The sequence below is a fragment of the Toxotes jaculatrix genome, chromosome 21, assembly GCF_017976425.1.
Source record: "Toxotes jaculatrix isolate fToxJac2 chromosome 21, fToxJac2.pri, whole genome shotgun sequence".
Taxonomy (NCBI): domain Eukaryota; kingdom Metazoa; phylum Chordata; class Actinopteri; family Toxotidae; genus Toxotes; species Toxotes jaculatrix.
In genome coordinates this window covers 15,912,136-15,984,224 of record NC_054414.1, presented here as the reverse complement: position 1 = coordinate 15,984,224, position 72,089 = coordinate 15,912,136, and the positions used below count along the sequence as shown (strand labels likewise).

General features: G+C 42.1%; 1 protein-coding gene across 1 annotated transcript; it reads right to left on the bottom strand.

Moving 5' to 3' along the window:
- Positions 1-25,061: 25,061 nt before the first annotated feature.
- LOC121201410 (glutamate receptor ionotropic, NMDA 2C-like) lies at positions 25,062-57,491 on the bottom strand. Its single transcript, XM_041067234.1, has 15 exons — positions 57,150-57,491; positions 56,380-56,478; positions 47,329-47,394; positions 46,508-46,696; positions 45,762-46,102; positions 45,150-45,264; positions 42,108-42,319; positions 37,355-37,523; positions 35,559-35,712; positions 34,945-35,070; positions 33,322-33,551; positions 30,472-30,632; positions 29,906-30,093; positions 27,893-28,125; positions 25,062-26,621 (listed from the first exon to the last, which is right to left on the bottom strand). Exons 1-15 carry the CDS (start codon positions 57,489-57,491, stop codon positions 25,062-25,064), a joined length of 4,185 nt encoding a protein of 1,394 aa, XP_040923168.1.
- Positions 57,492-72,089: the final 14,598 nt, after the last annotated feature.

Sequence of the window (72,089 nt, the reverse complement as noted above, 5' to 3'; positions counted from 1 at the left end):
AGGACCCATCTGCCAGCCAAAACAGGGGGACTGGTCAGAGCGACTGTAGCGCAGACACAAACCCTGCTCACCTCAACTCTCCACCTCCCTTTAATAAGCCTTTCCTTCGTCTCCCTCCTCTGCCTCCGCCCGGTTATTATTCTCCTTTGCTACCCTTATCCCACCTCTGCTGTTCATCTTCACCCTCAGTTCTCATTTCCATCCTCCTTCTGTGAGAGCAGTGAGTTATCTGGCTCTTTTGTGAAGCCTCGCCTTGTCTCACTGCAAACAGATGAGCCTGCCTCTCTGTTTAAAAAAAAAAAAACTCTTAACTGAAATCTATTTTTGACTCATAAAATGATCCAAGTTATATTTTATTTTTGCATTAAATCCCTTCTTATATCCATCAGTTACTGCTTTCATCCCTCCTACACCCTCTCTGAAACAGGTGGGTGGATTAACACAGTATTCCTATTGATTTATCTCACAGAAAAGGCGGACCGCAGTGGGTGTTTTGCAAACCCATTAGTGTTATATTATACTTGCATGCTTATCCTGTCTTCACTGTATCCTCCACCTCTGCAGGGTACGCTGGTTTGACCCCTGGAGTACAAATTAAGAAGAGTCAGAGGCCAAAGGTCAAACAGGTGGGTGACACCAGAGTTGGGAATAATCTTTCTAAAAAATGAGTTGTAGCCAAAGTCAAAGGTGTGTGTGTGTGTGTGTGTGTGCGTTCCCTGGCTTGTCTTGCCCCAGACCGGCTAATTGGGAGGTGATTATCAGCCCGTCACTGTTGGAGTGTGACTGACAGACTTTCACATCAGGTAGCAATGAGTCATTCACACAGTGGCACATGCAAACATGTAGAAACAGCAAACACGCAGGTGCCCGTCCATTAATACTCCCGCAGCTAATTCATAGATAAAACAGATAAAACATAAACACATACAGGGATGCACATTAGGAACAAGAATATACACAAATCTGCCAGGGTATATGCACACACAAGCACACATTATTCTGTTTCCTCTGACCTGCTCTGTCCATGTTCAGCCATGCAGACAGTAAATGTTTTTCCATGAGCTTAGTTTATTGAGGGTGAGCAGGTTCAACCTTTACAGAACATGCTGGCAGCAGCCGCAGGGGCCAACACACACATGATAGACAAACCATGTTGCTTTTAGGAGGACGGTCCACCCGCGCACACCTCGGGGAGTTTTCACTGACTCCACTTTCTTCATTTAGCTGCTGTGACGTTATGAGTGTGCTGCCGAGCGCTGTCAGGTCTGGTTTGGGAGAGCGAGGCCCCTGTCCAGTAATTAGCAAGCTGCTAGAGGGGCAGACTGTTGGGACAGGGCCACCAACGTGATGCAGCAAAATTCAGGGAAAAGTAATTTTTCAAAGTGGGCTGTTTGTGTCTTTCTTTTTTTTTTTTTTTTTAATGTTCCATCAAAACTTGTGAGGGTTTTTTCCATCTCACACATTTGCAACCACAATTGTAACAAAAAATATAAAGCGGAAAAACGTTCACAGTGTTTAAACCAAAATAAAAGGAGGCAAACAAACTATTAAAATAAAAAATAAAACAGGGCAGGACAACAAGAATTCAGGTTAAAATGATGTAAGATGTAAGATGTAACGAAATAAAAATTGAACTTTCCGTTCAGACTGAAAAGTTTGAGAATAAGAAAAGAACTTTAAAAGTGTCATATTTTGACAAGTAATATAAACCAACACTTTTAATTAAGAGGCTGTGTGGTCTGTTTGTTTGGAGGGTTTACTGTATGTCTCATTCTTCCAGTCCACGTTAAATCCTGTACACGTACACACACGCAAAATCTCAGGTCCAGCGACAGGTGACGAAAGGGCTGTTTCCATTAAAATGACATGATCCATAAATTAACAGCCATATGTTTCTGTGACACACAGTGTACATACGGTGTGTGTGAGGGTAGCGTGTCTTTCTAATGAAGGTTGACATGAAACAGAATGTGCTGGGCACACAGACCACAAGAGCAACATATTGAGAGCCCCAAAATGCAAGGGTTTATGGGAGACGGATGATGGCATCTGTTGGCTACCGGTAATTCATGTTGGTATTAATTTGTTTGCTATGTTTTCATGTATTTATGCAACTATGAACATCTGAGAAGATCAATTACAACTCAGTGAAATCCACAGTCATCCTACTAACTTGAAATTTTTGATGATATAGGGGATTAAAGTATGTCTTGCTATGTCTAGGACTAAGGGCACAGCTAATTTGTTGAAGATTCAGGTATTAGCAATTCTGTAATTATCATTAGTGTCATTATGTCCCTTCCTTTCCCCTCTTCCTCCCCACACCCATCCTGCTCTTCCTCCCTCTCCCATTGGCAAAGTGTAATCATCTGAGTTATCAATCATGGTGCGCTGCCTGAGGCACACAACTGTAATACCTGCAATGACAGAAATGATTCATATCCACTGCTTGCTCATTATACCAACACAGACACATTGCACTGGTTCAAACATTTATTCCCTCACTCAAAGTTGGGATTTTGATTTGGCACGCAACCATACTTATTTTATATCTAAATCAAAGTCTATGCTGAGGAATAAAATATCGTACTGATTATTGTAACAAGTCAGAGTAGTTTCAAAATGAACATTAATACTCTGAATATTATCTTCTGTCAGGTGCATCATGTTCTTGATGTCAAATATTGTATATAAACACATTTATCAAATATTAATGCTGGAGAAATCACATCCAGATACCAACTCTACACACATTTATTTAGTTTGATGTCTGAAAAAAACATATCACTACAATTCACTTTCTTAACAACCAATCAAAGAAAAACAGAAGTTAAAAATAACTTTTATGAGGACCGCATGCTTGAAAATATTAGTAAGCACAAAGTGAGTATGCATAACTTAAAGAACAGAACTGAAAAAGATGTTTTTAAATATGCTAAACAAAACCACAGAGCTCATCTGAGGCAGGTGCAAATCTCTAAAAACAGCTCATTATTGATGGCAAAGTGAGACCGTGTCCCTGTGTGCAGTCTTAAGCATATGCCGGGTGTATAATATTTATGTACAAACAGTATTATTCAAGAGCATCACGCCCTTAGGTAATAGCCTTATGTGGAATACTGGTGGTATGTACTGTCGACACAACGGCAGCTTGTGAACTGTTTAGGCTGAGATTCAGTTTACAGCAGCAGTTCTGATGTGATTGTTTGATGTCTGAGAGTTTTTGAAGTACTACACTTGTGACTTTGCAAAAATATAACTGAAGTGGACTTTGAAAGTTGTCCAACTACAGTGAGAGGTAATCAGATCATTTGCTTAAGGATGTGAGCTTAAAGTCTTACATTTTCTCTTGTGTGAGAAATACTGTCAGCCTCAAATGAAACTATAAAGATTGATCTTTTAAACTGGTCTTGATGGATGGACTATAACTCTAACTGGACTAAAAGCTGTGTGGTCCATCTCCAGCACAACAACACTTTTTTCAAGTGTTTGAAAAAAGAAAAATTGCAAAACAAAACAGCAGAGGGCTGAGGCTCGGGGGGGTGTAGCCCTGGGAGACCCACGAGCGAAAGGCCCTCTTATATGTTGCTTTCCCATTGTTCCTCACACCTTTCCACAATCCCAAAATTTGTGTGGCAATCTCTAAAACTGCTCATCATAATTTTTAAATACAAAAAGTTACCAAATTCAAATGATCCTTGAATCATAATAATGTCAGTGTTTTAACAAAGTGGAGCATGTAGCAGCTAAAGAGCCAGATATGTCCCTCATTAGTTGGTAGAGATTAAGCCACAGTTAAAAGAAACATGAGCATTTGACTTACAATGATGAAAAATACGACACAATTAATGCTTATGTTGCTGGATGTGTAAATGGGCAACTGATTGCTAACACGATCTCCATAATAACTTAATAAAGCAGTGATATGATGATGGCTGTGTATCTGTCAGCTTATTTTGACATTTTTCTGGTCTCTAATGGCCAAAAATCAAATAATGCATCTTTAAATATTTAATGTCACAGCTTCCATGAAAACAACAAAAAGGAAGAGCCCTTGCTTGCAATGAGATTACCACCACATTAAAGCGGAAAAAATAAATAAAATGAAATAACTCCCTGTTAAGGTTGACCTCTAAACTCCAACTTAATGTTCATGCTATTCTGCTGAAAATGAAACCTGTCGCTGCCCATGGCATAAATATCAAATATCAAATGTACATATGTCATTTTAACTGTTGAGCTGAAATATGCAAAATGGCAGTACAGACATTTTAAACTCCACTACTGTCTTCCACTCCCTCATCGCCCTCTTCCCATCCTCTAGGAGGTCTCACACAGTCAATCATCAGCCCTGTGGTGAGCTCCACGCTGGAGGTCATGTATCAGGACAGGTGGGGGGGAGGACTGGTGCTGTGTCTGGAAGACCCCCCCTTTTGGTTCCCATCTGTCTGGCAGTGGGGTCGATCTGATCTGCCCTGTAATCTGCGTGCACAGAATGCAGATTAAGATCACCCATACGGATGGTTATGGTTTTTTGCAACTGTTGATATAAATACAGAAACTGTCCCTCACCAGAAAACTGACAGCCTTGGTATTTTGTTCAAATGTTCAAAATTGTAGAAATGAATAATTGACAGCAAAAAGTTTGAAAATGTTTCAAAATTAGACAAAGCAAATGTCTGATCAGAACTTTCCACGAACTCCAGTTGTTTCTGTTGTTTGCCTCCAGACCCCTCTTGTTTTCCTCTTTTCTCGTGAAAGGCTGTCTTACAGCCTCAGGACGAGCGCAAATTTTTCACTTCCCCTCCTTCTTATACTGCAGTGGGAACTGGTTTAACTCCAGGCACTGGCAATGGACAGGGATCAAAATAGACTACAACGTCACTGAGAAAATTACAGGTCGCAAACAAAGCCGCCATGCACCCAAGTCCCCTTCGCACTCCGAGTGTGTCTCTGAGGGCTTTTCAGTCTTCACTCTGGGGATCAGGTTTCCGCAGGGTTTAAAAATCGGACCAGGGATCAAAAAACCCAGAAGTCTTCAGGCTTCACACAGGTGCTGAATTCACTGCGCCACAGGGCCCTGCTGGACTTGAATCCACAGTTTCAAACATGAACTTTCTCACCCAACACTTGCTGAGACATTTTGAGAGTGTTTCTTTTTCAGAGCTTTTCAGTGATGACTGACATTACTGGCTTGTAAAATGTACGAATTCGAGGAGACGTGACACCAGTACAACCCAGTACAAATAATTTGCACTTGCTAATTTGTTTTGGAATAAACATCATGTCAGGATTATATTTGCAGGCAACATAGGTCGGTGCATGAAAAGGACTTGACTCTGACAGTGGAGAACAGGGTTCCTGTTCTGTTCATGTTTACTTTTCCTAACCTTAACCGAGACGTTTTAGTTCTAAAGGTGACCACACCTTCATCATAGAAGTGCAAGATGCTCATGTAAATATTGTTTTAAGTCAAATGTTCTACTTTGTCATTTAGATATATTTAGATAAGAGTTCTTGACACGTGAGTGTGTGTAGCTGAATACAGGTGTGTGTGCCAGTATGCAAGCACTGGTGAGTGTTTAAGTGCTTGTATGTGGTGGAAGAACCAGGTCAATGAGGAAATGTTTTATGGTTTTATTGATGTGGTTTTGTCCTCTGGGAGTGGCAGCCTTGCTCTGAAAGGGCTTAGATTGTTGTATTTCAGCTGCACAGCTCTGTCCTGTCCTACACATGAAATAATCTTATGACCATTTTTACCTTACACGTGTGTGTGTGTGTGTGTGTGTCTGTGTGTCTGTGCGCATCATTATATGTCTGTCTAGCTATATGTGTGAGTGGATGTTTGGTTCTGTCATTGGGGAATGGTCGATATGGTGTCTGATCTTGAAGTTGACATTTATTGCTTCATGGTGACATGTATGAAAGGACAAAGAGGAGAGACTGAGAGATTTACGTTATCCCCGTCTAAGTCTGTCCATGCAGCCATTCCTCTAGTGGGGCAGGGGGGTTGGTACATGACAGACGCACTGCGTCCATTTTCTTCCCATTGCTTTTGGGTCACACTCTGTAGCTGGTGTAGGACGCATACAGAAAGTCTGTATGCATCAGGGGGAGGAACTGATGGGCAACTGAGGGGAAGGATGAAAAGAAAGAACCACATTATTTATTATAACTATAAAGGCATGGCTCAAGGGACGGCAATGTCAGCCTGTCTGTTGGTCAGTCAGTCCACCGCTTTGGTCCAACAGACATTCATGGTTCCCAGAGGATGAATCCCACTGACTTTGCTCAACACCCGACTTTTCCTCTAGTGCCATCATTAGATCAAACACTTTTCTTATTTTGTGAAATATCTCAACATCTACTAAATTGGTTTTGAATTACTATTGAATTTACATGAATCACAAGTGAGAGGTGCTGGAGCTTGACAGTAAAATCCCACATATTGTATTGGAAAAGTTATAGAGTCTGTTGTTTTTGGAATTACTTGGCAAAAACGTGACATCAAAGAATTCAGAAATCAAACTTCTAACTTTTAGTACTGCAATTTTCGGCTCTGTGGCATATTTCCTGCCACAAGTAGGGGTGCTAATTCAGGAAAATGAGCCAATGGGGTGTATCAAAGGGTAGGGTTAAAAAACGTATATGGTCTTTTAGGCTGGAGGACATGTTGCAATTTTCTGTCAATTTCAGGCAATGGACGACCTTAAGCATAACCTGAAAATAACCTGGAAATTGAATGTAGGCAGGTTCCATTTCAGTGTGAGAGACACTGTTTTGAAAGAGAGTCATTTTGGGTTCTGTTGGGTTTGACTGACTTTCCCTCTAGCCCACTGGATTGTAATGAAGAACAGCAGCCCCCTGCAAACTCTGCAGTGAGTTTCTCGATGAAAATTCAGACGAGCACTTTTCCCCAATTCTCAGGAACTGCCTCACTGTTCAATAACTGTAATAACTGCGTGCAGGCTGCTACAAATGGTGTAATTTCTCACTACTTTCTTATTGTGTATATATTAGTAACTAAGTAAAGCAACATACTAAGTTGATACTGAGGTTTAACTTAGAACATATCATGAGTTTGCAAATATCACAAATGATGGTCAGACTTTTCCAGAAAGATTCTTATGAGAAATAAGTTTGTGTGCCTTGTTAATTGTTGACTTTAACATGACAGCTGTTTAGAGAATTTACCAGGTGAGGACAGAGTGAGAGCAAAGAAAGTTTAAGATGGAGATAGATGGTGTTTTATTCAGAAGGTAGGGGAGACAGTCCTCCTCATCTGTCGGCTGCTGCACCTGTTCTCTGTTCACAGCAACCAAACAGGACTGACACTCCATCGCCCTGCATGAGGCCACTGTGGGGAAGGACTGGCGACTGTGTGTGTGTGTGAGTCGTCAAACGTGTGTGTATCCTCGAGTTCTGCCTCAGGACTGTGGTGTGTTAGGTCACTTTGGGCTCAGTCAGTTTGAGTTTTAGAGGAAGGAATAACGCAGGTTAATGTTAGGGCAGGAATTTATGGACTGTCACCCTACATCCAAGGTCACCTGAGTAACAAGCAGAACTACTGTTCAGCAATCCTAATGCAAGTTATTGGTTGGCTTATTCTTTGGTTTTAGACTTTTGGATGTGTTTAACCGTTTTTGTTTTTGTTTTTTTTTTTGTTTGTTTGTTTTGTTTTGTTTTTTGTGCAGGAAAACATGCTTTCCAGTCGCCAGCTCTGCCTTTCTTCACATTCATAAAGCGGTGTAAAGCCACACCTTGGCGCTGTGCTTTACTTCAAGTATTACACAACAGCCAGCAGGTATCTCATGGGTGACTGTGGCTGGAGGGATCCCCTCCTAAATCCCAGCTGTGTAGGCATTACAACTGGTGATGAGCCCACTTCTCTCACCTGTAGGCAACTGTCACACACACCTACTTGTATGAATTTTAATGTTTGGCAGCGCTGGAAATGGTTTGGCTGTGAGCAGCCTGAAGAAAGCAGACCTGCCAAATACAAAAGACAGGAATCTGGCATTACACAACCACATCCCAGCTTTCTCTGCTAGCTTGGGGGAGACAGGGTTATTTATGTAAGTACCAATAGTGCTAATAATATATATGTATATATACCACCAAACAAACCAGCAGTCCAATATCCATAGAGAACAAAAAGGGAAGCTCCACCAACCCCAGTTTCTTTGTCTCTGGGGTTCCACAGGGATGTTGTATGGGGCCACTCATGCATTCAAAATTCAGTGATTACAGTGATTTGCTCTTTTTCATTAAACCTGCAATGACTTTTTTCATCCTTTAAGCTGACATGGCAAACTTGTTTGCAAACAGCTGCTCATGCATCCAGCAGTGATGAAGCAACATTATCATTAATTTGGAATTGTGTTCCTGGCCACCTGGCAAATGTAAAGTACAGATTTTACTCTCCATTGAGCCAGAGAAATATCTGGCTCTGCTAAAAGCTTCACTTTGTTCGCCAGCTAGTTGCTGGTCACTGCAGTGTGGGTTTTTAGAGTTGCCTGCTGCAGCCAGGAAACAACGCTATCAGAGTGATGAAAGATAACCAGCTGAACCATGATCTGAAACTCATTATAAAGCTCCATAAAGCCCAGCAGAGCTGCAGATTCAGGTGATAATTCCCTGTACATCAACTGTCACTGTGAGCGACTCACAGTCACACTGTTTTCACATTGTCATTTGGTTGATTGTTATTAGAAAAATGTCGATTACACTTTAAGGCCAAAGCAGTTACTCTAAACAGTGATTTGATCCACAATTTATTGTGTTGCTGTCTGCAATCAACTGCGATGGATGGTTTTAAATACATTTGAAGATGCGTTCGTGTTAAGAAGATGAATGTTTCAAAAGCAAAATGGTTTGTTTGTGTGTTTTGGGATGATTGCTTGTTTTGGTGCAGATGTTGATTGCTGATTCTTGGTGTTCGCTGAAAGTCCACTTAAACACACGGAGACAAAAACCTTCATATTGCAGTGGTGGTTCAATTGGTAGTGCACCTGGAAAGTGCTGCTTGCTCAGTGTCAGTACAGAGCAGCTGACAGTGGAGTGGATGTGTATGAGTGTGTCAGTGGTAATCAGAAAAACGTGCTTGTTCCTTGTGTAAATTAAGGTCAAAATTCAAAAGCTCATTTTGTACATATATTTTTGTGTATTTATTATTTTTAGAATGTTGTAATTGTAAGGTTTTACTCCTCATCACTCTCAGTTTCCAATCCCCTGCCCTTTGGCTTCTTTTTATCTCTTCCTCTGCTACTCATCTCTCACATCCCCTTGCCAGTCTGTGATCGCTTTGTGATCTCGCTTAACTCCTGTTCCTGCAAACATTGCCGCTGTCCCTGTAGTGCTGCTCTGTGGCAGCTCATCCACACATTACAAATGTGTCTGACCCTCTGTGGAGTTTAAACAACACCCTTTTTTGTATTCCTCTTGCTTTCTTCTCAACGCAAAAGCTTTAGCCTCGGTTTGCTCCTGGCTCAAACCCGTTTTAAACTCCACCTGTTATTTTGTAAGCCTACAAAGCTCTGCATTTCTTTCATTGAGTGTGGGTTCTTTTTAAATCAGTGAAGCTTGTCTGTATTTTTCATTATTCATTTTTTTAAAAGTATTGCTGTATTTTAAGATAGTAAAAATATACCACTTCACTTACTGAAAAGTTGTTATTATTAATATTTTAACAGCCAGGCAGAAAAGCTATGGTACAGTTGCAGGGAGTTTAAGAATGTAAATTGTTTTGTGGGTTTTACATGAGAATATAAATAGAGTTAGAGTTCTCAAATCGTAATGTCTTCTGGGAAACAAGGCTGAAAATGAGCCTGGAGAGCCATAAAGCTCAACACCTGAAAAAAATAAACCGTTGAGTCAGTTGTTGGCATCAAATTGATCAAATCAAGTTTGGGTGTTGACAAATGACACTATTAAAAATAAATCAGGCAATGGAGACGACTACTACTAACACCACAAGGACATCTGTGACTGCAATAGTGATACCAGCTTTAATACAACTGCTACTATTGTTAAACAGCTAGTTCAAACAACACTATGGTTATATCGCACTTTGATAGCATTATTTCACAGCATCGACTGTATAAAGTGCAGTTGTTAGTCCCACATTAAGTTCATGAAAATATTCCAGACCTTCTCCTCTCCCTCGACTCTCACTCTGTAATGAAAACTTTAATTCAATAAAACAGCCAAGGTCAATTCTCCCCTCTCTGCACAGCACTGCGCTGATCTGTCACAGCCTCTCATACCACCACACATATCCTCCTGAGATCCGGCATTTTTCATTTTTGTCCTCTGTGGGGGACACGAGTCTGAGACCCCTAGGTCAAAATATCATTTATAGAATCTATCTCAATCGTACTGTCCTTTTAAGTGGACATCCTGGGCTTACTTGTGATGCCTCAGTTGTGGGGTTGTGGCCAACACAGCAAATGCACTGTCTTTTCAAAGTGGCGGGAATTCCAACTTACACATTTTATGGTAACGAGAGATAAGTCATTGATTTTTTGCATTAGGGTGCAGAGGGCTAAGTGAGGCAGAGGGGATTGTGCTAAGAATTGAAAGAAAGAGGGAGATTGTGACTGTGAATATCAAAAATACAGAGAGCACAGGCCTGAGGCCGGAGGGCGTGGCCTGGGAGACCCACGAGCGACGAGCATGTTCACTGTGAATTGGTGTGTTTTTTGAACCCTTTTGTGGACATTTGGAGCTTCTGGACTCTTGATTAGATTCTTTACTTCTGTTAGTAGTTCCGCTTGTGTTTCTTTAGTCAAGCTACTCTTGTTTTGGGTTTGTATTTCTTGTTTTATTTTGAAGTCATAGCCCTTATGTAGCTTGCCTTGTTATACTTCCTGTCTTTGTCTAGTTTCCCTCCTTTTGTGATTGTCTGCTCCGCCCTAATTGGTGTCACCTGTTGCCCATTGCCTTGTGTATTTAAGTCTTGTTGTTTTCCTGTGTCCCTGTTTGTCCGTGTCTGTACCCAGTGTTTGCCCAGCCTTTTTGCTCCTGTCTACATTTCCTTCAGGACTTGTCCTCAGTTCTTTTTGGATTCTCTTTTGTTGGGACTGGTGTTTGTTTTTCTACATCACGGATGATTTCTAGTTGTTTAAGTTTTCATCTGTGGCCCTCGACTCCTCCAGTGATTTTGAGTCTAGTTAAAAAAGAGACCCAAAAAAATGTTTTGGAATAGTTTCTGAAGAGACAAGTCATTTCATATAACATCAATAGCATCATAATTTAAATCTCAGTGTTTCACTGATACAAAATTCCCCCTTTTTCACACCAAGCTAAGTGCAAGTTTGATATAGGGTATAGGGACAGCTGTATGGGGGAGTCAGCTTTGCCAATGTGTGTACATGTCTGTGCGTGTTCACATAGGGTTTATTCAGAGATATGGCCTGGTAGTTCCTCTTGCTCCTCATTAACCTCTTGGTTTTTGGTCTCCCTCCCAGTGAAGTGAGAAAGCGATGGTGAACAGAGGAGAAAGAAAGAGATGGACGAGTCATATTCCCATTAATGCTCTGTTCGTTTGAGCCCCGGAGGGGGAAAAAAAAGAAAGAAGAGAGAGGGCTGTAATAGACCACTGTACATTTTTGGACAGATGAGAGGAGTCTGAGTAATATTAGTCTGCGTCTGCCCAGAGGAAAGGAACATTAGGAAGCAGGAGGAACATTACAATCCACACACACACTTCATGTACAGTACATGCATTCAAGCATAAGTATGAATTTATAGTTTCTTTATATTACAAATCTGTTAGCATCGGTGGGATCTAAATCTCCTGCAGGTGAAAAATTAATTGCCTTTTTCTCACATCTCTGATTTTGCATTCAGAGACAAGACACGACTGAGAGACAGATGAAAGGCTACTTGAGGGATGATGATTCGAGAGATACCTCTGATTGCCTCGACACAGGGCTCTTCAGGGTCCACATACACCTGAGTGTTAGCTGAGCCTGGATCGCTTTTTATGACAAAGGATATGGAGGGTACTTTATGTCAATCAGTCAGCGGAAGAGACAGTGCTTTTAAATCAGAACATGTCAGGGTCAAACAGCTTCAAATGGCTGATTATTTTTAGAGGCAGTTATGCAGATATGTTTATCTCCGTTTATAGTAAGTAGATCTGTTGAATCGACTGACTTTCATGGCCTTGTCTAAACACAAATTAAAAACCACTCAGACTTAGAGGCATGTTAAAAAGGGACCTAAGGGTAATCATGAGTAATAGTCCAAAATGTGTGATTTAGCCATCAAGAATGTAGGAAATGTAACTGTAGCATGTGCTGTATATGTGCAGGACTGTCCATCCTTTTTCATTATTAACCATAATAGAATATTTCTTTAATCTGCTTTCATAGTTTAACTGCAAAAGGGCTTTTGTATTCTGGAGGATGGGTGGCTGGGTCATCCCACAGCAGGACTGGTTTTGACGCACCAGGTACTGAAAACAGGCGAGTTCTGAATCAGATGCTGCACTACTGGTGCCTTATGGTCGCAAATGAACATATCACTTCACATTGCACTTCTTCTCCCTGAGTGCTTTTTGGTCTTCATCTGAGTGCCAGACTTGGACAAAATTCACCAATGAACCCACAACCTCAGAAGTTCAAAGCCTCTAACACCCTGAGTCATTCGGCCAGGCACATCTGAGTGGCATTTTTTTTTTTTTTTTTAGAGCTTTTCGGTCTCATCAGTGCTGAGTAAGCAGTGCAAGTACACCAGTTCTGTCTTGGCTAAACAGTGAGCCAGCTCACTGGTCTGCTGTTGGATAGGTATGCAAGCACACACTCATACTTATATATGTATATGTAGCATACTTCTAAAGGGCTGACTTCAGTTCTCTCCCTGGAGGGCTATCCTTAACCCCAATTACTAACCTTAACCTAACGATTAAGCCAGAACCCACTTTACATTATGCTGAATGCTGCTGGTGTAAAAAAAATCAAACGAGGACACCAATTTCGTCCTCAATTTCCTCAATTAGACATGCTGTCCCCAGTCAGCTGATAAAAATTAACCCAGAAACCACAAACACACGAACACAGAGACGAACAGAGATGTCCAGGTATGTCAAGGGAAACCTCCCATGGGCAGATTTAGTTTGACTTTCATTTTCTAGCTATTGCATAGACACATTTTTTTGTTCGTGAGGTTGCAGGGCACAAGAGATGGGGAGGGATGTAGAGCGTGAAGGTTTGGGAGTCACAGGGACAGTCTACAAACCTCACAGAGACATTCATTACTTCTCCTACCTCCCATGTACGCTCTCAAATAAACACTCTTTCCCTGCTGCATGAACAGAATCATGCAGCCATAACACATTTCTCTTGTGAGTTTGAATATTTGACTTGAAAAATAAACAGTAAAGCCCATTACAAATTTTATTTGTCTTGTGTTTTTAAGAGAGGCTGTTTTGGTTGGTACCTGAAAGTAAAGATGTTTGAAAGCCAGTCAACGCCTATAGAAAGAGATTAAACAGTTTTGTCTTTACTCTTGCAAAGAATTAAAGAAAGTTAAACAGGAAGATGCCTTCTAAGACAGACACAGACATACTGTGCAGTCCATAATGTGATTATGGTGAATTAAAGAGTATTAAATGCTGTGCTGCAATTGCTCCCTGACTGTGCGAGTGCTCTGTAATAGATGAATACATCAGGCTTTATTTAAACACAGCAAGGCAAATGGTTCTCTCATCAGAAATGAAATCAGCATGAATAAATAAGTACACAAACAAGAACAGCCGGGCTCTGTGTTGATGAGAAGCGCCTGATCACTGGATATTAATCGATAGCAGCGGTTTACATCTTTGACTCTGCATTGTTTAACGAGAGGAGAACAGCAGCAGACGATTAGCGATTTCAGATGAATCCTGCTATAACTGGCTTTGTACATCTGTCTGGCATTCTGCCTGGCTGGATTTTAAGTATTGTTCACTCTCAATTGCTCCCCTGCTTCATTCATTCACTGTCTGTGTCTTTTTCTGTTTTTTTTCTTCTTTTTTCTATTCTTCTTTTCTTCTCATTTTCTGTCTTTGCCTTGTTTGACCCATCTGATGACCTCAACCGTCTGCTCTTTATTTTGACTCCCTCATTCTCTCTCCTGTTGTTGTGGTTCTCCATTCCCTCTTATCACTGTGTTGTTGTATCAGGTTAGCGGTCAATGGCGTGAGGTGACAGCAGACAGGTAAAAGTGATGGGAGGCCTGGCTCGGCTCTGCAGGCCAAGCCGGAGCTTAGCATACGGATCACTGGCGGTGCTAATTCAGGCATAAACAGAATCAAAAGCACACAAAGAAAGTAATGAAGCGTGGCTGATTGGACAGTGCAGAAAGAGTCCCCGCACATCTACATGCAGACATGCACACACACAAACCAGTGATACCGACAGAGAGACACATACACACATTAGTGATATAAAAAGGCTGGCAAGTGTGCAGCGCTCCACTGGGGCGTGTGCATGTTCACCTGTCAGAGCTTCGGGGAGAACTGACCGAGTTTGTACATCTGTCTCAACCTCCTCTTCCTCTTTTTTCTCATGTCCTTCCCTTTCTGTCCCCTTCCCTTTCTATATTTTTTCTCCTTCTCTTCTCCTTTCATGTCCCATCATCTTTTCTATTTTCCTTTACTGTCTTCTCTTTTCTTCTTTCCTCTCCTCTTTTATCTCTCTTCCTTCCTTGTTCTTTTCTTCCTATCCTGTCTTTTTTTGTTCTTTACATCTAACCCAGCGAGTCTGGTTTGATCTCTGCCTGATGGTGATCTCTCCCCCCGAGCGCTGACAGGTACAACAGGCTTCACATCCTCTGCTCGGTGCCTGATGACTCAGGGTGAGTGATCAGAAAGTGCAGTGTTCTCTCCTCCATTAATGAACGGACTCAGCTACACGGAGAGTGGAATCGAAGCAAGCAATCGAGTGCCGGTGAAGACAGGGTTTGCAGAAACACGATATCTGCAAAAAATCAATGACTTATCTCTCTCGTTGCAATAAAATGTGGAAGTTGGAAGTCCTGCCACTTTGAAAAGTCATTTTCAGTGCATTTGCTGTGTTGGCCACAAGCCCACAACTGAGGCATCACAAGAAAGCCCAGGATGTCCACTTAAAAGGACAGTACGATTGAGATAGATTCTATAAATGATATTTTGAAAAATGAATTGCTGGGTCTCAGGAGGATATAGTTCATAAATATATGTATACATATATATAATAAATCATCTTTGAGTCCCTCCAAACTCTGCTGGCTGAATCTGTTTTCGCTTTCTTTCCGCAGTAATAGCACAGCTCCTTCATTCCACTGTGTTGGCACAGCAGTGGCACCAACACAGACGGTTCCAGCAAAACACTCAGGGTCATTTGGCAAAAAAAGTAAAACTTGACTCAACATTTGGCGCCAAGCCGATCAAATGTGTGCCGCAACACACTCTGGATAGATTACTTTGTAATCTGAACTGCCTGTTTCTACTGTTTGCCTTGCAGTTGTTGCAGTGTTGCTGTGTGCAGTGCTTGTATTTCTTAGTACCAGCGGAGCCAAAATCCCCCCCATAAACAGAGGCCCTGGCATTTTTTGAATGCAGTGCTTTTTTCAGTCTGAACACCAGGTAAAGCAGACTTTGTACTTGGACTTCAGAAAGCAGCCATGGATTAAACTTCTGTTTATAGCATTTTTTTCCCTTTTGTCTTCTTATTATTTAGAAGTTTCAGTGGCAGCGATCTGAAAATGAAATCATGGACTTACATATTCACATGCAGAAAGCTTTTTCCGATTTAACGGGATTAGGGCGGACGTAGTCTCAATCAAACTGACCTGATTCAGCAGGTGGTTGAGTGTATTTCTGTGACAGAAAGTAAGACACTGCTGTTCAGTGAGTCTGAAACTCTCTCTGGAGAAATTGGTCTTGTCTATAAAAATAGGGATCCTATCTTCCTAGTCTTACACACACACACACACACACACACACACACACACACACACACACACACACAAGGAAACACGTGGGTATTATCAGTGTTGTCAGAGGTGGTTTGTGCTGACTCAGATAAGGTACACCCATGTTATCGTCTCCCTTAAAGTGCAAACTTGTCCACATTCATCTGCTCTGCACTGATCTCTCACTCACACAAACACACATTCCTGTGTAAGACATGACCTTTCACAACATCTTTCTTTCTTTCTTTCTTTGGATCCCCAGTAGCCTGGAGTCCACACAAACACAACAACAAATCACCTCTTATGTACTTACAGCTCTCATCAACAGACTTTGTTATGTACTGATCACTGTATATGGACAAAGTTTTCCTGTTTGACAAAAAGGAAATCAGTCAGAAAATGTCCTACAATGAAAACTAACAACACTACATCTGCATTTGTACTAATTGTACTGTACTAATTGGTTCTGATTCTGTAATTTGGTCCCTGTGACACTCTGGCGATAGTAAGCGATGGTTGTTTGACTTCTTGACTGTCACATATAATACTTAAGCATTAAAACGGCTGAAAATGGGTCCATCTTTTCATCTTTGCAGAGCTATTTAACACTTTCAGGGTTTACGTGACAAAGCAACTCATCAGGGAAGCTGCAGGGTGAGAATGTAAGTGGAGGGTCACAGGCAGTGTCCCTACAGGAGCGAAAATGTCCTTCCCCTCTGAGTTGCCCTTGGTCCAGACTTTGATCCCTGTGGTGAACTACATGCACTTTGCAGTGCTACACGAGGAAGGAATTTCATAACTACTGGTTGTGTAACATTTAAACACTTTGACAACTGTAAATTGTTTGCTAAGCACCATCTCAGCCAAGTGAACGCTGCAGTGAGTAGGCCTTTTTAAGAAACTGTGAATGCCATAATGTCTTTGAAAAGACGAAGTGAACAATCCCTTTTCATACTCTTAGTTGAATGAGATTACTTGAAACAGTGTGAACTTGTCTGTGGACACTACCACATCATCAGACTCTGACTACGATCCCCATCAATATGATTTATTCGATATTTTTTTTTAAATTAACACATTAAGGTTTTCAGATTACTCGTGAGCATTGACACGTTAACGTTGACAGCCCTAGTATCCACTTGTCCTGAGGAAACAAAAGCTTTGTGTAACAGAAAATCGATGTCAAAGCCGGAGGTGAAAAGTTGTTTTTCTAACATTTGGGTTGACATCAGTCCTGTGTGGCAGCGCCGTGAGACAGAGAAGTCTGTATCCTGAGCAGCTGTTTTCATTTCACCTACAAAACAATCATGTAAATTTCCCCTGCCGTTTATTGGCTGATGCCTAAAAGATAATTTCTGTAAAGAATACAGATGAGTAAGAGAGAGACTGAGTGTGTCTCAGTTGGTGTGTGCGCTGACAGACGATGTTTGTGGTCCTGATGAAGGTTGCTGTGTCCCTGTACCCACTGGGTCGGAATCATCGTTCCAACTTTCTAATAGTTGCTGCTTCCTTGTTGATTTCCTCAGGGGTACAAACTGAAATGGACTTTGCTCAACCCAGGATACATCATATATCTTTTTTTCTTCTTCTTTTCTTTTTCTGGCCTGATGGCTCTTTTAGAGCCCCTTGCACCAAAGTAATTTATATGTTCAGGTCTGCAAACACTTTGTATCATTCACTTGTCCACACTTGCAAAAAGGTGTTAAGTGAAATCACTGATTTTTGTAGTTTCCCTTGGACCACTTTTTTTTTTTTTTTAAAGCTAGGAACACAAGTCCCACAAGGCCCACCTATGACAAAATAGGTCACTGGCCTTTCACAACATCCCATATATCTGATCAAAAAAAAAAGGCTCATGCGAGTGTTTTCTAATGTTCTCAGCTTTACTGGGCATTTTAGCATCTTTCAGGTGATTGTTTTGGTTTTTCAGCTTACACCACTGTCATAAACCTGTTGTCACAGGCAGCAGGCAGGTAATTTCAGTGAAAGAGCTCCAAAAAAAAAAATGACTGCACACTATCTGCTCAGCAGCGAACAGCAGACAGAGACAGTGAGCGAGTAGCTGAACAAATGACCAATGCTGTCATTTAACAGTCACAAACAGAAATAGTAGAAAATATAATCTGTAAACTCTTACAACTGTCCCATCTTCAACTGAAAAACCATCACACACAAATATGTTAAAAACAGTCAACAACTTTGAAAACCACAAGTCTCCATTAATAACATCCTAATATCATTCTCCCTTCTCTTTTCATTCAGCAGTACCCCTCCAGGATAGCAGAAGGCTGAACCTCATTTTAACAGAGCAGGAAAAGACTCAGAGAGGGGTAAAGATCTGGCTGATAATAAGGCTGCTCTTGGCTACTAGGTCAGAAGGGTGGGACTGGTTAATTAGAGGGCTATGGTTTTGGCTTCTGTAGCCTGGAGTGTGTGTGTATGTGTCTTGTTGGCAGTCTGGAGGATGTCTGTTCACACTCTGTGATGATACAGCATGTGAGTGAGTGTGTGCTTGTGGCCCGGTTCCTTGGCGGCACTGTTGGCGGCTCATCGTGGGGTTTTGTTAATTTGCTGAAGTGATCTTTGCCAAAACACCCCAGGAGCTGTCACCTTGGAAGGACAAGAGGAGAGACAGCAGTGTGTGCTTTATAGTGTTGTTCACAGGACGTCAGCAGCGTGGCACCCGCTAATCACAGCTGCGGCTTTCGTCTGATGACATACAGTTTTCTTTTTCCACGCACAAATCAAGATCTTCCAAAGAGCTGATTTATTTTTCAGACGAGGTGGAGGTGAGCACAGAGGACTTGTTGTTCTTCTGTGTTTCTGGGTGCGGCTGCATTCTCAGACTGATGATATATAGGCTGTGTACACACAGCCCAGACCTGGATGTGCCACACCGAAATTGCTCCCCGAAAAACTCATTGAGAAACTGGTGCGCTTCAGGATTGGAGCCTCTGGTCTAATAGAGATCGGTGACAGTTTGGAAGGGATGAAAAATCAGGCGGATCAATAAGACGCTGTGGAAAACGCCACATGAGGAGCAGGACGTAGAACCAAATTATTCATAAACCCTGGCTCCTAGAAATTACATTTGTTTACTGATAATTCGTTTCCCCAAAAAGAAACGTAAGAGACTCTAATCACTGTCTGGATCGTGTTCACAAGCACTTTTTTGCTGAGTGAAGGTAGTGCTACATTTTTATATAAAACAGTTTTAGGCAGGACGTGGCCAAAGTGGCCAAAAAGTTCAGTAATTGCAGGTGCGATAGTTGATCATTGATCACTTCACGGACACATTCAGAATAGACATTTTTGAAAGTTTGCTAAACTAACATTTCCTTATTATTTTGATAAAAATGTAATTCAGGCGGCATTTGTTTTCCTCAAAAGCATATTTGCTGTTGCAGATTAACAGTATGTAATTTCTAGGAGACAGGGTTGCATTTGTCAATCATCTACATTTTTGACAAATGTAATCTGTCTCATTAAGTCACTTTGCTTCTGTTTAAAATTCCCTGACAACCAGAACTCTCAACTTAACACCCAGATGTGATGATACACACCAAAGTGTTTATTATCCATTATTGTCTCAGCTGTTTTTGAAAGTGGAAAGGAAATTTCATTTTTAAGAGCATGAAGCAGAACTCTTCCACAGAGAATATGCTCTGGCCTCCATCTGTATTGTTCTGCTTATTCGATTTCCTTCTTCCTCCAAACAGATTTGAATCGGAGGCTCGGTCTGGATCCAGGCTTCCTGAATGGCCTAGCTCATTCCCTTCCCAGAGATGGGGGTGATTGTGGGAAGTGAGCCTGAAGATTGCCGAAGTAATTAACGTTCCTGCTGGCTGGCAGATCCAATCGTCTCGTCTCAGATACGAGAGGAGCTGAAGCACACACACATACACGCACGGAAACACACACAACAGATTCTCAAATTCAAAGTTTAACTGCGTACTGTAGCTCTATAAAACTGTGTCCTCATATGCACAGACAGCTGTCACACTCAGAATGCTGTACTGCTTTGATGATTTAGTTAATGTGATAGTGGAAGTCAAAACAACCAGAGCAGCTGTCATTTACGTCACGTTCCTGCATGTATGTCAGTGAAATAGTAATGATGTTGTTTTTTTTTAGTGCTCATGTTACTCCCTTTAATAAGGTTATCATTGCAGCACTGCACTTTTTCAATGAAGACGTGTGGGATCTTTTTAGACACTCATGGGAATTTTTCCCAGTCTTTTCCTGGTTCATCATCCTGCAGTTCAGATTATAATCCTTCGTCTGACAGACACAGAAATAAATCGGCGCTTCCCTCCCTCTACTCTCCTGCTCACTTCCCACCTGTTCTCATATCAGCTGTCCTAATATTACTCCCTGTTTTATTTTCCTATGTCTCCTTTTTTCCCTCCACCTTTCTTCCCTCGTTATCTCTACCTTCACTGTCTCCAAAGCCACCTCATCTTTGTCTCTCCTCCTCTGACATTTCTCGGCCATCTCCTTTCTCCACCCTCTCTCCCCTCCTCTTCATAAATACTCTCTGCATTTGTCCCAAATATTTCTCTGCTTTTCTTGATTTTTTTTCTCATGTTTTTTCCCTTTCTATCTCTTCTGCCCTCTCTCTTTTTCCTCCCTCTCACCTATCAGGGAGGACAGGCCAGCCTTTTGTCTCAAGGTGACTCAGAGCATCTGGAGCTGGTGCCGCGAAACGTGAAGCAATTTATTCGCAGGCGGGAGGTGTGAGGAGACCGGACTCGGGCCCTCTGGTGACTCCAGACGCTGCGGCCAACGACCCTGTCAAGGTTGTTGCTTGTTGTTTATATACAGTACATATAAACAGCATGTGTGTTCTTTGAATTCAACTGGAACGCCGGTTTGAGTTTGCAGATCTTGACATTAATCTTATTCAAAAGGAGATCAAAAACAAGCAGATGCATAAAAGAGTTGAACGTCCCTGGTGGAAAATCATGAAGTGACATGCATCTGTGTGTGTGCATGAGTGAATAAATTAATAATGTTTGAGCTTCGAGGGTGGTCCTTATAGACTCCTGTGTCCTCCTGACATGAATATTAAATCTCTATGCTGGTGAAGGCGCCTAATTGTTCGTCATCTGTGCATTTACCTCCCTCCTCCTTCAGATTTGTCTGAGTTTGAGATGCCATATTTCAAGTCTGAGCGTAGATGTACGTGAGAGAATGATTGTTTGAATATGTACGTGTTTATATTTGTATATTAGTGTGAGTTCTGTTGGTAACGTGTCAGTCTCTGTGTCTGATGTCTGCAGCCTGTCCCAGGTGCTCCATTGATGTTTTTATATTCACGACTCACATCTTTCATCATTTGGCAAGACAGGCCCTTCATCAATCCTGATGCAACCGCTACACACACGCAGCCAAGACACACACACATACACACACACACAGGCTGTGATCTGTCCAGGCATTTGGTGTCTGCACTGAATTCTCATCATCGTGTTTGTTATTACAGCACTTAACAGAAAATGTGAAATTGTATACACCATAAAGCCCCAATTTATGTGGGCTTTACATTTTTCAAGCACATGTATAAAAAAAAAAGCCTAAAAAAAATAAACACAGCTGACGCTGATGAGCAGTTCATTAGTTTGTGAGGTATGTGATCATGAACTAAAGTCAACCAGATAAAATTTTGTCTTTATGATCCTTTATAGAAACTAAAACCATGAACACTAAGAAATGTGCATGGATTAAAAAGGTGTCAGTTGTTAAATGTGACACTTGGACATAGAGCCCCAGCTGGCCTCAAAGTGTAGAGGGCGTTTCCAGTCTGATGGCTGCTGAAATGAATGACTTCCTAACCTCACCCTGCAGCAGCGTGGAGAAGCTCTTCTGGATGATTAGTGTGTAATGGAGGGGTGAAATGCACAGTTCACAAATGTCAGTCTGAATAGCGTCATCTTCAATGTGCCACCTGGATTATGTGTTTGTCAGTGTAATAATAAAAAATTTATACTCAACGTACAAAATGCTCAGCCACTTCTGTCGAGAGTTTTCATTTGCAATTATACTCTTTTAGTCAAACAGTGAATTTGTAACTGCACCCAACAGTGGATGGAAAATCTCTTGCAAGGTTTCTCCTTGTTGAAGTTGTGGAAAATAAAAAATTCCAGAAGTCTTGAAAGTGCAAAAACAAGCTGCAGTGCTCAATATTTAATTAATTTGTTCATTAAAGTTGTCAAAAGAGCCAACACCTTCTCCAGAATTCAAGACTGATTAAAGATAGTATTCTTTCCAGGCAGATGGGATTTAATTTTGCGATAAACGCCTTCAGCTATGAACTGTGAGAGTACACAATGAAATTTGACATTTGAGCGCGAGAGTGCAGTTATTTTGGAAAAAAATCTAAAAACACGGAGTTGAGTTTGATGTCATTTTCGTTTACTCTCCTAACCTTCGATTTGGCAGATTTAATTGTACCTCTGTATAAATAGCAGATTTATAAACATTCACAGCTTTTTCATTTGAGCTCCCTTCAGTCAATTTGTTCTGTGACTCTAAAAACTAAAAATGTCAATAATGATGACCCATTTAACTGGATATAAAAATAGCTTTATAATGTAGATGGAGACAGCTTCTTGTACTCGTACTTGATTTTCCTTCCTTCTATCCGTACTATCAGATATTTGTACAGAAAAAGATCAAATCCACCTGTACCACTGTAAATCCAGGCTTTATGTTAGGCCAACAAGCGTGTCTTAATTACATAACCATCAAGGGATGCTGAGCCCCTCTCTGCTCTTCAGGGATGAAAAGAAGTCCAATTACCTTGAACTCAAAAAATATGGGATCAGTAGCAGAGCAGAGGATTAAATCAATATTATAGTCCAATCTAAGGCAATGCTCCAGTAACAAAGCAGAGAGTAATGGAAAAATCAAAGCACTCAATGTTTGGACTCTGCAACATTACTCATCTGGCCTCCTGAATGGAGTCTTATCTGGTCATGACAACAGCATAGAGAGAGAGTAATTGCCATGGCAACAGGTCACCTTGGGCTGGAGTAGCTTCACCTAAACTTGCTTCAGGTGGGCGCGGCTGGAAATTTTAAGCGGTGTCACGACAACCGCCATGTCAGGTTCAGCAGACCTGTCAGAAACCTTGTCAGAAGTTCAAGAATCTGACAGAAGATTTGAAGTAAAAGAAGAAGATCATTGCCACTCGCTGCAGTCTCTTTTCTGCAGTGCATTTGTGTCAGTCATCAGCTGACATGTGACCCAAGCACCAGAAGGATATTCCTCCAGGATGCTGCAGCAGATGACTGACCTCCATATGACAAGATCAGAGAAGGAGGCTTTGATCGACGACCAGATCGTCTTTCTCGTCTGCTGTTCTGCCTTTTTCATTCATTTATACCTCCTATTTTTCCGTGCTGTGTTTCCACCGTAAAGTTCAACATTTTTGGAAATATACTTATTTGCTTCCTTGCCAAGACTTACAAGGGAGTCAAGAATGATACCACCCTTTGCTTCAATGAGCTTTAGAGAAACCAATATTATTACCTTTGGACAGAGCCAGGCAGGTGTCCTGTCTTTATGCTAAGCTAAGTTAACTCACGGCTGCCTGTAGCTGTATATCTACTGTACAGATATGACAGTGGTATCTATCTAATTATCCAGCTATTGGCAAGAAAGTGAATGACCATATTACCCGAAATGTCACAGTATTCCTTTAAGCTTTTCTCCAATACGTGTTCAATGTAAAAAGTATGCATGCACAGAAAGATAAAAGCTCTCCAAAGAAGACGCACACATGCACGTTCATCCAAAAAGGCTCTTTAATTGGTCTAAGTGATTAATTACAGGGTGAGGGAGCCAGGTAATATAGATACTAGAATAGCTTTCAATTACCTCATTTAAATTTGATCATTAAACAGTTAGATTGGATGGGGAAAGAAGAGGGGTGATGAGGGAATATAAAAGAGTGGAAAAGAGAGAGTGATGAAAATCTTAATATAGGCCAACTGATAGAGTTAATACAGTAATAACAAATATATTAGTAAATCAGCAACAGCTTTACAAAAAAAAAAACTCAGAATGTGCCAGAAGTGTAATTAGAAAATTTTAAGAGTGACTATAAATTCCTATCATATGTAGAATACATGAATATGACACTAACCAGCCTCAAATAACACATTTTCTCTATATCGATATATTACTTAGAATACAGAATTTATTTATTGTGAGGCCCTGTGTGATGTTGTGCTGTACTGTAGCCTCAAGCTGAGACCCAGTGAGGAACAAGAGTCCAAGGTTTAAGACACCTAGTGCTGGTCAATGCTGTCCCAATACGTTCATCATTTTGCAGATTGTGTTCATATGGACGGCTTTCCTAAAGTCTCTGCTTCCTCTAACTCATCACTAAATGAAGACGTGAAGGGTTTAGCTCCAGAACATTTTAAATACTTAGAGAAGTTACCTGAAATTCATTAACAGATGTCTCAAAATGATTATTTCATTCTAGAAAACTGCTTCTGTGTCCGGAGTCAAAACGTTTTAATATTGAATGTCTCATTTTGGAATTAAACTCCTCACGTGTGCATTGCAGCTGTCTTCACAAGTCTTGCTACAGTGGCTGCTTGTTTTTGGTGGCTGTATTTAAAGAGACAGTTCTTTATCACTCCTCTGTTTCTCCCCAGCTGTAAACAGTTCATCTACTCGACGACACCCAAGACTGAATCCCAACCATCCACAATAAAATATACACAACACACACACACACAGCATGAAAACTCTGGTTATAGTTTAACCATGCGCCAACACCGTGGACTGTTGTAAATCTTAGTGCACATTGAAGCACAGAAAAATACACAAGCGTTGTCGTAGGAAAGCAGCGAGTAAAACCTGCCAACTCCAGCTTTCCACAGCTTTCTTGAGGATAAATTGATAACAGTGCAGTCTTACTGTGGCGTACTTCAAATCTGTCCGAAACTTCTAGTTTTTACCACACAAAGTCACATAGAAAATTAACACGTACTTCAAGTCATAATTTTTCCCCATTTCATTATTCTAAACCACTACACCCTCTCCACAGTGGTATTGTCCCCGTGAACTCCACAGTATCCATCTTATAAGGTCCTTTTGGTTTCCCATCAGACTTCAGACTCCAGACTGGACACCCGTCGCCAGGGACGAAGAACGCAGGGGCTCCCTGCAGGCTGGCCCCCTGCTCCCTGACATGCCTGGGCCTCTGATGCAGTCTGGGACCCCTGATAGACCCCATAGGCCCCATACACACTGTCCTGGTACAACAGTGCCCGCTGGCCCCCACATCGCCCGCCTCCACAGGCCAGCAGCTGGCACACTGGGCTGGGGCTCGGGTGGCTGCTGGAAATCTGGCTGTGGTGCTGCAGGTCCAGGGGACTGTGGTAGAGGGGTAGTCCTGGATATGAGTTCAGGTAGTGGGCATACTGTCTGCTGAGCAAGCTTGTGGCTCTCCGTACCACCCCCCGCCCTAACCCAGTCCCATGTCGTACTGCTTCTCCATATGTGGGGAGGTGGGTAGAGTGGGAGTAACGCAGCCTCTGACCCTTACGCCCATTGGGCCTCCTCTGGTCCTCCCTTATGTGGAGGTAGGCCTGGTTCCGTGGGAGGCACAGGTTGTTTCGAAGGTGGGCGGGGTTGTAAGCCTTAGCAGGGGTGGTTGGCGTAAGAATGCATGGGAACAGGTCTGGCAGGGTGGAGGGTGATTGGCTGGATAGGGAAGACTGGGATTCTTCGAGCTGGCGGATCTGCTCGCTGCCCCAAGTTGCTTTAAGGAAAGAGGGGCGGCGGTGCCTTCGTCTCCCTCTCAGCGCGAGGTCTTCTGGTGGCCAGGAGCTGTAGTTCTCTACTCTGGGACCCATGACCTCCCCTGAGTAGATGCTGTCAGCACTGGGGCCAGAGATGTGGTTGTCTTGGAGGTGGTTGGCTTTCAGCTCACTCAGACATACAGGACTTTTGTCACTCTTTTCCTGGTCCCGGTGTTTTCTCCTCTCCACATCCCCGTCCTCACACTGGAAACTCTTGGACCTCCTTTTCCGTCGGGAGAAGCCCTCTTGGACGTGCTGGTTTTGAGGCGAGGAAACCGGGTGAGAAGTGTAGATGTCAGGCAGTTGGAGATCAGCATAGGGGATGAAGGGCGAATGAGGGTGGGTGTCTACGTAAAGTCTTCCAGTGGTCTGGTAGTGGTGTGGGTGCTGGTGAGGGAGAGGCTCACCCACGGCCAAGTGGGGGCTGCTGAGGCTGGACACAGGAAGTGGACGGTCATACAGACAGGAAGAAGAGCGAGTCGGGAGTGTGTAGCGGAGCGGCGTGGGCCTGGTCACCCCCCTCTGCTGTTTCAGAGAGGTAACAGCAGTCAGAGGTGGGGTCAGGGAGCGCTGGGGGAGGGTGGAGTGATTCTCTGTAATATAAGCAAATCCTCCAGGTACGGCCTCCGTGGCGACCTGTGGGACACGAACAGGCAAACTGCCACCATGACGGCTCAACTGCTCTATGGTCTTGGTGGCGTTGTCCAGGGAGCTCTCCACATTAGCAGTGGAGACCAGGTCCTTGGCAGTGCGAAGCATCTTCAGCATGTTTGCTTGAGCGTAGTTGGAGGTCAGGTCAGGTTTGGCCAAACCAGATGAACGCCCTGGATCCTCCACCCCATTGAAACAACTGTAAATACCCTGAGAGATGGAGGAGATGCACAAAGAATGAAAAAGATAATGAAAAAAAGAGGAAGAGGTTGGGAAAAGAGACAGGGGAAAAGACAAGAATGAATTAGCTAATTATTTGTAATTAAATCAATAGTTTGCCGCAAACTGTTTAACCTTGAATGAACCTGGTGGTCCTAAAGGGACAATTTCACAGATGAGATTTCAACCAATTTGTGCATCTGAAAGTGACGATCCACCTCCTAACTAATGAAAACCCCACTGGCATTAAAATTAAATAAAAAAAAAGAAAAAAAAGAACTGATTTCATTAATATCTCATTTTATCACCGGGGCAAGACTTAGCCACAAATTCATTATGCATTCTCCCGGGACTCAAATAAAAACAGTTTAAGCTGAGAGGATTGCCCCAATAAGCGTACACAGACACAAACGCCTAAAGCCCCCTGCAGAACAAACCGTCTCAAACTGCATGGACAAACAGAGCCAAATCCCATGACTGCTTTCTGCTTACAGTTGACTGTGAGACCCTGAAAGAGCCAAATTTAATTTGGCCCTTGGGGCCGCCCCATACGGATTAATGATCAGATTGTCATTTAGCCTTTAATCTGGTGAAACCCAGATCCAGGCACAATGGTGTAATTACACAGCAGAGGAGCACAGAAGCTGGTGTCCATAGACATCTCACTGGCTGTAACTTCAGCCAGAGCTTTTTAACTCAAAAACCGCATTCCCAAACAACAGCATCAGCGAGCTCTGTACTGATTTAAGCTAACTGCCAATGAATATTAGGTAATGAAACTTAAATGCTGAGTAAACACCAAAATTAGTGTTTCTTTTCTTTCTTCTTCTCCCTCCTCTCTCCCCTCTCTTTTAATAAGAATGCAGTGCCATTTTAGCTAATTTTATAATAAAGCCCTGCAAGGATACCATGTAATTACATGCAAATACACATCCATTTGCACTAATTCATCACCACATGAAAGCCACTCCATGTAAAACAGCATATTAAATGGAAAAAAGGAACCTAACAGCCACTTAAAGTCAAAATAATCATCCAATCTTTCAATCACTCAACCAAGCTGTTACTCAACTAATCCAATTACAGCCAGCCAATCAGTCACTGAACTAAATAATCAATGTAAAAATCAGTGAAGCAAATTACCAACACCACTTCCATAAACTAGGCAATCAGCAATCACCACTCGAGGAATCATAAATAACAAACAACCCCCTCTCTAAAAAACAGACTAATCAATCAAAGGACTAATTTGCAAATCTCACCCTACTGATGGCCAACAGGAAGTCAAGTTTGTGAGACTTGTGGAGGGAGTGTCGTAGTTTCCAGTAGAGCAGGTGTTCCCAGGCAAAGACCAGCAGGCTGAGGCCCATGGCCACCAGCAGCATGTAGAAGACACCAGCCATGTTGTCGATGTCCAGCTTGCTGCTCATCACTTCATTCTTCTCGTTCTGGCAGATGCCCGATAACCACACTGTCTCCAAGCGCTGGGTGTCTCCTGTAGGGACGGAGGTTTGAGGGAGGAGGGAGGGAAAGAAAAGGGGAAGATTTGAGCATAAACAGAAGGTATGAGAGGACTTGACAGAGCAAAGAAGAGAAGGAGATGTGACAGGTTACAATATCCCGAAGACAACCGTTCCTGCATAACCATCTGCTGTTTTGGATGTATTGTACAGTACAATCAAAAAGTCAACACATTAATGTTAACGTTCTGACAATGAACTTTAGTAAAGTTCTGATATTTGGTGCTGCAGTGGCAGAAGTCTGTGATCCATAGACATCAGCAGACTCTGGTATTTCCGAGGGTAATGCTCTTCCAGGCCTGTACTACAGCCTCCTTCACTTACTGTTTTTTAGGGGCTTTCTCCATTTATTCTGTGTTAATGTTATATGGGAGTTGATTTCCAGTTTACAACGTATACCTTGTCAACACCCAAGTCGTAATTATGCCTGGGAAACTCTGAGATAATTAACTTGGCACTAAATAATATGGGAGTGCCTGGAAGATCAAAGTAAAATGGGTACTTCCAAGATGTTTGTTATTCGAGGCAATTACAAGCTAATTTAATGGATATAGTGCTACATTGACCGTGCATTTAAATCACATGCATCATGAACATCATGATTTGTTTGCTGGGTCTGTTTCCATTGCACTTTGTCACATTTTGCTTCAGACGATTTATCAACTTTTCTACATCAGCTAAGTTTTACAATATTTGGTGGGGAAAAAATGGATTTACTGCATTTCTACTTTTTATGTGCATTTCCAATTTGCACATAAAAACAGGTGGATGGATAAACACTTTATGTACAAAGTAGGCCACAAGTCCTACACTACAAATATAAATCTCTTCTTCAGCTGAAAGTCAGTGCTTAGACCCTTTTAACCTCAGTGATCCATTCAAGTGATCATAAAGTTTGCAAAGATATCCAATAAGTCAAGATGGCATTTGGGGAAATGTCAAAATGAAGCCAAAAGCATCTACAACATTTCCATGTGATCGAATGGCGCAGCATCGGGAAACATGGGGTCTTGGGTTGTCTTCATTACTCTGTTTCAAATCCAGTGGAGCACTGACCCAGAACAGTGACTCCACCCCCTTACACTCTGTGAGTTAAAACAGTTTTGTCTTCTTTATTCTTTGGTGGAGTAAATGCATTTCACCATGCTGACAAAGCACCTTTTATATGAGAAGAACTCACAGTGCTTGAACACATCTCCATTAGCTATCACTACCACATAAGCTACTCCTTCAGGCCTGTGAACAGGTGGCCACCTCTTGAGCTGCGTTCTCCCCAGCGACCTCAGGGGAGCGCGGCCCATTTTATCACTCAGTTACCGTATGTCGACCATAAACTCTCTATTTATTATATCATCATGGAAAGCTCAGAGTGAGTGCGAATGTGTGTGCGGGGTGGTCTTAAGCTCTCAGAGGAGGGAGGATATTAACTCCACACCGGCGGCCGTCATGGTGAGTGTGTTTGTGGGTATGTGTAGGTAAGGTAGGATATGTGTGCGTGTGTGTGAGTGTGTCATGGAGATAATCATATCCCTAACACTCCCTGCTGTTCTGCAGGATATTAACTCTTCCCTGTAAGCCCACTTCCCTGCTGATGCAGCACACACTGAACTGGATTGATGCCAGTTCCGTGGTTCACGTACAGTGCGCCAGTGAGACAGAGATAAACACGAACAGATAAAATAGAGGAAAGTGCGAGAGCGCCTGAGCAAGCATTCGTTGTGCATTATATCATGTAAGGTTTGGATCAGAGCCCACCGTCTCCGAGGAACTGCAGCAGCGCGAGGTCAATAGGCCTTTTCCAGCGGGAGTCCTTCTGCAGAGCAATGCCGTATCCTGTGGTGGCGAACACTTTCCCGCTGCCAATGGTCACCAGCTTGCAGCCCTCATCTTTCCCAGCCATGTAGTTCAAAACAGCAGCGTCATAGATGAAGGCGTCCAGTTTCCTGCATGCAAATACATCATCTTTGTCTGAGAGAAGGCTTGGCACCACAAAATCACCAGACAACCGGGAAATCAATCCAAAAAAAAAGTTATTCACAAGTGTTTTGAGCTTGTTCTTTGTGAAGATGGGATGTTTGACAGCACTTTTCTATACAAATTAAGCTGCACTACACATTTCATCTAAAAATACACCCATCACATTGGCCTAATTTACAAATAGGTGCTTCAACACAAAGAGCATCAAATCCCTGCTGTATCACCCAAATTATGATCATCATTACCGTGTCGTCTAATGTCTTCGCGGGCAGGAGGATCTGTTAAATATAATCTCCTATTTACAGTAATTGTGTTATATAATTAAAATTCGAGTAAAACTGTACCCGTTTTTGAGGCTTTCTAGAGCTTCCTCCACCCCCTTCTGGTTGTATTTCATCATGTGTGTGTGCATGTCGGGATAGTTGCTGCGGATGTTCCTCTCCGTGCTCCCGTTTGGGACGGTCCCGAAGCGGAAAGGAGGGTAATGCTCATGTGGTTTCTGGAACTGTAGGGAGATCAAGGGAGGGTGAGAGGGAAGGGAAGGGGGGAGAAGATATGAGAGATGAGAAGAGGGAGGTAAGAGAACAGGAGGTTTAGAATGGGGGAGAGAGAGAGAGAGAGAAGGGAGTTAGGAGAAAATTGAAGGAGAGGAGAGAGACTGAAGGGAGCGGAATAGGGGAGATGGGAGAGAAAGAAAAAGGCAAGGATGAAAGAAATGGGAGGTGGTGAGGAAACGAGAGGGGGGAAGATAAAGAAGAGGGATGAGACGAGGGAGTAAGAGGAAGATGAAGAGAAGTCAAAGGAAAGAAATGGAAGAGCAGAGATAGTGAACAGAGTCAAAAAAAGGGGGTCAGAATGAAGACATGGGGTAGAAGGGAGTAAAGAGGATGAGGGACTACTCAGTTAAATGAAATCCATTTTAGAGTCACTCCATTTTTTTCCAAAAAGGTTCTAATCAGCCGCCAAACTCTGGATGCCACTCACTCACCTCACTCACCTCAATTTGATTAAATCTGACATCAGTCAACACACATCTGTTTGAATGATTTTCCTGCGCACAGATGATCCTAATCCAGTTCAATCTGCGCCCAGGCGAAGTTCACATTTCACGAGCTGCCGCGTAACGCAGGATGAAGCTGAAATACGTCTGTTAGAGCTCAATTAGACTGTAAACAGGAAAGACCTATTCATCTTGGTTACGGCATTGACCTTTTGAGCTGAGCGCAAATGAATGGGCCAATCAAAATGTGAGTGTGTGAGTAGGTGTGTGTGTGTGTGTGTGTGTGTTAATATAATCACTTTTCAGCTGCAACAGCAACGAGTTCAGCCGATTTTTATCAGCTGTTTGAACGAAAGCACACGTCACAGAGAGATTAGAAATGAAATGATAGGTTCGCCTTTTTTCAAGTCTATGTTAATGCAGTACTCACATGCCTGTATGTGTCCTTCAATCTACAGTGATCACAAAGCAATTTCAGTGTTTGAGATTTCCTAAAAACCACTGTCTGTGCAGCCAGATCCTGAGGTACTGTAGCTTATTCCTTTGTGTCACAGATGTCTATTATTTTAAGTTGTGCTGGATCCAAATTTTATTCAGTCTAATCAGATTTATTATGCCCGTGTGTCAGTTTATCTCATACCGACCTAAAGGAATTGGCTATCAGCTCAGATTACTGGGTGCATGATAATTAACAAAGGAGGAAAAAACGTGTTTTTTGAGGCGTGATGGAAAGTGTGAGCTGCGAGGCAGTGTAAAATGAAATCACGCTTCGTTTTTTCAGGTTTGTAATTTCTGAATCATTTCCAAACAATTTCCCACAAGTTTCCAGTGAATAATTTTTTATTTTATACTAATTATAGGAAAAACAGTTGTCAATTAGTACTCTTCCACTTAATTAACGCAAATTAATTGCTAAAGTTCATTTATGGGGGAGTACACAACCATCATTATTAAAAATTGAATTGCATCAGTGCAAATGTGCCGAGGTTAGCTCAACAGTGAAGCTGCATCTAAAACTAAAAACTGGAGTAAACTAGAGAATCATTGTATGGCAGTTTAAATGGACTCTGTAAAATAAGACATTAATAAAGAATATGTTTTGACCGTGATGGTGTTCTCTCTCTATTTGGGTCTTTCTGGGTTAACCACATTTTGAATCAGGTCAGGTTCAGGTAGGTTTTTTCTAATTAGGGCTTCTGTTTTAGGACTGAGTGCCACAGACAAGGTAGGGAAGTCAGCAAATACTGAGAGAAACATATTGTTGGTTTTAGTCTTTTTCAGGGCATTTATTGACAACAAGAAAAATATGAATACCACCAGCCTTATCCTTTAAACCTGCGAGATGTGAACCCAGCCAGCCTACGACCTAAACCCTCCTAATCCTCTGTTGCAGGATCTCAAAATAAGGGGCCAGCTGAGGTTGTGCTGCCTGGTAATTTACTGTATATTAGTCTTTTATGCTGTGGGACATAATGCATCTGCATAAAGTTAACACAGTCAGTTAATACAGGCATAGATCACTGAGGTGGCTCTGCTGATCCCTGCCTGCGAGTTGTTTTCTATCTGTGAAGAATGAAATGCTTTCTTGTAAAGCTCCTCTGAGGCCCTGTTTCTGTGTTGATTATGTGTGTGTGTGTGTGTGTGCACACACACATTTAGGTGATAAAGGAATTTGTGGGTGCTGTTTTCCTCTCTGACTTGACTGACTGACTTTTTTGGGGTTCATTTTGTGAACTTTTTTTTTAGCAGTGCGAGCGAGACGCGAGATGGAGACAGCACAGGGGGGAAATATCGATGGACAGACCGAAATACTGACAGGACAAGTCGAGACTCAGACACCATCTGTATTGACAGAAGGCAGTAATTGATTAGTCATTCATGCCACTGGGCTCCCCACTGATAGGAAAACGACAGAGACGTTCACAACTAAGTCCTTTTACTTGACTTCATCTTAAAAGCTTTCTGCAAGTCTTTTGTCTCTCTTCCGTTCATGGTTTGTTAGTCGATGCAGAGTGATGAATAGAGAAAAGAGGAGATCATGTGGCATGAGCTGGATTCAAACACAAAGATGTGGTTTTTCTCCATATCTCACGACTACACAAAAACAGCCAGCTGTCTGTGTGTCTGTGAGCGGATGTTCAATCACCGTCCCACCTCATAATCAATCTGAGGTCCTGCCTGTTCAGTCTCTTACCTTTTTGTCAGAGAGCCCAGACACTGTGTCGATATATTGCTCCTGGATCATGAAGGCAGCCAGGTTGGCAGTGTAGGAAGCAAGGAAGATGACAGCAAAGAAGGCCCAGACCAGGACCATGATCTTACTGGTTGTTCCTTTGGGGTTTTCAATGGGGACTGAGTTGTTAAAGACGATGCCCCACAAGAGCCACACGGACTTCCCAATGGTGAACGTTGGACCACCAGGAGCTGAGGAAGCAGAAGGAGGAGAGACAACAAGGCCCTGTATTCAATCTGGATACATCCTTAGCAAAGAGTGAGAAAAGAATTGGCTCTGTTTAGAGATTTCTACCCCAATAAATGGAGGTTAATGGAATTTAATTTGTGGTGCTTAATTTGTGCTTTCAAAAATAATATTTAAAAAATTCAACAGCAGCATCAATGTTCCAGTGACTGTGGATAATCCCGAGACCATGCTGTGATCAGTTTTCATAAGTAATTTCCCTCCAGAACATCACATCTAAGTGTTTTCTGATCTGACGGCACTATCGGCAGGAGGATGGATAGACATTGTCAGTACCTTCCAAAACCATTACAAATCCCCGCTGTTAAAATGAAAACGTTTTGTGATCTAACACCAGCGCAGTTAAACTTTTACCAGAGACCCCATTTCTGGTATAAAAAGGAGAATATAAGACCACTGGAAAATACTTTGGAGTCACAGCCACAAGTCTGAACCAATTCTGTGTCACCAGTTGTTGCAGTGATATGAGGATCCCAAAATGCTTTGCACAGAATCAGAATCAGGAGACATTGAGCTTTCAAACAATCAGTTCATTTGATTTGTCAAAGTCGTGTGAAGACAAACAAGTTGACAAGGGTGAAATTTTAAGGTAAAACAGGTTGTTATGGTCAAAAGAAGTCTACGTTGCCTTTCGGTGTGAAATGGTTCACGTTGTTTTAGAGTCACATGTTTACTTACACATTCTCTCGTCAAACAAAATATGTCAGCTGTACGCCATATAAGTATTCATGAGCTATCTCGTGCCCTTCTGCAAACTTCCAAACAACTGAACAATTTCACAGCCTCAGCCCGTTTCCATCGCTCTCTGCCACGGTTGCTCATGTGCAGCGACGAAGGGTGCCACCGCCATCCATCACACTTCGATTAGCGCAGCGACGAATGCTAATTAAAACAGGAAAATGACCTTTCGGACCTGGAGACAAGGCACGCTCTATCAGTGCTGCATTCTGGGATTTATTAGCCCCCTCCCCAAAATCCTGTTGAGGAACTCTCAACGTTGCAGGACGTGCAGATGGAGCTGGATTTAGTGGCTTGCACAAATTAAGTACATTTTCTGGATTTTTTTTCACAGCTCTGGATATTTTTAGATGAAGTAAGCACAAATAGCTAAACGTATTTTTGCCATATTACAAACAGCAATATTGCAAAATAAGTCAGATTAAAAAAATGTGATACACATGGGAATCTGTGGGATAAAAAGAGACTTTACTGGACTTTTTCTCTTCTTTACCTCCGTTGTGATGATGCTGTAGTGACCATTCACACCTTTATCCCCCACTGTACCCGGAAAGAAGAATTTCAACCATTAAAGGTGAAACAATGAGGCGTAAAACTCACCTTTGGCGCTCACCAAACTGCGGTTGTAGCCAACCGGACTGAAGTACTCGAACACGAAAACTGTCACGGCCACAACGGTCAGGCACATCACAAACATCATGACCCAAACTGCTGGGCTGTATGGCTCTGAAGGAGGAGGAGAGGTGAAGGAACAAACATAAAGGATTAAAGTGAGTCTCTTTTGTGCTTCCTGCTTCTAAACCTCAGCCTGTGATGGAGGTCACCATGTGTGGTCGGAGGATAGCAGAAGGAAGAACGAGGTGAAGTGAAAATGAGAAGAGAGACATGCACTGTTCAGTTTGTGCTGAATTTTGTTGTTTGGGGTTTGGAAAAGGGATTTAGGTGTGTGTGCGGTACGCAAGGGGATTTAGTTGTAGGCTACAGTTATCAGCGGGATAAAAGCTTAATGGGAAGTTTCCTGAAGCGTCTGCAGAGACAGAACTCGTTTAAGTAGGCCATCCTGGGAGAAACTGGTGAGAAGGAAGGTGGCAGCAACGTGGCTAACACGTACAGTAAACAACACTCCAGGAGAAACGGATGTTATGACCAGTTCAAAAAAAAAAAACACAATCAAATTGAAATGGATGTAGAAGAAGCAGCTGTTTTTTTCTTACCAAGAAAGGCAGATGGGGAAACTGTCCCGTTGCTGCGGGCTACCATGACGCTGATGCCTGTCTCAACAAACGGCACTGAGAAGTCGATGATTTCCGAACGCTCCTCGTTGATAGTGAGGGAGCCGATGGCCATGTCAGCTCGTCTGTACACAACCTGGGAGAAGAAAAACAGAGACATTAAGTAAAGTACTGTAGAGGCACACTGAGGCATTGACAGCAGTCAATTGTAAAGAATCCTTTCCTGTATTCATTCTGCATTTGTACCAGATTATTTTGGGTTGTTGGTAAAAGAGACCTGAATGGGTGTATTTTAACACAACAAAACCTCCCGGAGGACACACTGCCAAGCTCTTCTTTGCTGAAAAGTGTTGTTTCTTGAACAATCATTTTTGCACATTGAAGCTACATTGCAGCAGGCACTTTGTGCCGTACAGTAAGGTATGACTCTGATAATGGCTGCCTGCAGAGAAAAAGGAAAAATAAATTTGTCACATCATCTGAGCATCCAGGAAGAGAGAATGCTGCATCTCAGGAGTGCTCATATTCAAGGCAGCTTTTCTAAAAAGCAGTAATTTTGTGGAGAGAAATCTTTTTCTTCATAAATGTAGTACACAAACACATGAGCGTGCGTGTGCACAAACACACACACACACACAGAGCAAAGCGCCTTCAGGCACAGAAACACAAGCAGGAATTCTCTCCTGAGGAACACCTGTTCAGGGCATTTCACTTTCAGATGCAGCTGTGTTTGATGTGGCTTGGTGTGTGTGGGAGAAAAGCGTGCGTTAGCTCCATATGTATATGCATGGCCTCACACCACTGACCCAGATAAAGCCCATCAAAGACTTAAAGAAACAACTGAGCCAGTACTGCTTAAGTACCTGTATCTTCAAAATGGAGGCTTTTCAGATAACAGACTTTTTTAAGCTTCATGACATGAGTGCATTTTTGCATTATCTAAAGAGTTGTATGAATTGTTCTCAGCTGGTAGAGGAGGATATAATGCTTCCACTGGTCTGAATGCTTAAAAAATTCCAAACCAGAAATTGAAATGCATATATATATATATACATATACACACACACACACACACACACACACACAGTGGGTACGGAAAGTATTCAGACCCCCTTAAATTTTTCACTCTTTGTTATATTTCAGCCATTTGATAAAATCAGTTTAGCAGTTCTTTTGTTTCCTCATTAATGTACACACATCACCCCATGTTGACAGAGAAACACGAAATTGTTGAAATTTTTGCAGATTTATTAAAAAAGAAAAAGTGAAATATCCCATGGCCATAAGTATTCAGACTCTTTGCTGTGACCTCATATATTTAACTCAGGTGCTGTTCATTTCTTCTGATCATCCTTGAGATGGTGCTACACCTTCATTGGAGTCCAGCTGTGTTTGATTATACTGATTGGACTTGATTAGGAAGGCCACACACCTGTCTATATAAGACCTTACAGCTCACAGTGCATGTCAGAGCAAATGAGAATCAGGTCAAAGGAACTGCCTGAAGAGCTCAGAGACAGAATTCCTAAACTGTGCATCAACATTCACCGCTGTTTTTGGTGGTAGCTAACATGCTACAAATAACTTACCTTTAATTTAATCAGGACGTGCCATAGCCCAAAGCTACATTTATTTTAGTTAGATTTGTGGATGAACAATTTAAAACACCTTGCTCTAATAACTGTCTGTGGAAGGCCACGAGGCAACTCAACACAGCCACACCAGCTGCTGCATTCAGGGATTTATCCCTCTTTAAATAACTCAGCCCTCATTCTCACCTCCCCAATCATGCCGTTCCAAATCCCACGGACCAGCTTGCCGTGTTTTCCGTTGGTGACCAGGTAGAGGTCATAGGAGAACTTGATGGTGCGGGACAGCTTCTTCAGGATGTCTATGCAGAAGCCCTTGCAGCACAGTTTGGTGTAGGACTCTGAGTGGCCAATAATGCTGTGAGAAAAATGAGAAAAAGCAGAGTCATACAGTTTTGTTTCAACATCTTGTGATCAAAAGCCCTCTCTGGCAGCTGGGACTGTTGCTATCTTTAGCCTCGGTAACTAAAGCTGTTGTTTTATTTTGTTTCAGGGAGCGAGTGCTAAATCGTTGTGGGCTCTCACGCTGACACCGACCATCGTCTACAACAACAATGTGAAGGGCAGGCGATGGCTGGTTCATTAGCTAAGATCAATGTCTGTTAACAAGGTGTCTTTCACAGAGACAGAGGAGACAACTACAAATTGCAAACACACACACAGGCAGCATGACAGGGCACGCAATGAATGGTTGAGTGACGATGATGGCCTCTAATCAAAGGCCATTAAGGTGTATAACATTTGAGGGACACACTCACTTCCTCTCTGTGGCCTCGTTACTTAATGGGGTGTAGAGGAAGAGAATGGGACAGAAAATAGTGAAAAATAATAGAATAAAAAAACAACAGAGGACAGCTAAAAGCGACAGTGGACAATAAAAGTTAGAAGCAGTCAGACTGAAAATGAAGTAGACACGCTTCCTGAGAAAAAACCCTCCCCCTCCTAAAATCTATGAGGGCTGAGTCACAGTGTGAGCGTGTGTGTGTGTGTGTGTGTGTGTTTGTGTGTGCGATTCAGATAACCTCAGCATGTCAACGAGTTGAGGAACGATAAAGACAGCATGTGAGTGTATAAATAGGCAAAAGATTGAATGAAAAAAAAGTCAAGCAGGCAATTAACATTCAAGCTGATTATTTTCAAAAGTGTACAAGTTCATTTTAGACAAATCTGAAGTGTTTTTGAAAGGCTTGCTTCTTTCACAGGAGTCAATAGCTCTGATAAACGCAGCGTTAATTAATTGCTGCAGGAGATGACCACCTGTCGAGTATACACACTCCACTAACAATGCACACACACACACACAAACACATTTAAACTGGGCCGTGTCTCTCCATCTCGCACACAAACACATGCACACATACAATACAGGATCCTCTGAGGATTAGCAGCAGTTGTGTTGTGCAGTGTGTTCTCCAAAAAATGCCCAGAAACTAGTGCAGCGTGGAGGGAAGCACCATGAGGGAGTTGGACCAGGGAGCACGATAAGAGGAGGATTCTCAGGTGAACGGTAGACAGGAAGCACGCGGTGAACAACCAGACGAGGCCCTGACAGAGCAGCAACTTCAGTTTAGAGGGAAAGGAGGGCAAGACCAAAGCAGGACAGATGAAGGAGGAGAACGAAGAAGAGGAGGAGGAGGATATCTGAAATTACCACCACTGTAATCACGTAGAACTGATGGCCAAAGCAATGGAAAGTTAATGTACTGTAATGTTCTATACCATACTGTATCATGCAGCCAGGATTTCTAAAGTTGGATTTTAGTGTGGAATTCCTGCTCTTAATCAGCTCAGCTTTCTGGCAAAAGAAGTCATCATCTGTCCAAAGAAAGGGTTTTTAATGAGCGAGACAAAAAGTTTTAATCATGCTAAACATCTGCTCTGTGGGGAAGCTGCTCAGACAGCACAGCAAGATTAACTGATTCATACAGCAGCAGTCTTCTCTTCCTCCCTCTTTCCTTGTCCCTTTTTGTTGGTCACCGTCCAAATGGGGCATGTCAGCCAGAGAGAAATGGTGAAAGAGAAACAGAAAGAGGGTAGGGATGGGAGAACATTGTCCCGTGCTATGACAGATGCCCCCATGTCGGACAGATAAATCTTCTTTACCGGCAATCAATGTGCCATCGCGCACAACAACAACCGTTACATATCTCTCTCTATAATTAATGTGCCAGCCGTGGTCAGCGCTGCAATCTGCATAACCAACACATACCAACACACACACTTTCCACACATTTCCACTTGCTTTACAAAGATACAACACAAATTTCATTTTAAATATTGAATACAAAAAGAAATGGCAGTACAGGATGCGTGCACGCATGTATTCATGCCCCAGTCTGTGTTCAACATGAACAGTTCCACTTAAGGCCCTAATTTCTAGGGTTTTATACATATATATAAAGCATCATCATTTAAATTATAAAGCTACATAAAGCTGATTCAAACCCAAAAGAAAAGGCTGGCTGGTTCAATAATTTCTGGCCTCGGCTCACACACACACACACACACACACACACACACACACACACACACACACACACACACACTTGTTCTTTGTGAGGACTAGCCATCCAAAATGTCCTCACAAATTGTCCTCACTCCGTAAGGTCCATGCTCAAATTGGTCATCACAAAGATAGATCTACACACACACACACACACACACACACACAGAGGCACATATAACTGTGCATTCTGCAGCTCACCACTAAACTAGGGCACACAATGATGTCATTCTAAGGAAAGTCAGTTTATCACACACACAGACAAACACAGTCATGTTTCCATCACTTCAGAGGACATTACAATCAGATTCATTCATTTCCCAGAGACTTATCCCAACCCTAACTTAATGTTGCAGTGAGGAGAAGAAAGGTGCGTCACATGTACAGACATGTCGATGATATCACTCTTTTCATTTTACACAGTCATTGTATGTGAACGTGCCACTACATTTCTTTGTTCCTTTTACATAATCATGATACTTGGGGAGGCACTTTATCTGCCTTTCAGTGTCAGAATGAAGCAAGACTGAAGCTTATTTTCAAATATACCATTCCCAAAATATTTGTGCCAATGTGTAACTGTAATACAAATTTATCTGTAAAAGTTGGATTGGCTGTACTCTTCGATAAGCTCCCTGCTGCAGGAAAACAACATATCAGCATGAATACATAATAACATGATCAATAACAGGCAGAGAGAAAATCCTCCAGTGAGAATTAAGTTAGAAATAACAAAACTCCGGAGTGAAGAGAAGTGCTACAGCAGGTGAAGGTTGGGGTGATGAAGTCTTTTATCAACAGAAACAGCAAGGAAACATCAGCATACAGAAAAGAAATGTGTGTGTAAAGACTTTAAATAAATTACCAAATCAGTGCAGTGACATGTGGTGGGTGCGGCAGCTAATGTTAGCTGCAAGCTGACAGAACAACATGATGTCTGACTTAGCACCCCGCTAAAGCTAGTTCAATAACAGATGCAGGACCTGCAGCAAATTTAAACTTACATCTGTTCTCATGGCGACGCCTGCATTTCTTGGTATGCAGAACAAGATGTGTGATTAATAGACTCTTGGAAGCAGCACTTCTGGTGGGCTGCACATTCACATACCGGAAAACAGTTGGAGAGGTCATTGCATTAATTGAATATGTTCTTCTAAGGCTGCTAACTTAAAGTCCACGATTCAGACTGTTGGTCAAGGTAATGAATTTTCAGTTTCTCAGTCTTAGTAAGTCATTGTCCACAGAAAATGCAAAATAAAAGCTCTCAGAAGTATAGTCTGATCTCAGTAGGTGTCTCAAAAATGTTAAAGTATGCACACATATCCCAAAGAAAACCATTTAAAAAAAGATTTTAAATCTAGAACTACTCTTTCATTCAGTGATGACAAACATAGAAGACCACAATTAACTAAGTGTACGTAAAAACAAACAGGTGTATCCAGCATAACAAGTCATACAAACAGCCGAGAGAGCTGGTGAAGTGAAGCTGACGTGTGAATTATATTGTGTGTAGAAATACTGATCATGTTTCCCAGTAGTCTCTGTAAAATATATTATGTGTTTTGTCAGGGTGGGAAAAAAACAAAGCTAAGCTGACAAAGCAGTTGATTCTTTGTCAGATCTGCTATTAAATTTACGGCAGACTAGTATTTCTGTTGTCGGTGGTTGTTTGAACATAATGAAGCCATTGTGTATTCCTGGCGAGCACCAGTTGTAGGTAGTCGGAGGTAATAGCTGTTTAATGGCTGTTTTCTGACATGCTGGGATCTGTGTTTGACACTGGAGGTGTGTTTTTAAAGTGCTTAGACACTCAGTACACACAATTACTCTGTGTTTAATGAAGTGTGGAGGTTTGCAGTGTCTAGTCAGAACTAAACTAGGGCAGAGGAACAGAGAGGGAGGGTGCATTTGTCTGTGTGTGGGATGGGTATTATTTGAAGCATTTCCACACTAATGCCGATACGATACCTGATTTTCTGTGCCGATACCAAAGCGATACTTTACTTTGAAACATATCGTTTTTACATTTTGTTTTTTGTACAAATTAAACAAACAAGATACGGAATAATATGTTAATCAGTGAACTTTACAGGTGGTAATTGGACAGGCTTATTTTTAACTGACAGATGTGAGAGTGTTGGCCTATCAGTCCTCTTCTCTGACTCTCCACCAGAAAGTGAATAAGCTTATTTCCCAAAATGTCAAACTGTTTCTTCAGGTGGACCAGGAGTTGAGATTGTTTTATCAGCCGTGAGTAGTATTCGTTTCCAGCTTATACAAGGTTATACTGACACATTTTAGCTGGTACAAAAAAGTATTATGTTCAGTACCCAACCCCATCTGTGTCTGTTTGTATGTCTCAATTGCACATGTATGTTTACATCTGCATATTTGTGCATACGTGTAAAGGCGTACATGCGTTTGCGTAGCTGTGCGTACCTCTCTGTGCGATTGGACTGGCGCCTGCAGGGAACCGTGTTGCGGACACACGTGCCAGTGCCCGGGTCCACGTTCTCGACCATGACAAAGGGGTGCTCCTCCAGCGTTGCCACAGTCAGGTGACGATCATCAGACACGTGCTCAAGGAAGCTGCCATACCGAGGCCAGACAGGGTAGCGAACCTGGAGGATCCCACGAGCGTATGTACCCACCTGGAGAGGGGGAGTGGGAAGACGAAGAGCTCACTGGCATCGTGTACATTTAAGTTTGAATCTCACTTCATGTCAACCTCTTTTCTATTCACTTCTTTTGCTTTTCCCTACTTCACAAGATTTAGGGAAATTTTTACCGATGATTTTATATTTAATTTTACAAAAGAAAATTAGCATGTGCTTTAATGCATACTGTGTCATAACTAGCCCCTACGGAGGCTGTTTTCTGAACTCTTTTGGTTATGTTTTGTTCACTGTTCCTGTTTTATTTTGAAATCATGGCCCTTGTGTATCTTGTCTTGTTTTACTTCCTGCCTTTGTCTTGTTTCCCTCCATTTTTGATTGTCTGCCCCGCCCTAATAGGTTTCACCTGTTGCCCATTGCCTTGTGTATTTAAGTCTCGTTATTTCCCTGTGTCCTTGTCGGTTTGTCTGTGTCCATGCCCGAGTCTGTTTCCATGCCTGAGTGTGTATCCTAGTCTGTGTCTTCCTTGTTTTCGTTCCCGTACCTGTGCTTTGCATTTTTTCCCCATTTTTTCCCCACCTCAACGTTTTGTATGTTCGTTTGGTTTGGTTTCTGAGTATTTTTCTCTTGCGTGGATGATTTTTGGTTGGACACTTCCAGTGGTTCTTGGTTCATTAAAAGACTTTAAGTTACTCCTAGCCTGTCTTTGAGGTTATTGCTTTTGGGTCCTGGCCTGATTCCTAGTCTAAGCATAACATACTGAGGAGACTTAAAAGTCTTAGAACATGACATGTTTTTTTGGGGAAAAAAAGCCAGAAACTAATACAATGAGCAAACCAACACATTAATAATACATCCCAGCATGTGTTGCCTTCAATCCGTGTTCGTTTTGTTGACTGATTATTCAATTATTAATTTTATTTTTTTCAGCTGAAGAAACAAATTGAAATGTCACTGTTCATAAATGGGAACTGTTCAAGTGATTAGTGCTGTTTATTCTGTGTGTTTGTCTGTGTGTTTAAAATATTTGCTGCTTTTACAATAAAAAACACAGTAAACTGAAATAAATCCACAAACAGAGATGCTGACAGGCAATGACATACTGCAGCAAGGTAACTATTGAAAAAAAAAAGCAACCGATTTAGTTCTTTAATGTCAGACGGAGCCACTTCGGACCAGAATTGCAGCATAATGTCACATCACACAATGAATAATCCCATCGAAGTCTGCACTAAGCTCAGTGAAACCCTCTCCGTGAGAACCAGGACTGTTTGTCATATCAGCCCAACCTAATGAGCCATGCTCAGCTCAGCCAGCACTGACTTACTGCATGTGAAACTTGCTCCCTCACTGCTTTAATGAAACCACTTTTTCATACGAAGTCTTGATTTGTTCTTCAGCTCGCTCATACTAACACGCTTCCTTCGTCACACATGGATGATTTACAAATCTGCACGAAGGTACAGTGTGATGTGTAAGATGGTGATTTGTTTCTCTGCGCCATCTGCGAACGGCAGTTGTGAAGATCAATCATTTCAATCTGTCTTTTACGGGATTCTCATGTGTCTTTTCTTCTCATTGAGCATCTTAAGCAGAAGCTGTCATTCTCACACTCGCCACACTGTTGGGAAGGTGCCACAACTTTTTTTTCTTACTGGATAGTGGGTTAAAATGCAGGAATTTCCCAAGTTCTTCATGTTAGAAATCAAAGTAATGATGCTTTTCAGATGTGGAATGTACACAGATTGGAAATCAGAAAAGCAGGGCTTGTCTGAGCTTTTTTTTTTTTTTTTTTTTTTCAGCCTTGTAAACTGAAGTTTGAGATATCCTGAGCTTTAGTCTCCAGAATGAAGAGATTCAACTCAGGAGCATCACTTCATTTGACCATCCCTCCCTCTGCAACTCCCACTTCTTTGAAACCCCACACCTCCAGTTTCTGGTTGTAATGAGACTGAAGGGGAGAGAAGATTCACAGAATTTAAACGTACGTTTGGAACTTTGCTTCAAGTGGTGTCTTGTTGTCATTAGTGTGTGTGAGCAGCAGCTACACCACACCTGAGGGAAACGAGTTGCAACTTTAACATCTACACACACACACATGCACAGCAAACCCCACTTCAGCACAATTATATGTCCATGTTCATACACACACGCATACATACACACCAGCCAGGAGGTGACATTGATAAAGTAGGTTGGTCTTTCCAGGGCAGAAATAAATGAGTTCAACTGTAGCTGTGAGATTACGTTCAGGTCTCTTTGTGTAGTCGCACTCTTTCAATACACCCTCAGGCTTTGATAAGTGTGTGTGTGTGTGTGTGTGTGTGTGTGTGTGTGTGTGTGTAAAAGGGAGTGAAAATACTGAACAAAATTGCAAGCCATGGTGATGATGAAACAAGAGTAAGAGGATATGGCTTCAGCAGGAAACACACAGACACACAACATTATTGATTTGAAATTACTCCTACACTTGTACCTTCAAACATCACCTACTGTTTATTTTATTTGAGGAGTTATTTTGTGATCACTCGATCAGGTTTTGCTTTTTAATGATTTTTAAATCCACTTTCCCTCAACCAGCCTTTTATTTCCTCCTTTCCCAAAAACCACCTTGGCATCTCAGTGCAACAGGCATGAACTTGTTGCATCCAGCCCAGTCTGCAGCAGGTCTGCAGATTCTGTTTCCCTGTTATGTGAGCAAATAACAGGACAAACATAGATGTATTTCCTGGATGTTTTTTAGAAGCTTATTACAGTCAGTGTTTTCAGTCTTGCCCTGTCCACTGTGATGAATTTGAGGTCTCGTTTTTCCTATACTAATCGTGCCAGTGTGTTTTTGTGTGCTTCAGCTTCTGGTGTCCAGTACCTTGTCCCAGAGTCTCTCTCGGTCCAAAGCAATGATGACCATGGAAGGGTTTGAGAGGAAGCCTTGGTTGTTGAACGACAGATCTTTCCTTTCCCATGTCACATTCAGCATGTGTCTGCAACACAAACAGAAACACCAACTCTTAAGCACATACAGTGAAAGCATATAGTATCCAATCAAGGAACTTTGATTCTACAGGGAGAATTTGCATATTCATGTCCACAGATAAACACACACAATGATCACCTCCTAATTAAAGCTAAAGCTCCCCTGGGAGGACTTAATCTAACGTGGGAGACTGGAAGTAGCTCATTAGGGGATGATAGAGGCAGCTGATTGGTGGAGGGCAGGGTGTTCCTGCCGACTGATTTCGCTGTCTGTTAAGGTTTACATCCATGACAGACTGAGCTGTGAATAATTAATCCAGGTAAATTTGCATTTCAGACCACGTGCAAAAAACTTTCCCTACATGTTGTGTGCTGGTGAGTTCACGTGAAAACTGTGAGATCTAAAGTTGTACTTTTCTGTCTTTGCATCAGTAATGAGCACTCCAACAGAAACTGTCTAACAATTCATTTAAATTGCATTTAGGCTGAAAAAAGTATGCCTCACCTGAACAGAGTATTGTTGTCTGAGTTTTTAGCAGGTTTGTTGCAGTCACCGTGTCCCTCAGGAATAAAACCATACTGCTTCTTGAAGCTCTCGGCCCCTTTGGCTACGATGGCGACACCCTCCCTCACCCTCTGCCGCAAGCTTTTCCTCCACTGGTCCGTTATCACACCAATCACACCAACAGGGAAGCTGGCAGGTGGAGGGCTGTCGGGGTTGCCCACGGCCAGGCTGGGGAGGATCCAGATGTAGCCCGGACCCAGCAGGCCCACCTCACCTGCCTGACGGAACAAGTACTGTGCCTCCTCGTGGGAGCAATACGCCAGCAGGACCTGAGAGTCCACCTGCAGTCAGAAAAAAAAAAATCTCTCAGTGGTAATTCACAGAGAGAAAACACAGCCTGAACATGCAGCACTGCTGTAGGTCATCAGAAGCCAGCAACTCCAGCTGTTCCTTAGTTTCAAACTTAGCATAGTTATAACATAGTGAGCGTAGTGGAGAGTTAAGCTTCACTAAATTACAGCAACACAATTAAAACACTAAATTAAAAGATCACATCACAGAAATTATAGTCTGTTGCAGAGCTAACTGGACCAAATGATAACACCACCGTTAGCTTGTTATGCATTGCTTGTTTCAAAATTAAATTATGTAAAGTGGCAAGACTTTAAATCACATTTCACAAAATAATGTGCCAATAATGTTGGTTCCAGGAGACCAATCCAGGAGTCGTATATATCTCATCATACCTGCTGCAGCATGCGCTTGGTCCTCACATCACTAGCCCCAACAGACATTTCCAGAGTCAGAATATCCTGTAGATTCCACAGGAAATAAGAGGTGTCTGTGTAGGACTGAACTATATCCACAAAGGTGTCATATCCCGGCAGCAAGCTGGTGATCACCGCAAACTCGCCCCAGTCATACTCCTCCATGAGCTGAAACAGGCCATATATATGGTTTATTTATTAAGAATCATTGCACAAATAACAGCATGAAGGACTGATGATGACAAGATCAATACCACCCTCACACCCAGCAACAGATTGACATATAAACCCACATATGATGAAACCTCAGTTTTTCTATAAATTAAGCAAACAAGATGTAAGTGTTGGTTGGAGTTGACCAAATCAGGACTGTGATCAAAGTTACAAACTAGAAAACTTTTAAAATCCTAACTGATTTTTTTTTTAAATGCATTTCATCACAAATATTTGCTATTTTCACAATGGATTTTTCTCAGTTGTGGAAATTCTCCCAGTAGATGATGAGGTAATGTTGGGGTATCACAGACTTAACTGAGATTATCCTGTTGACTCCCAAAACATCCGCTGACATCAATCCCTCTAATCTCATGAGAATTTGTACAATCCATCCTAAATACAGATTGTATTTATTTGTGGAAATTGGTCCAGAGCATCAGATCAGGGATTCCACCCACTGATCGCGAGGGTTTCCCACCATGGCCTTAACCCTCTCACCTTTTGATAGGCCAACCCGGATTTTTGTGCAGATACTGTATAAATGAGGTTTGATTGTCAGTTAGCATTGAATTACATTTGTGTACCTTGAACATGCAGACAATCTGCTGCTCCAGAGACGCTCCCATCTGCAGGAAGGAGGATCCCTCTGCCTGTAGAGAGTAAGAGAATCTCATTTAAGGATTGACTGTAGGTGGGAAAAATCTTTTGTGAAATGAAATATGGGTGATGCAACTGCATCAAGACTTTTCAGCGGGGTGGATGTTTGCTGTCAAAGGGGATTGAAATGGTGTCTTGTCATTGCGGGGCAGTTTTTTTTTTCTTCTGTCAAAAACGTAGGAAAAACATTTTACTTATTTCATTTCAGAACTGTCAGATATGCACTTCTGAAAATACATTGTTAGTCTTGAACGGGCCCTCAGGGCAGAAAATATTCTTCACCTCTGGAAAAAAAAAAGAACTCTGCTCAGGTAAAACATCTTAAGTAAATCAGCAAAAGAAGATCGGAGGACTGCGTTGAACTTTCTGTCACAACAGAAGCAAGCCGACGAAAGGCTTTCAAATTAACTTGTCTGCTGCTCCTCATTTCAGCTGCACTTTTAACATTGTTACTGCTGAGGAATATTTTAATTTGGATGATGCTTTGCCACTACCACGACAGTGCATTTTAATAATTTGTCCTCTTGTTCAACGAGCATACTATCACTTGTAAAACCATCACTTTTAAAAGTCATGTAGGCAACACAGTGGAACGGCCTTGCAAAGCCAATTAAGTTGATAAGAAGTGACAAATGGGGCAAAAAGAAATTTTACGTGAATTTTGCTTGGATAATGGCTTAAACTGGCCTAAAAAGCATCATTGGAAAGTTTATATGTGTATATACAACCACCAACGTACAAACAATAAAGCACTGGTCTGACTGGGAGTGATGAAAACAACTGTCAAATGCACACTTGAACCATAAGAGATGCTTACATTTAAGGACAGAGATTTTAATTGTCCATGTTCAGCCTCAAGCCCGTACAAGTGTCTTTGAACTGCAAACACTCAGTTCTGCTGCTCCCTTTCTGTCAAGAAGGGGTGGTCCGGTGTTGTATGTGTCTACGCATATATTTGCATACCCACTCACTGTGTATTTGTGTGTGCTGACAGATAAGATGGAAGGTTATTAGAGCTCACTGAACCAATGTCCTTCAAATGGCATTCAGATGAAGTAGGCTATAGGGATGAGAAGGAGAGTAACGTGAGGGAGGGACTGACAGACTGTCAACAGGGGGAGAATAAAAAGAATTTTCTAAGTGAACCGTAACCTTTAACCTTAACTGGGAGACTGTCAGAGCAGTTGTCACATATTTTTCAAACCTGAAATGTTTTAGTCAAATGACAAAGTTCAAGATTAGGAACTCAAACCTGTGCTGAAGTGCTATGTTGATGGCACTAGATGAAAAACTGAGAAATCACCCAAGTGATTACAGTTCATCCTCGCCGTGACCTGAATTTTTGTGCCAAATTCCACAGCAATTGTTACAACAATTGTTGAGACATGTCCAACCTCACGGTGGCACTAATCCATCCCACAGATGCTGACATGTTTTACTTTGACCGGTTGCTGATGGTAGAGGAAAAGTCCTGGAATCACCAGAGTTATTGGGCTTCGTTCTCTGAGGGCCATGAATGTCTGTACCAAACTTCATGGCAATCTATCCAGCAACTGTCGAGGCATTTCACACAAAACTGCACACATCAATCTCGTGGCAGCACTATGAACGTCTGGACAATATTTTGTGCTGCTCCAACCAATAGCTGTTGAGATATTCCAGTTTGGACCAAAGTGGTGGACTGACTGACTGACTCTACCATACACAGAGCTAGCACGCTAGCACCATTAAAAATTTTCAAGCAAATCTAGTCCAGTTTAGTCCACAATACACACATATGTACAAACAGGCACATACACCGCTGCTTTTAGGTGTAAACTAACAGCAAAACTTTAAAACTGTGTCAACAGATTCAGCTGAGACTGTTCCACAATCTGGACACCATGTCCCTGCCTTTTTTTTTTTTTTTTTGATGGGACTGTGTAATAATGGGGTTTGGATGGGAGATCTGAGGGGCCTAAGGGTGCTGTAAGGCATAAGCAGACCTGTGATGTAAGCAGGTGCAAGAGTGTGCAGGGGTTTAACTCAAGTTGTAATACACTAAATTTGATTCAATAACAGACACGGAGCTGGTGCAAGAAGGTGTAGATCAGGGTAATATGGTCTCCTTCATCCATAAACTGTACAAATGTCAAAACACAGCGACACATACATACATGTATGTATGCAGACGGAGAATTCATGCATGAGAGAGTGAGTGAAGCAGGAGGGAGAGAGCAGATAGTGTTAAACTGTCAAGTGCCATTTGGGACCAGGTCTCAGATCTCCTCAGCCTGCTCTCGTCTCGGAGGTGACTGACTGTCATCTCTTCTTCCTGTTGCTCTTCCCTCTCCCACAGCTCAGAGCCTCCGCAAAGCCCCAGAGAGCTGTGCAGCCTGAGGAATACCACAGGAATATCACAGCTAGACTCTCCTTCGCTCAATTTTACCAGTTTTATCTCTGTCTGAGCTTGTTTGAAACTCACCTCCGGAGGCTGAAACTCCACCAGACCACTGACTGGGCTGTGCACCAGAATAGCTATATAAATAGCGGTACACAACCATGTCAGGCTGTCACTGAATAAATAAAAAATGTCTTTGGATTGGAAGTCCTGGTTAACGATAGTGTCCCACTTCAGCTGATGTGAAGGAGGAGTGGTGAGGTGCATCTTTTGAAGAAGTGTCATTAAGATCCAATTAGATGTGTCTGAGCTATTAAACGAACAAATAATGTGGGAACCACCCCCCCCCCACACCCACCCACTCCACCCCAAACCCCCCTCCAATCACCGTTTCATCACTTTCCAATTAGCAGCGTCTTAAATTGTGAAAAATCAAACAAAGTCAGAGGCAAATGTGTTGAAAGTCAACGACTTTCTCCTTCACAGTGAAATCAAGCGAGAATTACGATAAAATTACCTTTTTTCCATGTCTAACTTTCAAACACTCACACACACATGAAAAGATGGAGCTCACCCAAACCACCCCCTCCTCCTCCACTTCCCAGCCGTCTTGTTCTCACCACCTTGGCAGTGCGGCTGTCACACACAGACGTAATTAGCAGTCCTGCTGCAGGAGCGTATGGTAATGTGACAGGAAGATGGTGGACATGGTGGCTGCTCACACACTCCTCTCTTCCCACGGGGGAAAACTCTGCTCTGTACCTCCCCTCGGTGGAAAGACTGGTGTCGGTCAAACAGGAAGCAGGTCACAGACACAGATGCTCGCACACATATGGACTCTATAGATCTAACATGTACGTGTCATTCTTAAATTTCCTGAATGTCTGCAAGCTCATATCTCCAGTGATGGAAAGTAAATTTACTCAAGTATTAGCTTTAGTATCATTTGAATGTGCATTTCATAATATCCATACTTCTGTTCCACTAAATATTAGTGGTAAATGTTTTACTTGCATGTGGCTACAGTTACTTTGCTGCTACTACCACTGGGAGGTTGTTTTGCATACAAACAACTACCCAGCAGTTTATGAAGTTCTTAAACTAAGCTTCACTTTGACCAGCTACATTAATTTAGCAAGTATTTAGTCACAAACTAAGCAGATCGTCACAGTGCAGTTTTCAACAGTCATGAGTAGCAATTTCCATGTTAATCCATCCAATTGTTGTTGTGTAATTACACTGAAAACCACAAATGTGAACCTCATGGTGGCGCTAGAGGTCATCAGGGTATGTTCCAGAAAATAATCAGATGTGAAGATAGTTCATATTAGAATCAGCTTTAAAAATCCAATGTGTGTAACTCTGTATGTGCGTATGTCATTCGACCCACCAAATTCCCAGACGCATTACTGAGGACATGACCTTGGTGTCCTCAGTGGTAGCAGCGTCCCTAACTGAAATGTGAATGTGGTACAGAAAAGAGAAAGAGGAGGCAGTTTTGATGCTTTGAGCATCACAAACAAATCTCCTTACACCTCTGTTGTAATGATGCAGAAAAGTCAGACACACACCTCAAAACCTTAGCACATTAAACCAAAATTATCTCCATGGCTTGCTACCTCTGATGAGAAGCAGAAAGACATGTTTGGGTGAACTGACCCTTTAAATAGAAACAATCCCTGTTGTCGGGTGGGAAAACGCATTTGTCATATGTTAACACAGTTTGTTTCAATAGATAATTAAGCTCCACCACGGCGATCGTGTCCTCATTATGTTAGCAGACGCTCTGCGCTGATGGATTTTCAACCATGGAGAGAAACCTTCCTGTCTTTCCAGCCCCCTTGGACATATAATCAACCACTGCCACAGAAAAATGACTTCTTCGGTTCTGAGTCTACATTTAATGCCACAGCATTAGTAGTTTGATTGACTTCCTTATTGAAAGTACTGGGGCATGCTGTGAAGCTTGGAAGCTGTCTGGCCATTAACGTCGTTTCATTCCCAGCGATGAAAACCAGCTTCCAGTGGGAATACTGCGTGGCGGCTCTGGGCTTCTCATGACCTGTTTATGGAGTTTCTGGTTTCTGGACCACGAGGCCAAGAGAGAGCCAGAAGTGAGGGGGTGGAGAGAAGAGACAGACGTACAGAAGGACAAACGGAGAAAGCGGGTCAGTCTGACCACAGAAACAAAACCCAAAAAAAGAAACTTGCACAGTGATCCAATGAGAGACATTTGGCTCACTACATCACTCCGGTCCAATATCACAACCAGAGTGTGACCTTAGACGGCAGCCTGGACTGAGACTGTAGCTCCTGAAATATAATCCTCCACTGACAGCTTCAAATTGTAATAAATGATCTTATACACTCAAGCTCAACAGTTTCTTTGCCTCAAAAATCCATCATGTTCTCACTTAAAAGACACTTTTGTTCCTGTTTACTGGGAAACACGTAAAAGCTGTCAGCTTTGTTTATTCCGGACTTTATCATCGTCTAGGACCACAATCACTCATTATCTGATGACTGGAAGTGTAACGAACACTGGTTTGTGAGTGATTAAACAGTCGCCATGTATTTCGTTGAAAACAGGGAGATTTAATAATGCTTCACAATAACGCATAAGAGTTGTCATCTGTGGTTAATTAATCTGTTCTCTCCCAAAAAGTCTCTCAGCAGCCAAATCAAAAATGTTTCACTACACCCTCATTGTTTAACAAGTAAAAAGTAAACACTAGTACTTTCACAAAAGCAATTATGCTCTTTTATATGCCTAGTGAGAATTATTTATCTCCAAAAATACTTTTTTTAAAGTATTTGAAGCTAGGAGACAGGGAATTTTTGAGATAATTCAGTTTGTTTTGATTTTTTTTTACTGTATAGGTGAAGGAGGTAGGTGAATTTTCTGCACAGCATAAAGTCACTGGAGCCAATTTGAATGATCTTCGCCACTTGTATCAGCCTTTCTGCAGTGCTTTCATCTGGCTGGAAGTTTTACCTCCAGAGAATAAGTTTATGAGGTTTTTTTATTCCATCAGCTACTAACTTTTTAAATGACACAGACTGTCCTTCCAAGTAAAATATGGCAATAGTTAAGGGAAGTCATTTTCTAGTGTCAATAAAAGAGGTTCATAAAGAAAAGGTTTGTCCAGTTTGGTGTTTAAAAACTTTCTGACCTGCAGAAAGTCCTGATCTCAACCCCGTCCCGCACCTTCAGGATGAACTGGAACATGGAGCCAGGCCTTATCACTCAGCATCAGTGCCTGACTTCACTAATGCCCTTGTGGCTGAATGGGAGAAATTCCCAGCAGGCAGGTTATGATATATATATATATCTGGTAGAATGACTTCCCAGAAGAGTGGAGGCTGATATAGCAGCAGATCGATGCCCACGGTTTAGGAATGAGATATTCAACAACCACATATGGGTGTAATGTTTGGATGTCCACATATCCACACACATACACACACACACGTTTGTAGATCTATCTTTGTGAGGACACTCCTTGCCATAATGCATTCCCTCGCCCGTTAGCCTAACCTAAACCATCAAAACTGAATGCCTAACCCTGAACCCTATTCTAACCTGAATCCTAAAACCAAGTTTTAACCCTCAAACAGCTATTTTAAGGTGTTTCAGAAAGCGAGGACCAAGCAAAACGTCCTCACTTCAATGGTTTCAAATTCAAACCAGTCCTCACATTGTATAGCCATACAAGTACACACAAACACACACTCATGCACTCACACACTGTCTTCCCTCCTCTCTTCTTCATCCCCCTCTCCCTCTCCCCCATGTTGTCTCCTGCTCTACTACTCCCCTGACTCGACATCTGGATGCAGCACCCTCTAATGATCACCCGGCACACTGCAATGACTCACAATCGGCCAGGCAAGAACACACACAACCACACACACACATACACAAAGAGAAAACACACTCAACCTCTGATTTCAAACTCCTCAGACATATGCTGTGATATTTTTTTCTCTTTCCCTCACAGGCCCTATTGAACAATCTTAACAGTCTGTGCCTTTTCTCTGCCATTCCTCACGCTTTCTCATTTCCTCCTCTTTGCTTTTGCTTGATGTATGTGCTGTCTGACAAAAGACACACTTCCTCTCCTCCCTTCAGTCTTTTCATCTTTGTCTCATTCCCTCCTTCCTTGTTGTGTGCCATAGAGAGATCACTGAGACAGGAACCATAAATAGGCGGCCCAGGCGGCTGCTGCTTCTTTTTAAACCCGCCATCAAAGATATTCATCATCATCAGGCTATTGATAATCAAGCACTATTTAGCTCTTTTATCCCCTAAGAGAATCATGCACTCACACATATGTCTTCCTCCGTCCAATCCACCTGCCCCATTGTGCCAGACACCTCTGACAAGCTTTTTTTTCCAGCTCGCTGACAACAAAGGAGTGTATAAGAGAGAGAAAGAGACTGAGAGGGGATGTGAGGAGGAGGACTGAATGAGGCCTTCGACAGGCACACCTCAGAGGAGAGTGCTTTACTCTTTGTGCTATATAGAGAACTGTCACTCAACATTTTGGGCTTGTCAGACAAACGGTCGCTCGGTACAACAGATAACGTCCCATCTGTGCGTTTGTCTTTTGCCGCCGTCAAGCAGAGAGGTTAAATAATCCAGACTGAGCCAGCCGTGATCGGCTTCGCAAATTACAAACTAGAGATCGTTGATAACTGACAAACTTTGTTCCAAATATTTTGGAGGCTCATAGATGCTTTGCACTGAAGGAGAACTGCCTGAGAAGATTAGCGGAATCACATCTGGGGTAAATATGAACTCCAATTTAAATGCCAATTTAAAGTGAACTACAGGGGAAAGAGGGAGGTTACACAAGGAAATCAGCAAAAATAAATAAATAATAATAATAATGGAAGGAGCAGAAGAGTGATGGTGGTTTGGATTTGAGGATGAATGATAAAAGCACTGGGGGGCTTCAGCCTCCTGAAGGGTCTAATTAAGAGTTTAGCAGGGTCCTGGAGCTCCAAGAGAGCAGAGAGGAGCATAGCCCTCTCGCTTAATGGACCAGCACACAACAGAGACAAAAAACTGGATTTAAATGTATTAAGGAGTAAAGCTGACAGAGGGAAAGATGGTTAAAAAAAAAAAACTGGAGGGTTTGAAGGGCCAAAACGAAGTATGCAAAGGAGGGAGAAATGACACAAGGTGGGAGGTAAAAGAAAGGAACAGGAAAAAGCAGGCAAACAAGAATGACTATTTCACTTGTGAAAAAGGGAAGGGAGAGTTATCAGTGAGACAGTAAAACACTGCCTTCAGGCAGCTGTCAGCCAAGCTTCATCGAAGCATCTTTCTCATCTCTTTGCCTCTTACTCACTCTGCGTTTCCCGCTCTACCATCAAAATACAGCAAATCAATCACCCTCCTTCAGCTACAACTCCTCCTGTTTAATACCCATCTATAATGTGACGTGTGCAGATACCTTTTGATTAACAGGAAATTGATAAACACAACACGCTATGGTTTACAAAATGGGGTGAAAGCCACCACTTGCAGCCACAGTGCCACACTTTTCAGATCAGTTTGGATGTGGTGTAAGGTCTAGGAATTCACCCATTTGGCTGTGTGTGTGTGTGTGTGTATGTGTGTGTGTGTGTGTGTGTGCTCTCTCATATGTGAGGGTATTCATTTGCATGTGTGTTTCTATGTGTGAGAGTTGCTTCTATAAATACAAGGTGTTGATGATAGCAGTTAAGCAGTAAAAGGAAGGAAGGGAAGACGAGGGGAAAACACGGAGAGTGAGAGGAAGAAAGGGATGGAGCCATTTTGCTAGTCAAAAGTAGAGAAAAGCGTAGATTAAGAATCTGTCTGGTGTCATTAATCTCTTCTTTACCATCTAACTGCACAGCTCACTGCTCTCCATCTCCATTCATCAGTGAGATACATGCTAAATCATAGCAGGAAAAACCTGCTGCTCTTCAAGTGCGCAGCGATGACTGATTGAGGCACAGATCGCCCATAGCACTTGTCTCCCCTCGCAAAGTTTCCCTTTCCCCAACTCAGACTTCTCCCTGCCAGGGATGAGCAGGGATGGCTGCAGCCATTATAAGTTTACATGGAGCCTAATATTCCGATTGCAAATACAAATCCCATGTAAGCAGATGCCCCGAAAGCTTCAGTCCGAATGATTTTAATCAGAATGAAAAAAACGTGTGAATGTAACCGCAGCTGTTGCTGATAATTCACCCATCTGAATTGCTCATATCCAAATATTTGCATGCAGGGAGTCGCTTGCCAAAGTAGGTTTCACCGCTCTGACCTACTTAAGTTGTTTTAAGCTGAATGATGCCGAGGTGGAAGAGTTCTGACGAAGACAGGAGGCTGTGAGGAGCCAGTGCTACTGCTGACAGGGTTTACATTACAGGCTGTTGTTCGTTTTGTTCCTACAGTCTTTCTCTTTTTTTTTGCCTCTCTAATTGCTCATCATATGTGACTAATGTTATATCAACACCTCTGTGGCATAGCAAGAAAACAGACTACTCTATCCCCAGTGCATGTACAAGGTAGGTGATAGGCCAGCGCTGAAACAACTGGTTCATTACTGGTTCATGACATTACCTTGTATGGTATGACAACTGCAGAGCCACCACTGATACCCACGATTGGCAGTGTTGTCTGAGTAGAGAGGAAGTCCAGGATCTGTGCCACTTCTGCCACCTGAAGACAGAAACAGACAGATTCAGTGTTTGCATAAAGAAAGTTCATTAGACAAACTGTGAAAGTACCTCCATCGCAAACAGCTGGAGTGAACTTTGATTGACTTCTCTGATTTCAAAGCAAAATAACCACAACAATGTAATGCATCATCACAACTTCCTCACATTCCTCCTTAAATTTCGTGTCAGAGGCTAAAATGAGCCAGGGTTGGCTACAAATTGCATTTCTCATTTTACTGTAACAAATCAGTCTGTTGTGTTGGCTACTAAAAAAAAAACATCAGTGACGTGCTTAAAGAGCATTTCAAGAATTGCACACATTTAGCGTATGTATGTAACTTTTACTATGGGTACAAAGAAGTAGCACTTCTGTTTAAGCGACTATTTACATTTTGTTTTCATGATCTGATGTCACTTCTTCTCCCTTCACAATCAGAAATAAAACCAACTCCATGATTTAATTTGAGCAAAAATAGTACATGCCTGGCATCTCAATTAGTTCTTGTTTTTTGCAGCTTCATTTTGTGGTTTAAGCTGACAGGACAGGTGCTTTTCTGTGAAAAATTGTTGCTTTGTGCAGCTTTAGGAAACACACATGTGGGTGACTGAACACTGTGACTCTGGAGAGGATGTTTTATCAAAAAAACCCAAAAATGTGCAAATCTTTTTTACCTGAACATCAGCACCCGAGCCCACATCGTCCTCAAACACCACGCCGTGCAGCCTCTCTGTTGCCATGGTATCGCAGAGTCGTGTCAGCAGGTCGCGGGGGTTGGTGTCGTTGACCAGCACGGTCACGGGGCTGACCACCACGGGCAGGTCGACAAAGTTTTCCCCACTGAGGCGACCCCTGACCTCATTCTGGTAGCTGGAGCCACTGAACACCACCGCCACGTTGATGGACGGGTGGAGAAGGAGTGGCCGGGCCTGCAGGGGGAGCGGGGAGGAGATGAGGAGGAGGAGGAAGAGTGGAGGCCAGGGAGAAGGAGGAGGTTGTCCCCTGAGAATGACCATGTTGCCAGCCTACTGCCTGGAAAGGAGAGGTAGAAAGAGGGCAAGAGAGGGAGGGAGAATGAAAGGAAAGAGAGCAACAGTCAAAGATACAAGCTGCTTTACTTATATGATGTTTTTGACATAATGCCTCATAATCCATCAGTACATATCCATCCCTTATTTCTCTCTCCTGGTCTGTCGCTCTCTCTGACCCTTTTGTATGACAGTATTAGCCCAGCATTTAGACTCCTGTGTCATGAGGAAAACCGTGTGTATGTGTGTGTGCCAGTGTGTGTGTGCAAGTGTGCGTGCATGTAATCCTCCATAATCCAATCCCCAGTGTCATGACTGTAATCACCTCGCCATCTCTACACTTCTCTGATTCAGCACACACACACACACACAGAGACACACACACACACACACAGTGCAAGCAGGATACCGAAACTGTCACACAGGTCTTCGACCCTCATCACTGGGATTACATTACACTACATTAATTCAGCAGTCCTCTCTGCACATCGTGGGATGTGATTGGCTCATCCATAGAAATACAAGAAGCGAAACAGCTACAACACTAACTGCTGTTGAAATCTGTACATTGAATTCTGTACTGCACATAAAATCCTCATAAACCAACGAATGGCTGGATCAAACAGTTTTGGCTGGCTAAAAATGTTTTAACTGTTATTTCACTGGAACTTTTACTATTTATGTAAACACGGGTGAAACATTAGCGATCCAAAAAATGTTCTGGAGCTTAGTGCTGAAATTCCCTCTTCTAAAAGGTGTCAGTGCTATAATCAACACCTAATTTTTGGTGTGCATTCACCGTACAATTCACAGCAGTAATACCTTCAACATTTGCATCTGCTGCAGCCACTTCAATCACACACTTGCTGTTTGAAGACCTTTCCTTATTGAATCAATACCTTTTGAACCTTTGATAAATACAGGTGGGCTTTCTTATAGTAAACAGAGATGTCCACATACACACACATGTTTAATTGTGGGTTTTATATAGCGTGTCGGTCTCATCTGTGGCCATCAGAGACACCCTGATAATTAACAGCACCTCCTATCTTTGATTCAGAGCTCCTTTCAAAGCAACAATGGGTTTAATGTGTCCCTCTGCTCACTGTTCATTCTCCTGGCATATCAATCATTCACCTTAATAAGGTTTTAAGCTCTGGGGCTTTAGGTGCCCATAGCAATAAATATACAGTTTGAACCTTTGAAAGACAATCCATCCCTGTTATTAGATAAAGCCATTAGTCAATACAGGGTCAAAGCTGGAATGATGGACATGGACCAGACTTTTTTGAGGATTACTTTATAGATTAGTGTGTTTTGTTTGAGATGTCTGGATGTTGCTTGGTTCCGCTATTCAAAGACATTTTGATGTTTTAAGATTTTTGGGTCTGCAAAAGGTCAATGATGTTGCACATTTTCTTTTTGGGAAACAGAATGACCTATTAGAAATGTATGAAGCAGCGTCATCTGCATGTAGTAACATTTTGAACATTTGGCTTTTAGCTCTATTATCAAGTCCATATAGAAGGGAGTTTATTGGAGAGTAAACCCATAAAAGTACATCGCAAAATCTGAAACAGGACTGATATAAAGATATTACAGTTCTTTTCACTTGTCAGTCCTGGGATTCCTTGTTTTGACTCATTGAGATCACTTTATTTGTCACCAGTGAATAACTATATTTTGATGGGAGCACAGAGAAGCTGTTAACCATCCACCCACTCGTGTTAAGTGAAGATTAAAAACAAACAATGCCCCCACACAGCAAAAATCTAAAACTGATTCTAAATGGCAGCGATGGTACAAACTTCTTCTGACTGTGTTTTAAATAATCTGTAGAATAAAAGACAAAAAAATTGTATGGTAGATATCAACCTTATGCACAGCAAGTGTAGAAAAACCAGATCGTATTTCTAACACTCAACCCACTCTTTTATTTATCAACCTCGGCCGTGTACAGAGCTAATTTTACAACCAGGGATTCACACTGTTGCATTAATATTGTAGACAGAGACAACTTGATATCATGAAGGTTCAGAGATGTTCTTGCTTAACATAATTAAAGTCTGTGGATCACAATATATTCATACTCTGAGATGTATTTATAACAAAGTTGTAAATACACAGAGAAATTACACAGACTGTCTGGTATGCGGAGGATGACAATTTAAAAGTGAAAATTATGTGGAGATTCCTGGATAATGGTAAATATCAAAACTCAGCATCTGGGTTTCCTCTTTACTCAGGGGTTTATGCAGTAGTAAATATGTGCTCTTTACTGCTCTTTACTGAAATCATCACGTTCTTTTGTAATCTGCTGTTTGCCACTTATGAAAATAGGACGAGGATGTGTTCATGCTACGCATTATTGATGTAAAAGATGTGGTTTAGATCAATTACAGAATATAGTTTTTATCTGAGCAGGCATGTGGGAAAAGTGTGGGAAAACTTTTACTCAAAATGTGGTCAGCATAAGTAGAACAGGAGGACAATTGCAAAAGACAGAGACAGCAAGAGAAAAAAGGGACAAATGCTGACTGGGTTGATCACATGACTCGAGACCAGGTCAAATGTTCATTTAACAGTGTAATCTCTGGAAAAAGGCAGCATAATGGGGGGCTCAGATTAGCAGTGTATGTGTGTGTGTGTGTGTGTGTGTGTGTGTGTGTGTGTGTGTGTGTGTGTGTGTGTGTGTGTGTGTGTGTGTGTGTGTGTGTGTGTGGGGGGTTGTAGCGAGGAAGTCGAAGGAGTGAGTGTGTCTGCTCCAGATTAGCAGCGATACAGCAGGGTGTGATTACGCCATGGAAAAGATGTCAACACGAGGGACCGACCAGAATCAACCCAAACACCAACAACAATCAGACGGCTAGCTTCTTATCTTTTTTAAATGAGTCTTAAAAACTGAATAAATTAAAAAGGACATATGTTTCAAACAAATGATGGGCAGCCAGAAAGAGAAAAATATGAAAACCTCAGACGCCAGATTATCAAAAATTACATAATCACAGCATAAATCCTGTTAGTTTGTGCACTTATTCATCAAAATGATAATCACATGTGCAGACAGTGAGAGTGAGCGTGGTGGTGCATGCACAGGTTTTCTATTTTTATAGAAGGGATGGAGAGCAGCTCTGCCATGCGGGATAAACTGTCTCACTGGGAATCAGGTTGGACTGTACCTGCGCCAGCTTCGACATGACTGCACACATGACTGTGTACTATTAATGAAAACTTCACATACAGTTTGGAAGACATGCTAGAACTTGGGAGAAATGGACAAGAAGAAGACTGAGTGAGGCACAAAATAAATAAATAAATAACAGTAGAGGACTGTGCATCTTTCCTATTCACTCCCAGGGAATAGGGCTATGCAATTTATTTTTTCTCAAGTAATACTCAACATTTTCATCCTTCATCCTAAAAACTACAAAATTATTTCTGCATTGAACTATTCACCTCTCTGCTCATCCAAACTATAGCAGCCTTTGATTGAGGTGTTCATGAACCAAAACCACTCACTGAACGTCGACATTGAAAGGTGTATTTACCCATACTCATTTGTCTGTTAACCATTTTAATAAAAAAGAGAAGACATAACATAATAACTGGATTTTTCAAAAAAAAACTAACAATGATTCACAGTTGTGTTCTCATATGCAGTACAAAGTGAAACTGCTACTCTGTTTACCACACATGCACAAAATAAACAATACCATGATGTATGAAAAAAAAAAACTGTTGGAAATGTTGGACCACATGTTCAGCCAATGCTTAAGCCTGTCCTGTTAAAGTACCATATACGGTATCTCCTGGGACATACAGTCATTTAACTTAGCAGGGATATGATAAAGTCCCTATACTGAGTCCCCAGGGGGTGGAGAGGAAATGAGCAGAGAGGATCTAGTTGATGGGATGAGTATCATCACTAGAGAATTATCAACATGCCTGGCTTGAACCTTGTTTTTTTCACAGCACCTTTGAAAACTGATTTGATTGCATTAATTAGATGGCTTGAATTAGTGGGCCAGTATTAATGTAGAAGACGGCCTTCCTCTCATCAACATACTGCAGGGATTGTGCTCTGACAGCTGCATGAAACATCAGGATTCTCTAGAGCCTCATTTATGCAGACTAGAGCTCAGTCCAAGAAATCCCAGAGTGAAAATTTATTCTGCAGTAGTGATTTCCTGGTTGTAGTATTCTAACTGATACAGGAAGATTGATGATGATACTAGTGAAGAATTACTTCACCAGGCTCGGCTCTGATGGCTGTAAGCTACTGCATGTTACGACGCTACTGTAGGAACGCAGGCTGTAATGCAGCTTCCAACCACCACTGGCAGCACTGAGGATAACATGAGGAAGAAATGTCTACCTGGCAAAAAGTAGCTAAAGAGCCAGCAAACACACCTCAGAGTCTGAACTAGGATCAGCCACACTGTCAGCATCAGGCAGCTCAGCTGCTCCACCCCTCTTTTTCTCTTTTCAACCCTCCATCTTTCCTCCTCGTGGGTGACTTGTGGAAGACAAGCTGATTTGTGTTGCACATGCAGCTCTCACGTCATGTTCATGTATGCACACATGCATCAGTGCAGCTAATAAACTATCCACATACAATTTAAACTCACAATATGAATAAATGAGCATGTCATGCTTAACCCCTGAGCTAATTATGAAACATATCACATAATGTCTATCACATGAATTTATCATAATTAGGGCTTTAACTGGTAACGTTGCAGCCCCCATCTCTCAGTGGGTTCCTGCTCTCGTTCAAAGATTTGACAGCTTTATGGGAAATTGTTGCAGGCCGGACGTATCAGCCGAGATGAGTGACGCTAACGTGGTGGAAGCATTTCTAGGTTGGCTTGGCCCCCTGCCTCTCAAACGTAAAGCAATCAGAATCTCAGTGACACCCAATCTGCCGCAACAGCTGCCTGAAATAGACATGCATAAAATGATGCGTTCATTCATACACATTTTCCTGACTGTGTATGTCATTGGTTTGCAACCTTTTTGGCTTGAGATCCTTTAACATAAATCAGTGTCTACTTTCATACCTTTATCCCGACCATAGTGAGGACATCGAAATTTGTCCAGTATTTCACAAAAAATTATAATTTTTGTGAAAAAGAACTTTCTTTCTTTCTTGTGACCCTAGCGGGGACCCCGAACCCTATGCTGGGAACCACTTCTCTATCTAACTGTGAACTGTGCAGCTAAAAGAAACCGTGGTACATAATGTTACTGCAACATGATATATGTAAACTGGAGCAGAAAGCTCCTGTCACTAATGGAGAAAAACGAGAGCTGCTACATGCAGCTTATGGGACAAATCAATGAGCATTACCAGATAACTGATACGACAGTAAGACACTGTAACAACTGTAACATCCATAATCAATAAGTAAATGAGTCCTATTGAGTGAGCATGCCTGCAGGTATGGAAGGAGTGTGCACACACACACACACTTGCACACACACACCAAACAAGCAGTTAACCACCAGAGCTCAGAGTGAAAAATGCTAATATGTCCTCTTACAGTAGTTCCTGTTATAGTAACAACTGGCTGTTCTGTTTCTGTCAGCAGCAGATGGGAGCTTTCTCTCGAGGAAACTCTTCACTTACAAAAACTGAAAGTATGACTGCACTTACACTACGTGTCTACACTCATATCCCCCCCGAGCTTCTTACACCTCGCATCTATCTGTTCTGTCTCTGTCTATTGCTCCATATCTGTCGCTCCCACTTATATGAAAACTATGAATTACTGACAATGGCTCAGATTAAGTGACACAATAAGAGTATGAGTGTGTGTGTGTGTGTGTGACAAACTTACCTCTCTTTCAGCTGTCATCCAGCTTGAACTCCTGCTGCTCCATCGTTCCCCTCCTTCTTCTCTCCAAATGTCTTTCTCTCTATTTCAGTTTCTTTCCTTTTCACCTGGATTTCACCTGCCTCTCTCCCCTCTCAGCACCTGTAGGAGTATGCATTTAGACCAAGTCTTTGTGTGAGAGGGAGTGTGTGTGAGTAATCAGTGACTCTGTCTGTGTGCCTGTGTGTGTGTGTGTGTTTGGCAGCTTTGGATGTCTGCACACTCCCCTGGAGGACTTCACAACGTGACAGCAAGCGTATGTGATCTCCAAAAATCTCTCTTTCTAACTCGTCACTTTCTTCACCCTTCTCTCACTTTTCTCTTTCTCTCTCTTTTTTTTTTAGTGTGTGTGTATGTGTGTCACGGAGAAACCATTTGCAAGTGGTCATGAAGGTGAAGACAGGACATCAAAACAGGAGAGGAAAGGAAAGTGAAGGGGAAGGAGGGTGACAGAAGACGAGAGGTGCAGGAGCCCCGAGACGAGCAGCACAGCCTGTGTGTGTGTTTGTGTGTGTGTGTGTGCATATGTGCATAAACCCACTGTGTTTAGCTCTCTGTCTGTATCCTTCAGGCTCCCCGCTGGTCGGATGAGGAGAAGAGCAAAAGGGGGGGAGGAAGAGCAGAGGAGCACAAAAGCCGGTAACACTTCAGCAGCGGCAGTGATGCTTCCCCGCCGTTTCCTCTTTTCTCCCCCTCTCCGCCTCCTCTGTCTCCTTTTCCCTCTCCCTGCTCGGGGGTAAGAGACACGAAAGATCCATGGGAAGTTAGAAAATCTCACAGACAGATAAGGAAGGGTCCTGTGCAAGCCTCTGCATCTCTGGAGCAAAAGTTTTTCCCTCCTTCGGTCCAGTTATCAGCCCCTGTGGTGATGGTACTCCGCAGCAAGGGATCCCCCTGGTGATGATGATGCGCCTCCTCAGGTCCTGTGTAATAAAAAAGGATGAGGGGTGGATAAGATTTGGGTTTTTAGCCCTCCCCTCCCTTGTCCTCTTCCCATATGGATGCGAGGTGATCCAGATGTTGGTTGATGGTGGGAGCGTCGGGAACACGGAGAGAACAGCGGGACAGATGGCAGGTCTGCGGGGTCGGGCCGGCTGTGCACTAGCAGGTCCTCATCCTGTTGCACTGATTTGTTTTTTTTTTTTCCACCAGAGAGTTTCTCTCTCTCCCTCAACGCTGTGCTGCCGCTCATCTGCCGGTGCTGTCACACCAGTAATCCTGCTTTCCATTTCCTTTTTAACTCCATCTTTTCTTTATCTCTCTCTATCTGCTCTCACTCCATCACAGGAGGGGCTGCTTGTGAGTCCTGATAATAATGGTGTGAGGATTTAGCCTGCCTCCCTTCCTCTCCTCCCTCTCGCTCACTTCAGCGCAACCCCTCCTCCTCCTCTCCCAGCTCACTTTTGCTCCCGTTTTCTCTGTATTATTCACCTTCATCCTGTCACGTATCCTGCCTTCTTTTCTCCAAATCATCTCACCAAATTGCTCTGCTGTTTCATTCCCAATCTCTCCCATTTTTTTCTTACTATCTTACTACTTACTATCTACTATCAACAGGTCCAAAATGAATCCCATTAATAGTACCTTTTTTTCCGTCAGGAAAAATCCCAGGCTCTGACCATTGTTGATCGGTGTGAATACATTTCAACAAAGCCAGTGAGTCAACAGACACAACATTTACCTTGGACTGTTGACAGAAAACAAACAAGCCAGTAGCCCGTAAACAGAGAGACAAACCACATATCACAGTGAACCTAGTGCTAAAACCATGAGTCCATTAAAGGGACAAAACTGATTTTACACATGAAGTTCAGGTTACTCTTCAGGGGGAGTACTACACTGTGAAAACAGTATTATAATGTCTTTTTAACAGAAACTCTGTGTTACTAACTGGGGAGTCTGAAAGATGCAAGTGTTTACCAGGACTTCTTCACTGCAGATTGTGTGATCTGTGTCTTCGCCCCAATGTACAAGCTGCTAGCTAGCGATGTACGAACTTACCTTGCTTGTGGGTTTGTGAGGCAGCTCAGGCTCTCAGAACTCACCAGGAAATCCATTTCTCTCTGTTATTTTTTTCCTCGTGTCTCTGTATGTTCATGAAGCAGATTCATGTTTCTCACATTCTCAGAATTTGCTGCTTTTCTCAATTTGTTTCACTGTAAATTTTACACAGACTGATGAAGTCAACCACTTGTATATGATGGCTATCAATGTTTGTTTTGGTTTTAAAATTTAGTTTCTGCATGATTCTGATCATATTCCAGGAATCAGCTGTACATCTAGCATCAGCCTTGTATTAATTATCAGCATGTTCATCAGTTTTTAGCGTCATCAATGAAGACAATAATCTTTGGCTGCAGATCTACAAGCCTACCACTGGCCAAGGTTATCCCACTGGTCTAAAAAAAACAAAAGCGACAAAGCAAACATGACAATGAACATGGAAGTGCTACATCCATACTAATGTGTCTCTCAGTATTGTATGTTGCTGAATTCCATTCATGGTTCAAAGTGCTCATTGAGAAGGCAATCATCTGCCTGCAGGGAACCTTAAAAGCAGGAGAGAACAGGAAAAAAATCAATCCATCATAATTCTCTCTCCTTTCATTCTGCAGAAAGAAAACACATAGGTTTTTTTTTTTAGGTAATGTTGACTGGAATCGTGTTGACATGCATAAGTGTGTGTCTGTGTGCTGCGAGGAGAAAGTAGTGAGTAATGCTGAGTGTGTGAGAGAGAGAGAGAGAGAAAACTGTCTGATTGCCTCTCACTTTTTTCCTCTTTTCCTGGCTTACTTGTGACAGTAATTTCACAGAGGAGAGACAAACTGTTTCTGTTTGCTTCTCCTCCCCTCTTTCGCTCACTTTGTCGGACAGGCGTTTCATAGTTTTAAAGAGTGCTGTCTTTTGCAGGGTACCATCACTCCTAATAAAAGCTGTTTCCTTCTTTTTCCTCACCAGGCAGCTTGGTCAGGTGACAGGCCTTTTAACACAGCACTATAAATACAGACGAGTGTTAAAATAGAGTGTTTGAGATGTGAGGTGTGTGACTGAGACGTCTATATCTGTATGGGATGTGTGTAGTAGGTACAGTGACACCTCTGATGAATGGAAACAGACAATAGCAGACAGATGTTTCAAAGAATAGCCTCGCGCTCTCAGCAGCTGGACAGTGTGTAAACCAGCAAGTGGAGAACATATGTTCCTCAGCCAGTATCCGATCAGATCTACAGATTAACTCAGATTTATTTAGCGGGTAACAAAATTATGTTCTCTGAGAAAAGCTTGCTGGCTGACAGGCAAATAATTAATTCTGCAATTTTGTGTGTTGTCAAGAAGGATTGATGTTATATGTGTCTTGTGAGTTGTGGATTTGTTGAGACCCAACACTATGTGCCGATAGAGTATTGGTCCTCTGGGACCGTCGACAAATGCAGCTCCTGCTGGAGCATCTGCGGCTCAACAAAAAGCATAAACATTGTATAGAGTCTGTCATGTGTAGCAATTAAACAATTAGTCAATTAAATGATCAGATAGTCAACTCAACATGGATCAGCAACTATTTTTCATTAATTTTCAAGTAAAAACAGTGAACTTATTAAAGCTCCAGTTTCTCAAATGAGAGGATTTTCTGTATTTCTTTGTACTGTATCATCATAGATGTAATATATTGGGGTTTTGGACTGTTGTTTGGACAAAACTTTGCAATTTGAAGATGTCCCCTATTTTAACTGATGTCAAAATTTTATGACTCTCCTCCCAAGACGAGACCCCAAAAGGATATATGTTTATATTCAAGTGACAAAGACCTTGACCAATCACAGGAATTATGACTTTTGTCCATCTGAAACAAAGAAGGAAAAAAAAAAAACGAAACAGATTTTGACATGGGACTTTGACTTTGATGTAACCAAACCTTAACCATAACTTTGATCAGAAAAAGGTTTCATTTTTGAGTGTGATTTGTAACTGTTTGAAAGGCACTAGATCTTTCTACTGAGAAGGATGTCAGATCAAATAAAACACTTAGATGAGTTGTCTGTAGGGCAACTACAACCAGAATATTTTGCTGATTAATTTGGAGGACATGTTAGACATTGTGTAAAACAAACAATAGGTTAATCAGAAAAATCATCAACAGATCGTTCCATTATGAAAACAATTTTTAGTTGCAGCATTATTCATGCGTAAAACGCCTGGCAAAGGATCCAGCACCTTGGACAGCGGTTCACAATGTGGACACTCAAAACACCTCAGGCAAGACAACTTTTCCTCAAGGTCTTGGCATGTCTGGTGAATCGTCCTTCTGGCTGACAATTCTGTTATTGTGCCGGGAGGTCTGGCTATTTTTAGGATTGTTGTGCAACTTGTTTTTGAATGGTGCTGCATAAAATAACAGAATGGACATTTAGGTAATAGAGCCAAGCCTGCAAGCCACTTCAGACAGTCAGTTCAAGCTGTTCTACTACACTCACTGGACATACTTCACTCTCCACAGCACATATCCAGTGTGCTCTTAAACATATGGAGGATCTATTTAAACCAACACATTTGGGGAAATTTGTTTATTTGCGTTCTAGCAGAGAATTTGTTGAGAAGATTGATATCACTCTCATGTCTGTACAGTGAATTTAGCTAAGCTAACCAGCTGTTCGGGGGAGCTGCATATTTACTGTACATATACGAGAATGGAATTGATCTCTGAAGTCTCTGCCAAGAAGCAAATACTTGGATTTCCCAGAATGTCAAAATATTTGTCTTAAGCCACCAAAATGTCAACAAGTCCTCCAAACTAATCCACAAAATACACTGGTCGCTGTTGCCTTGCAAAAAGGTTTATGTGAGCACTTCCTGTTCTGCTGCTTTTCTGGTTCTGACCACACCTATCAGCCATGCCAGGTGTGGTGAGAGTTGAAACACAGCCACTGGACGTCTTTGTCAGACCACTGTAAACATGCTGTAGGTTGTTTTAGGCATTTGAGCAAACAACTGACGCTGCTGTTTTTCTCAGGAGGACAGTGTCTCTAAAATGTCCTGTTCTCAGTCTCCTCTCTCTGTGCAAGTATCTCTGCTTTCTGCTTAGCATTTAATCAGCCCCACCTGCACCACAGACCCAACCTGTATGCTCTTTGGGGGGAGGATGTCTGCTATCATCACTCCCCAATCTCTCTCTCTGCAAAGGATTGTAGGCTGAGGGAGTGATGAGGTCAGAGCCAAGACGCCCAACAGCAACTATACTGCTGTGCTGTATTCTCATGTCAATAATCTTTTCTGGCTGAACAGTGAATAAAGAGACAAAAATGACCCCACAGATTTGGTTCAACTGCAAGCGTGGGAGCTAAAGGACCACAGTCTCTCACAATAAAATCTATAAGCCCAGTGAAGTGGTGGAAAGTGTTTAACAGTGACAAGTGAGTAACGACACAACATCACTGAAATGAAGGAGTAATACAAATAAAAGAAGAAAAAAAAAAAAACAAAAGTGTGGAAATGGTAATTCAAGACAGCTCCAAACCAAGTATCTTAACCACTGAGTCTGTTGAGGATGTTGTAACTGATTACAGTGCTAAAAGTGACCAACTAAACAATCTCTGAGTTAATGTCACTGAGCTGGGGGAAGCTCTTAGACAACCAACACTTCACATCTGAGAAGCAACAAGCTATTGAGTGAAAGAAGCAGCCACTATCACCGTGTCTCAGGGAGATATAAAGGGGTGTCATCTGCATAGCAATTAAAAACAATTTTATGCTTACACATCATCATGCTCACAAATTATATGCCCTAAAGGAAGAATGCAAATGTAAAACACTGTGTTCAAAAATCAACCCCCGGGGAAAAGAGACGAGTGAAGAGAGAGCCATAGGTCAGCCGGCGTTAGTCTCTGTGACCAGGCCATTTTTTTTCCCAGACAGTTGATTAGGATTGTAAGGTCAGCTGTATTGAATGCAGAGCTACGGTCTAGTAGCATAAAAAAATCGAATATTCAGCAGTATCAGCAGCAAGCAGGAGATCATTTGAAACCTTAATGAGAGCTGTCAGTCGCATGGGGAGCTGTCTGAGTCAGGGAAGTTATTTTTGTTCATAAGAAGAAAAAATTTTTAGACGTGAATAGTGCTTTTGAAATCGGAATAAAGCTGTTGAGAGTGATGATTGGGTTTCTTGAACTACTGTGTTAAAGGTAGAAGGCGCAACTATTAAAGTTACATTTAGTCATTTTAAACCACTAGAACAGCAGGCTTGTTGTATTATATCAACTTGTTCTTATGGCTAATGTGTTATCAAACAGTGACCTACTTACACATCCAGCAGAAACATCCAGTTATATAATAAATTTGATTGAAATTCAAGTCTTACTCTTGCTTTGACTCTGGCTTGGTCCACCAGCTCCTGGGAAAAATATTCTTGGTTGTAACTATGGACATTTGATTTTCTTCTCAAGGTGCTAGTTTATCTAAGCTCTCTTTTCCACTGGGGAGCTGCAGACTGGGATGTTAATTTTCAGTGAGACTAGCTGTAATAACAACCCTTTCACATGACAGGAGTTTTAACCTCAGAACTAAGTGGAATGGTAAACAGACTGCATTTATGTAGTGCTTGTATTCAAGGTGCTTTGCATTTTCCTTCTCATTTATCAATTCACAAAAGCAGTGATGCAGCCACCCACCTGTGGCTCTGTTGCATTGTGGAGTGAATTTAGTGGTTATATTTTCTGTGCCTGGTAATCAGTAAATCCATTGAGAATATTTGGTGCTCTAAGAAATGTTCCCAGTGGCTGTTTCAAGTGGGGTCACGAGTCCACCTGAAAAACACAACAATGCAACACTCATGTCTTGACAAATGTAAATATTGTATTGTATTGTATTGTATTGTATTGTATTGTATTGTATTGTATTGTATTGTATTGTCTGTCTGTAGTTGTAGTTGTAGTACTTGTAGGAAAGATAAGAGGTCAACTAGCAACAATTTGCCTTTGACTTCAATCGTTTAAATCCCTAAATATACAACAGTACAAGTTCCATTTGAAGACAAACCTCCAGTAAATGCATCAAAGATATAATCCCTGTATTCCAGTACGCTATTATGTGGTTAATTGTAAATTTGTGTGAATTGCTGCATTAGCAGACCTTTCTGATTCATGCACATCCTAAAGCCAGGTAGACGCCAATGTTATTGGCTGTCTGGGATACAATCAGACATGGAACTGTGTGTGTTGTGTGTGTAGCTGTGTACACTGGTGAGGACAGATGTTTAAACAGGCAATCATCACTCAATGAGTAAACAGCTCTGGAGATTGGACTAGTGTGTGTGTGAATGTGGAGGTGAATACTAAGAGAGGAGGACAGAGAGTGAGAACGAAAAGACAATGAAAGTGGACAAGAAGAGGCAGAGTAAATAAACTCTATCAGCTCATGTTAGAAAGCAGCCATCAGAGCTGAATGCAAATTTGTGATTAGCCCACATTTGTGGTATTTTTATCACCCAATGCAACACTTTGATCACAACCATGTGTCAGAGACTGAAGAATCATCCTAAGGGACATTTTACCTCAAGTGTGGGTTAAAATACCAAATCCTCAGGGCTTTGCTGGCTGATCTCTTTGGCCACTGGCCCACTCACCTTTCCCAACTCTCAGTCAGTCTGTTTGTCCTCATCCTCATCTCCACCCCTCCTCCTCCTCCTCCTCCTTTTTCTAAAGACACACTTTGAAAGCAAAAATAGCTCAAGAGCAGAAAGACATGAGAAGTGTCAGATCCATAAATAAATTGGGTCTTTGTGCACCTTGTTTGAGACTGGCTGACATTTTAAAGCCTGCCGGGTATTAATACCATTTCTCATGAGACAAAGATTGTATGTGTGGGCGTGCATAAATGTGTGTGTGTGTGTGTGTGTGTGTGTGTGTGTGTGTGTGTGTGTGTGTGTGTGTGTGTGTGTGTGTGTGTGTGTGTGTGCATATGTGTACAATGCATGTGCATGTCTGTGCATATTTTGGTGTGTGTGGTTGTGTGTGTGTGATGCAGAGAGAGACAGGGTTTGGTTGGTTTGTTATTCTTGTGAAACTTTACCCTAAGGCATAGCTGACAGAGATTTTAGTTTTATTCTGCCTGAAATTCACCTGACATCCTGACATGGTCATGACCAAATTACTTTGTCTCTCTCTCTCTTTCTATCTGTCTGTTTGAGACTGTCCTCCCAAGAAGTGACACGTCTTAATTTTCAAGTGGCACAGCCCTCTAGAGGATGTAGTAGGTATTAGTGTTTGGTGTTTGCTATTGACAGACAACATTCAGACAACTAAGATGTTGTTCCCCAATCTTAACCACTGGCTCAGTGTTTACAAGGAATTGTAAGGTGCACTTCAGTAAAACCTGCTTTGGACATATGCCTTTCTCTATGCGGGATAGAATGATCAAAGTCTCCCCAGGTACAGAGGAAGGGAGGAAGGATTAAAGGAGGTGTGTGCAGGTTAAAGGTTATAAGACACAGGGGGGAAAAGGAGAAAGTATGGAGAAAAGGCCACATTTCCTCATTTTATCAGTGTCTGCATAATGCCTACATAACCAGGTTCCTTAGGTGCTCAGCGACATGGTGAAACCTCTCAGGGTTTCTGCCTCAGTCACTCAGGGTGCATCTATGGGGAATCGTTAGGTGCCCTTTAGTAAAACCTCCTATGGATAGACATAGTGTTATAGTATTCAGGGACTATCACTCGCA

Excerpts from the sequence above, each read along its gene's own strand:
- LOC121201410 (XM_041067234.1), bottom strand. The coding sequence starts at position 57,491 with ATGGTCATTCTCAGGGGACAACCTCCTCCTTCTCCCTGGCCTCCACTC. Across the intron at positions 33,552-34,944 it reads CAGTTTGGTGAGCGCCAAAG|CTCCTGGTGGTCCAACGTTC; the intron begins GTGAGTTTTACG and ends CTGCTTCCTCAG. Across the intron at positions 30,633-33,321 it reads CTGGGCTCTCTGACAAAAAG|TTCCAGAAACCACATGAGCA; the intron begins GTAAGAGACTGA and ends ATCTCCCTACAG.